At 37.2% G+C, this 72,089-nt stretch overlaps 8 protein-coding genes across 8 annotated transcripts; 3 read left to right on the top strand and 5 right to left on the bottom strand.

Annotated features, from left to right (window-relative positions):
• Positions 1 to 5,540: 5,540 nt before the first annotated feature.
• Positions 5,541 to 6,485, bottom strand: LOC122117751 (olfactory receptor 478-like). The gene has a single exon (XM_042691554.1). The coding sequence runs from the start codon at positions 6,483 to 6,485 to the stop codon at positions 5,541 to 5,543; it is 945 nt and encodes a 314-aa protein (XP_042547488.1).
• A 9,555-nt stretch (positions 6,486 to 16,040) lies between these two features.
• LOC122117752 (olfactory receptor 478-like) lies at positions 16,041 to 16,988 on the bottom strand. The gene has a single exon (XM_042691555.1). The coding sequence runs from the start codon at positions 16,986 to 16,988 to the stop codon at positions 16,041 to 16,043; it is 948 nt and encodes a 315-aa protein (XP_042547489.1).
• A 7,652-nt stretch (positions 16,989 to 24,640) lies between these two features.
• Positions 24,641 to 25,585, bottom strand: LOC122117740 (olfactory receptor 478). Its single transcript, XM_042691541.1, has one exon. It carries the CDS (start codon positions 25,583 to 25,585, stop codon positions 24,641 to 24,643), a length of 945 nt encoding a protein of 314 aa, XP_042547475.1.
• Positions 25,586 to 34,238: 8,653 nt separating this feature from the next.
• LOC122117741 (olfactory receptor 478-like) lies at positions 34,239 to 35,177 on the top strand. Its single transcript, XM_042691542.1, has one exon. It carries the CDS (start codon positions 34,239 to 34,241, stop codon positions 35,175 to 35,177), a length of 939 nt encoding a protein of 312 aa, XP_042547476.1.
• Positions 35,178 to 40,559: 5,382 nt separating this feature from the next.
• On the bottom strand, positions 40,560 to 41,505 carry LOC122117738 (olfactory receptor 478-like). Its single transcript, XM_042691540.1, has one exon. The coding sequence runs from the start codon at positions 41,499 to 41,501 to the stop codon at positions 40,560 to 40,562; it is 942 nt and encodes a 313-aa protein (XP_042547474.1). The 5' UTR covers positions 41,502 to 41,505.
• A 15,314-nt stretch (positions 41,506 to 56,819) lies between these two features.
• LOC122117605 (olfactory receptor 10T2-like) lies at positions 56,820 to 57,785 on the top strand. The gene has a single exon (XM_042691317.1). The coding sequence runs from the start codon at positions 56,820 to 56,822 to the stop codon at positions 57,783 to 57,785; it is 966 nt and encodes a 321-aa protein (XP_042547251.1).
• Positions 57,786 to 65,864: 8,079 nt separating this feature from the next.
• Positions 65,865 to 66,806, top strand: LOC122117899 (olfactory receptor 10T2-like). The gene has a single exon (XM_042691767.1). It carries the CDS (start codon positions 65,865 to 65,867, stop codon positions 66,804 to 66,806), a length of 942 nt encoding a protein of 313 aa, XP_042547701.1.
• A 4,332-nt stretch (positions 66,807 to 71,138) lies between these two features.
• LOC122117826 (olfactory receptor 508-like) lies at positions 71,139 to 72,071 on the bottom strand. Its single transcript, XM_042691684.1, has one exon. It carries the CDS (start codon positions 72,069 to 72,071, stop codon positions 71,139 to 71,141), a length of 933 nt encoding a protein of 310 aa, XP_042547618.1.
• Between the last annotated feature and the right edge of the window lie 18 nt (positions 72,072 to 72,089).

Genomic DNA, 72,089 nt, shown 5'->3' with positions numbered 1-72,089 from the left:
CACAATAAAAAATAAATAAAAATTAAAAAAAAGAATCCTATAAAATTTAAGAAAATTGTGTGTGTGTGTGGGGGGAAGAATTGGGAGGGAATTGGAAGAATAAAAAAAGGGATGAAATTGATCGAGATGAATTAGGTTCATAAACTGATTTGTTGAATAGTAACTTCTTTGTAAAACGACTACCAGGTCATAAGATGAGAAGAGTTTGGTATTCTTATCTCTTGAGATGGTAGACTGTGGTCTCTGGACCCATTGCAACAATGAGATGTACAAGACGTTATGTCGAAAAATGAGCTTTACAACTTTGGTGGGGGGTGGGGGGGGGCTGAACAGGGAGATGGGAAATGATGGAATGATGGGAAGGGGAAACAAAGGAGGAGGCTGCAATGCTTGATAAGAGATGTACTCATTACCTTGCTCATGTAATTGTAACCCCCTCTGTACAGTATTTTCACAATAAAATTTTTTTAAAAAATTGTGGAGGGGAAGGGCAAGAACAAATTGTTTAAATAGGGATACAGATGGACACATTGCAACAATGAGATGTACAAGTCGTTGAAAAAGGAACTTTACAATTTTGGCCAGGCAGGGGGAGATCGGGGAGCCGGGAGGGAGGGGGAGGGGGGAGATGGGAAGGGATGGGAAGGAACAATGCTTGATAAGAAATGTACTCATTACCTTGCTCATGTAATTGTAACCCTTCTGTACGGTATTTTCATACACACAAAAATTCAAATTAAAAAAAAAAGAAAAAAAAACATTCTTTTGTGAGCATGTGTTAGGTTCCAAGTTATTAAGTTTCCAGTTGGTCACCTATCGAAGCCTTCCAGAATCTCAGGGGCAATAAATTGTGTGTTGTAGGCACTTGGAAGAAGGAATATGTTTTTTACATGAGACTGCAGAAACTTTTTTCAGGGAGGAAGGAAGGTAAAAATCTCTCTTTGGAATGTTGTACCGAAGATTATAGCATATATACTGTATATACAAGTATACTGTTCTATTATTATCTGAAAATCTCCAAGTTGAGAAAATTATTATCAAGATTTATCTGGAACCAGTGATTCAGGAAGCTGGTGGCAGAAGAAAGCACAAGCACATCTATCATAAAGCAGATGCATATCATCAAGGATTCCAAATAACAGTATGATTTCATAGACATTTTAAGAAAAAAGCTTGAAATAATAGATCACAGAGGCTTTAAAGGGAAAAAGATGTTCTATAAATAAAAATGTGTTCTCTAAAAATAACAGGTTATACGGTAGAATACGTGTAACTGATGAGATTGCTGAAGACGTAGAGGTTGGGGTCACAGAAATCACCCAGAATGTCAATGGGGGACAGCTTGTACAGTGAAAGAAGTTCTGAGATATGCAGGATAGACGGAGAAAGGCTGGCATACATGTATAGGAATGACAAAAGGCAATTATAGAAAGAATAGAGGATATTCAATATTTTGAAAAATGATGGGCCAACTAAAATGTCATATAAAATATAAACTTAGAAAGAATAGTACTATGAACCTCCACATGCACATCACTTGGCTCTAACAGTTACTCAGTTAGCCCATCTTAGTTCTTTTCCAAAGCTCTCATTCACTACTCCCCAGTCATAAAAAATAACAAATCTTTAATCATAAATTATATCATTTATAAATGACTCAGAATATATCTCTTAAAGTTGAAAACTCACAAAAACATAACCACAGTAATATTATTAAATGAATTTTTAAAATCATTTTAAAGCATCAGATACTAAGAGATTTTTTTCTGATTACCCTACAACTTTCTTTACAATTGGCCTTCTACTATTTATTTGGGCAGGTTTTTCTTTTCTATTTTGTTGTTGTTGTTGTTGTAGGAAGCATTCAGCCCTCTGGAAATGTTTATATTTACTATTGTTCTAATTACAGAGCTGTGGCTTTGATGTATTCTTGTACTCCTGTGTGACTCTGTATTAATAGGTAGATGGAGATGGAAGTTTGATCAGATTGTGGTTAGATTTTCATTAAGAAATTTGAGAACAGGGTGCAACGTTCCTGTTCAATTTGACCATTATGCATATAAGGTCTGCTTGTCCTCTGTATGATTTTAAATTAAGCAAGATCAGATGTTGTCAACCTTAGCATAAAATCCCTTGTGTTTTCTCACTTAATGATTTTAAACAGGCCTTGATCTTCATTGTTTATATCCTGTACTTGAGTAATTTTTAACAAAATGATGATACTATAATTCCTTCCATATTTATCAACAGGAATTTGTTAGCATTCCCATTTTTACACATTTTTGGACCTAGCATTTTCTCGTCTTTGTGCACAATAAGGCAATAATAGGGGTATAGTTAAATAAATAGGAACAGACAGGCCCAGAAAACCAGCTCCTGGACTGTCTATTTGAAAGTACATCTTGTCCTTTCTGCGGAACTGGAGGTGGCAGAGGTAGACATTGATGGCACTCACACAAGACTGACTGATCATCAGAAGTACATAGTTAAGCAAGCAACAAGAAACAGCTAACTACCGAGGACAAAGCACTACATGAATGAGAGCTGCCAAATGTCATCAGATGATCTGACAACCAGAGAAATACTGTCTATAACACAAGAATAAAAACCTTTAGAATGAGGAAAATTAATGTTCTCAGAAGGATATGAGAAAGTATTGTGTGAATAAAGTCAAGGTCAGATACTTGAACATAAAAAATGTTATAGTTGTAGAAGTGGCGCTGTGGCTCAAGTGGTAGAGCGCTTGTCTTGAGCTGAAGAGCGCAAGGACAGTGCCCAGGCCCAGAGTTCAAACCCCACAACTGACAAAAAGAAAGAAAGAAAGAAAGAAAATGTTATAGTTGAAATAAAAACAAAAAGCAAATCTTCAATGAATGGATTTGGTATCAAAATGAACACAAGGGTTTTCGGTAAGTTGGGAACAAAAGGTCAATCAGAGGAAAGACAGGGGAATCATAAATATGAAGAAAGTCAAGTGTCTATTGAGATTCCCAAGAGAGTGAAAACAGCAGAATGTAGGTAAAGAAGCAATAACTGAAGAGGCAATAACCAATGAAATAATTGAAGAAAAATTTCAGTGCTCAGAGAGACAAAGGTCTTTAAATAGATAGGCAAAAAGCACTATTTCCCAAATTCTGTAATTAAGTTTTAAAACAAAGACTGTGGCGACTATAATAAACATACATAAATAATAATTGTCCACAGAGGATCAGAACACTGACACCTGATAAAAATATGGTTTCACTAGAAGCAGAAAGATAAGGAAGTGATTCTTTTCAGCCCTGGGGTGGGAAATAATAGTGCACATGGAATTCTACATCCAGAAAATGCATGATTCAAACAGGAGAGAAAAATGAAGACATCTTCATATCATAGACGCACTCAGAAAGCTTATTACTCAGAAAGCTCACTTCTCCAGATGAAGAAAGACACCAGATGTTAGAGAAAGCACAAGAAACAATGCAAGTTTGTCTCCAGGCAGAATTCTCGACACTAGCCAGCCATGGAATAGGAAGGAGGGTGTAGTGATGTTCAGATTAAGCCCCCCCCCCATTAGCTCCATTGAAAAGTGGCAGAATAGGTTGGTGCTATATTTTTATTAGTGTTTATGTGAAGTATAGTAAGCATTTCCCAAAGTTTTCCTGTTCTGCTAAAATGATCATTTTCTGGCTAGGAAGCAATTCTTGTTTTCTATGTCTGCAAATGCGTTAGCTGCTCTGCTTGGTCCTTTCAGCTGGAAACCAAAGGAAATACAAAAGACCCAAGTCCTGAAGTCCGTATGAAGGTCATCTTCCCTGCACTTTTCATAATCTCTGTATACTTGGGTGTTGTGCTTCATCAAGTAACACATGCACATACATACACACACACACACACCCCTACACATGCACACACATCTGTCTTTATACATATACACATACATATGAATAAATGCACATAAATATATATATATATATACATATGTACAGAGAGAGACAAAGATAGGGTTCTTTCAAGGAACTATATTATGTAATTGTTGGGCTATCGGTTCAAAATTCACAGGCAGGTGAGCAAATTGAAAATAAAGGCAAAGCTGGGTGCCAGCGGCTTGCACCTGTAATCTTAGCTACTCAGGAGACTGAGATCTGAGGATTATGATTCGAAGTCAGCCAGGGAAGGAAAGTCCATGAAACTTGTATCTCCACTTAATTGTTATAAAGCTTTGGAAGCAGAGATGTGACTGAAGTGGTACAGCATTAGCCTGTAGCAAAACAGCTCAGGAGGAGTACCCAGACCCTGAGTTCAAGCCCTAGCACTGGCACATAAACACAAAAATATTGTCAAGAATTGTTCGTTCTAGAGTCCAAAGCCAGTCTGGAGGCAGAAGTTCTTTCTCCTTAGAGGACCCCAGTCTTTTAAGGTTTCTAGATTATTGGAGAAGGTCCATCTATAGTATGAAGAATAATGTGATTTAGTCATTGCCTACCAATTTAATTCTTATGCCATAAAAGTACCATCAGGGGCACTAGTGGAGTGGTATTAGAAAAACTGTTAGACACCACAGACTTTGTCAAGCTAACATGAAATTAATCATTTCAGGAGTACAACTTGTTGTGCACTGAATCTGAAAGGGCAGTCATCTTGAAATATAAGCATGGACAGTGAAAATGGACAGAGATAGTAGATAAAAAGTTGGCTTAGAATGTACAGATTTTTTGATGAAATGAGTACAGAGGGGAACATATTAATCACTGTCATGTTTCTAATCAATAAACTAATTGAATGATGGTACCCTTCTGGAAGAAGAAAAGCTGGGAGTAGATGAACAGGAAAAGATAATTCAATACAGTAGTCAATATGGTAGACTAGAGATAAGTTAAGACACTAAGGGAAAAATGGGAGATGTGGCTCAGAGGCAAAGAGCTGGCTTAACATGAGCAAGCATGGGTTTCCTTCCTAACACCAAAGAAACAAAAAAAAGATGATCAGTAATTAGTCAGGGGCAACTCATTCTTTTTATTTGTGAGGACCTTACTTATATCCAATGTTGGAGTCACAAGGCAGGAACACTAACTAGAATTTTATGAGTCCACCAAATTAACAGCCAGTAGACAACTCTACTGTAAGGAAAACATTGCCATTGATCTTACTGTATGTTCTACCTTGTTATTTTCTCCCAGACTATTATCGAGTTATAACTGCAACCACAGGGCTCATTTCAGGCTATGCTCTAGTCTGAAACATCTGTATGTTCAACAATCTTAATTTATTGCACACGATCAGTTTTAAAACAATATGAATATAATTAAAAACAAGCTTTAAACAGATTACTTTCATGATATATATGTTTAATTATAAAATACTTTAAATGTGTAAATTTTTCTCACTGTGAACTGGGGATTCATTATTCCACATCTGAAAACCTACTGGCTTTATGTATTAAAGCCTCCACACTGCTAATTATTTACTAGTAAATATAGTTCAATCGCAGACACTCAGATTCCTTTAATTATCTATGGATTATTACAACTATTCTAAGTCCAACAAAATAAGAGATATCACTAAGAACATATTTTCCTGCCAATCTGTCTCTTCAGTGCTCCCTTCATCTCCTTATTCCTGAGGCTGTAGATGACGGGGTTCAGCATGGGGATCACTACAGTGTAGAGCACAGATATCACCTTGTTTTGGTCAGTGGAGAAGCTGGATTTGGGCATCACGTAGATGAATGTAATGGTCCCATAGTACAGAGTGACCGCAGTGAGGTGGGAGGTGCAGGTGGAGAAGGCCTTGTGGCGGCCCTCAGTGGAGCGCATCTTCAGGATGGTGATGAGGATATAGACGTAGGAGATGGCTATGATCATCACTGTGGACACAATGACAAAGCCAGATGACCATGAAGGGATGACTTCAGGAACACTGACATCCGTACAGGAGAGCTGGACCAAAGGAGCAAAATCACAGAAAAAATGATTGACTTTATTTGGTCCACAGAAGAGTAAAGAATAGAAGCAGCTAGTGAAAGAGCAACTATTGAGAAAACCACCTGCATAAGATACCATGAGTAACCGCACACAGACTCGTGTGGACATTTTGGTTGAATACAACAGTGGGTTGCAGATGGCCATGAAGCGATCATAGGCCATGGCAGCCAGAAGGAAGCATTCAGTTGATCCAAAGAAAACAACTGAACCAAGCTGGATGCCACAGCCAAGGTAGGAGATTGTATTTCTTTCCACCAGGAAGTTAATCAGCATGTTGGGTGTGACAGAGGATGAGAAACCTAAGTCTGCAAAAGCTAAATGGCTGAGGAAAAAGTACATGGGGTGGTGGAGCTGAGTGGAGACTCTGATGAGATGGATTGTGCACAGATTGCCAGATACAGTCACCAGGTAGATGCACAGGATGATGAGGAAGAGGATGACTCGAAGGACTGGATCATGAGTTAAGCCCAATAGAATGAACTCTGTCACTGTGGTGTGGTTCCCATCCACCAGGGAATCCATTAGACAATGGAGCTGCTGCCAGGACAAATCTGTGATGAATAGATTACATGAAAAAATTTATAATTGTGATGGGTTCATTTTCATTAACATTTTAGGAATATCATCATAAATAAAACTGTTCAAATATCATATGCAATTATTTGATTATAGTCTGTAATTTTGAAATTGATTTTTAGCAGAAACACCAGAAAATATGCTTCATATTAATTCATAACACATTTTCTTTGTATACCACATTTTCTGAAAATGCACCCACTACTATTTCAATGTCAAACAATAAATATACAAGACATATGAAAATAATCAAAATTAACACTCCATATACTAGCATCAAAAGACTATATAAAGGTTTTGCAAAGATGGTTTAATAGCAGTTAATGTTTGTTACAAGCTTCTTAAATGAATAGCATGTCATTAAGAATTATATGAATAAACAAATATATACGTAATTTGTTATGTAAGTAAAATGATATTAGTTATTTTCATTATTCATCATATGGATGACTAAATGAGCTCTGAAAAATATGTACATTATGCAAAATTATATGGCTAGTGATAAATTAGAAATGCAAATCCTTGGAAGTCTGACTGCCCATTCTCTTAGTGACTACATAATAATGAAGTTAAAGTATGTACTCAGCAATAAGAAAATTAGTCTTTTCATCATCTTGCAGCTAATGTGTAAAAGAGTCATTAAAGTTATATGTACTTCATGGTGTTGGTTATTTAAGTACGAACTTTTATATATGTTCAAATAAAATTGTTATGAGTCCTATAAACAAAGATGAATTTTTAATTAGGGTATAAATTTGTAACATAAAATTTTGTTTTACCAAGTGGCTTCAAATATCAATGTAATTACTTTGAATAAAACATTTGGCATTTAGATAAAAACTAAAGATCCATTCATGCAAATAAGTTAAATCACTATATACTGTAACAGGACTTTGAAGTGGAATTTTGTGGCTATTTTCAATAAAGCTATTTTTAACATTTTACACAGCTGTGCAAAGTCCATGCTGAAAACGTAAGGGTCACTGAATGGAAGGTCAGGTTGCTCTGAGCTACAAATTTTCTGAGTACCTCTACCATGGTTTTTCTAGGACTTGTCTTTTAACTAAAATATTCAACTGGGGGTTGGAAAAATTATGTTAAACAAAGTAAGTCAGACTCAGAGAGGCAGAGAGCACATTTTTTTTCTTATGGTGCAAGTTAGATCTAAATTATAAGCATATAGTCAAACATTTACAAGTCCATATGCAGATATTCACAAACAAGCTGACTAAAGTATGGTACACATAGGGGCGGATTCCAATGGTGTAACTCCTTTGAGCAGCTCGCAGTTTAACAAAGGGAGTACCAAAAACAAATACACATATTGTTAGGAATGTGGAGGTCCAGGGGAGAGAGGACAGATAGAAGGAGAGAGAAAGGGTGAGTAGATGCAGTCATAATCTTCAATGTACACATGTGAGAATGGAACCAGGTAACTTGGGAGGATGGATGAGACAATGGAGAATGATGAAAAGGGTAACATTCATTAGGGTGTATTATACTCACAAATTGACATGTTCATTTGAAACCCCTTTGTACATCTAACGATGGTATAAATAAATATAATACTTATCTGACTTACTTACCTCTTTACACTTCTAACTTTTAAAAACTTTAAATATTATCAAATGCTCAAATCAGCTTCCAGGTAAGATTTTGGCAGCATGCCAAACTGGTCTGAGTTGGTTGAAAGACCATATGAATTTCTTTCTTCTGGGTAGGTAACCCAAGAAGTCCAGTAACTCTACATTGGAATGACAGCTACCTATGTAAACTGATGGTAGAAACAACAAGTCTGAAAAAAATCATTCATTGCCTACTGGCTTGATTTCACCTACCCTGTTTCTGCCCATAACAAGTGAGCATAACTGATAGTTGTTAGAGGGAAGTTGTCTCAAATGATGAATGAAAACTCATGCATCTGATCCATTAGCAAAAGCCAGAGTCTTACCTCTTGAAATGAGAACCCATTCCTATTTCAATAACATATCTAGGTCATAGTTACAGTTATATAGATACATGTTGGGCTTAAAAAAGTTTCTTCTCCTTTGGGGATAAATCTCTGAAGATGCTAGAGATTCAGGTGTGAATTCAAAAGCATCACCGCACATCATTATGTATATACTAGCTATTGAGTTATGCGATTCACATACAAATAAACTAATAATTCAACTAAGAATTCGTATGTGCGTATATACATAAAAGAAATTATACATAAAATATATAAATATTAGTTCTGAGTTTAGTATTTAAGATTAAGAAATAGTACAAAGTTAAGGTATAATAAATAAGCTACTCTCTAGTGTTTCCATATGTGTTTAATGAGAAGTGTTTTTATTTGTATGTATAACATGCCATATGTACCATGGAGAACCATTTGACCCAACCTTCTTTCCTGTGGTTATCTGCCCAGAGGAAATGAACTGAGTACTTTATGGAATGTTTGCATTCCCACATTCATTTCAACATTATTCAGGGCAGCCAAGATTTGGAAATAACTTGTCTATCATGAGAGATGGGGTGGGACCACAGGGAGAGGGGTAGACAAATGATGAGGAAGAGTGGGAAGAATGCAGTCAAGAATTTAATGTATATGCCTCACAATTAAGAAAAGTAAGGAAAGCCTGGAGCTGGTGGTTCATGCTTCTAATCCTAGCTACTCAGGAGGCTGAGATCTGAAGGTTATGGTTGGAAGCCAGTTCAGGGCAAGAAAGGTCTTGTGACTCTTATCTCCAATTAACCACCTAAAAGCCAGAAGTGGAGTTGTGGATCAAAGTGGTAGAGCACTAGCTTTGAGCAAAGAAGTGTCCTTGGATAGCACCCGGGCCCTGAATTCAAGCTTCACGACTGACTAAAAAGAAACAACAACAACAACAAAAACAAACAAACAAAGGCAAGACAAAGGGCAAAGGGGGAACCAATGCAACAGTGATACCCACAAGACAATATGTTGGAAAGGATCTGTATAACTTGGCAGGGGTGAGGAAAAGTGGAAGAAAAATGAGGGAAGGGACAACAAGTTCAACAAGACATGTACTCACTACCTTACTTATGTAACTGTAACCCCTATGCATATCACCTTGACAATAAAAATAAAATTTAAATTTTAAAAAAGAAGAAAAGCAAGGAAGGGGTGGGTCAGGAGGAGTGGATGAGAATGCCAAAAGGGCTGATACTGGATAAGATGCATTGCATACGTAAACTGCTTTGTTAAATGACAACTCCTTTGTAAGACTATGACCTACATATATAAGGGAAGATTATTCACCTCACAAAGAAAGTTTCCCGCCATCTGTAACCATAGGGAAAGAATGAAAAGACATTATGCTATTTGAAATAACCTAGAAAGAAAGGTATTGCATGATCTCACTTCTCTGTGGGATTTTAAAAAGTCAAATACATAGAAACAGCGTAGTCCTGGCTATCGCCTGGTGACCAGAAGAGTAGAAATGTAAGTCAAAGAATAAGATGTTGCAGTAAACAAAATGAATGTCTAGTTTTCCCGTGTACAACATAAAGGCTATAGTTAATAATCCATATATTGGGAATTTGCTGGGTGGATTTTAAATGCTTCTATACTAAAAATGAGATAAATATGATAATTTCCTTGATTATATCCTGTGAACATATATATCAAGACATCACATTGTATACCTTAAACATATTATCTTTGAAAGTCTCTCAAATGAGAAACTTATTGTGAGTCAGAATGGCTTCCTCCCTTAAATTGAAGTTCTTTCCTAGGGCTAATTTGAAGATTTTCCTTTTTTTGTTATTTTTGTCTTTAATTTTCAAAAATTTAATATGGATAAACTTGCTTTTTTGTGGGGTAATGGTACTTAGGTTCAAGCTCAAGGCTTTATGATTGCTTGGCTGGCACTCTACCAGTAGAATAAACCTTTCAGCTCTGCTTTATTAATGGTTATTTTGGCGATGAGTCTTAAGGACTTTCCTTCCAAGGATGTCTCTGAACTGAGAATCTCTGGGTCTCAGACTCCTGAGTAGCTAGAATTACAATCCTGAGCTAGCCTCCCAGCTTTTTGTTTTAAAAAGGGATTTGTATAGCCACTTGACTCTGCAACTGTATCTCTTACACCAGAGTTGGGATGTTTATTTTTGCCATTTATTTATTTAGCCAGTCCTGGGACTTGAACTCAGGGACTGGGTGATGTCTCTGAGCCTTTTTGTACTCAAGGCTAGCACTCTACCATTTGAGCAGCAGTACCACTTCTGGCGTTTTCTGAGTAGTTTATTGGAGATAAAGAGTCTCATGGACTTTCCTGCCTGGTCTGATTTCAATTCGCATTCCTCAGATCTCAGCCTCCTGAGAAGCTAGGATTATAGGCATAAGCCATCGGTGCCTGGCTACCATTATCTCTTTCAATCCTATTCATTTCCCCTCCAATCTCTTTTTATAGAACACCTACAGATTTTTATTCCCCACAGGTAGGAATGGCTCTGTTCTTTTTCTTTTCCAGTCTATTTATTCTCCCCTTTTTATGTCAAGATGATGTACAGAGAGGTTACAGTTATATAAGGATGGTAATTAGTACATTTCTTGACAAACTTATTACCCCTTCCCTCATTTTTTCTCCTACTTTCCCACCTCCCATTCCCTCCCCCCAAGTTGTACAGATCATTTCCAACATCTTGTCTTGTGAATGTTGCTGTTGCATTGGCCACCCCCCTTGTCCTTTGTCTCACTATTCTGTTGTTCCCCTTCCCTTTCCTAATTCAGATATACGTATATACAATACCAGGGTACCAAAACTGAATATAGTGACAATAGTCCACAGCCATACCACCCTGGACATGCTCAATCTCATCTATTTACTTTTTGTTTAGATCAGATCAATTCTGTTTCTCTTCAGTCAAATCTTCTGAGCCTCCTCTCTGCAGCTCTGACTCCTAGGACTGCCCTCTAAGGTTGAGCCCACTCATCAAGGCTGTTTATTTAATTCGGATGAGAGTATTTTTACTTTTAAAGTTTTTCTACTTATAGGGTTGGGGTTTTTTGGAACAGGGGGGAGGGTATTCTATTTCTTTGCTGATCTTTTCCAATGGCTTCATTACTATCAAAAGAAATTAGTGATTGAAGGCTGGACCACATTCACATTCTTGCAGGTGGCCTTCCATGGTTGCAATGGCCAGACAAGTATTTGAAGTCAGCTTCCTGCTGGGCCTACTTATAGTGGTTTGCCCTCAGTGAGGTGTGACTCATGCTCTCTTCTTCCAGATGGGCCAGTGGAAGCTCAGCCCCACCTCTCATTATGCCCCCTTCCAGTGGAGGTGCACCAGGCTGGCAACCTCCTTGCCTTGGGCTTCTCCGAGGTTAGGGAAGAAGGAATGGAGGGCTTCCTCCTGTAGCAGGAAGGGACAGCGGCAGAGATCCAGCTTCCCACACAGCTGCACTCCCAGTGGAGGGGGTAGAGTAATGTCAAGTAGTTCCATTTCATAACTCTTCTCCTCCTCTCCTCTCATATCTTCTCTCCTTTCCTCTCCTCTCAATTCATCTCATTTCATCGATGACATTGAAGCTCATCTCCCAGGCAGAACTGCTGACACTGCTCAGGCTGGGAATAGGCAGGAGGGGTGAGGGGTGGAGTTCATTCCTTCAGCTGGCTCCATTGAAATTTGGGTAAGTGGGTTGGTATTATCGTGTGTGTGTGTGTGTGTGTGTGTGTGTTGTAGTCACTTTTCAAGTATTTTCAGTTCCTTCAAGACCACCTTTTTTCAATTTTCTGGTTAGGGAGTGTAACACTTTTATTTATGTATCACTCTGATGGTGCTGGGAAGGAAGCTCCCTGTTGCTCTTTCAGAAGACATGGAAGCAATATGGAAATTCACGGCTGGGAAGGTGGCTCAGTGGTAGAGCGCTTGCCTTGCATGCATGAGGCCCTGGGTTCGATTCCTCAGCACCACATAAGCGGAATAAAAAAAGCTGGAAGTGGCGCTGTGGCTCAAGTGGTAGAGTGCTAGCCTTGAGCTGAAGAGCTGAGGGACAGCGCCCAGGCCCAGAGTTCAGGCCCCACAACCAGAACCCCCCCCCAAAAAAAAGGAAATTCATGAGACCCTCTCCTTTGCTTTTCCTCAAGTCTTGAAATTTGTAAGAACTTGCCTTCCTACCTTTTAAGATCTTATACTTCTTTTCCATCAAGAGATTCACATTTTCCTTTTAATATTAAGAGGTAGGTTCAGAGAGATATTAAACTACTTTTTCTTCAATGGAACCAGAATTTAGGCCTGTAACCATTTAGACACATTTATATGGATGCTTATTTATTTTATTTCAGAAAATGAGGGAACTGCATGTGAGTTTGGCAGTTTCAAAGGTAGAAACCCTACCAATACCTGCAGCAGAAAGGAATATGTCAGAGATAAAGACTTTAGGAGTTCACCCTTTGTCCCACCCTTTCTGTACCCCACTTACCCTCCCCCAAACAGATAAACTCCCAAACAAGACAAAAGGTAAAGAAAACAAAAACAGTAACAAAGAAAAAAATCTCTTCTTTCCACTTCTTTGAGTTCATTTTGATAAGCATCATTTTATATGACCATATGCACATAGCCATTGAGCCTTTGTGATCCTCTCCTAAGAATATCCTCCTTTGGTCTCACTGTTGAATGTCTAGAGTCCTAATTTATCATGTCCAAGTATATTTTTTGTCTTTTACCATCCATCATGTTTACTTGTAGATGTATAGACACATTCTAGCTACCACAAATGAGGGAAACAATGCAACTTATATTTCTCTGGGCCTGGCTTACTTTACATAACATATTTTCCCCAAGTATTCCATTTTCTTATGAGTGATACAATATCATTCTTATACTCACTAGACATTATGTTGAAATGAACTATACAGCTTGTATGTGGGGATGGGGGGGAAAAACTGGGAAAGAGAGAGGGAAGGGGTGACACTGTTCAAAAAGAAATGTACTCATTACTTGACTTATATAAGTGAAACCTCTCTGTACATCATCTTTACAATAACAACATACATGCATGTATATATGTATATATGTGTGTTACCTAGGGGTCAGAATTCTCAAGCAGCTTATCCCCCCAGCTCTCCACAAGTGTGCTTACCTTCAGAGATTCAATTGTTAGGAGCACATTTGTATGCTTGAACTTTTTCTTAGTCTTTAGATGTATCATTTGAATCTTCTGTAAAGTAAGCATGGAATAAAATGTAATAGGATTGTGATGTGGATTACTTGGGTTAACACCTACAAATTACCCACAAGAATACTTGGAACGAAGTCAGCAATCTCGCTTTATCTGCTGCTGTCACTAATCTCCTTACTAGTCTACTGCTACTATTATTAACATTTGGTCTCTAGATCTAACTCTTGGAACATTCAAATACATAACGTAGTAAATATTCAGTAAGTTACTTTACATATCTGTAGTAAACTAGGCTGGGATACTAGTAACCAATGTTCTTTTCTCTTTCTCTTTTGTTTTCTCCTTTGCCTTCCTCCTCCCTCTCCTTTCCTTTCTCTTTTCCCCTCTCCTACTCTTCTCTCACCTACTCTCTCCTGTCTTCCTCCCTTTCTTTTCCTTCCCTTTCCTCTCCTGTCCTCTTTCCTCCTTCCATCTCTTCTTTGTCTTTTTCTCTTTCTCTTTTGGTGATATTGGTTTTTTTTTCAGGGCCTCACAAGTGCTAGATAGATGCTCTACCCCTTGTGCTACACTTCAAGTATCAGAATCTGAGTTTCAAACAAGACCTAAAACTCTATCTATTCACTTATTCACACTAACATTTCCATTCACTCATGTGATATTTATGCAATAGATATTTATGCTTACTGCATTCAAGGTACACCGTGAAAATTAGAGACAATGGGAAGAGGAAGTTATAGTGTCATTCATGTCTACATGAAGCATCTAGCATCATGCATGGAATATGTAACCACCTGTGCAAGGAGTATTTCATAGAAAATATGCAGGGTTCTGAAAAGGAACAATGATTTCCTTAGTTAGGTCTCCAGCTTCAGAAGAGCTTCTTAAAGATGGGAAACAATTTTTAGGTTGTAGTGTATCATAAGCAGATGTGAAGGGAACCCAGGTAAAGGGAAATGGGTTGAGGTACTACAGGGCAGAGCATCTTGATGTTACTAATCAACCATGGTCTTTGTGTTGTGCAGCATGAGAAGAATTCAGTCAATTCTAGTAAAAGTAATGGGACAGTTTATTAGTTAAGAAATATGAAACAAAGGAGGAGGCAACAATGCTTGATAAGAAATGTACTCATTATTTTGCCCATGTAATTGTAGCCCCTTTGTATGGTACTTTCACAATAAAAAAAACAAAGGAGGAGGCAACAATGCTCGACAGGAAATGTACTCATTACCTTACTCATGTAACTGTAATCTTTCTGTACAGTATCTTTACAATAAAAATATATACAAAAAAAGAAATATGAAAAAGAAAAGTGGTTATGTGGCATAATGCCATGGGAAGATAGTCTTTAGAAAATCTTTAAATTACAGACAAGTCATTATGAGCCTTTTTGTTGTTGTTGTTGTTGGTCTTGGGGCTGAGGCTTGAACTCTGGGCCTGGGCACTGTCCCTCAGCTCTTCAGCTCAAGGCCAGTACTCTACCATTTGAGCCACAGTGACACTTCAGTTTTCTGAGTGGTTTATTGGTGATAAGAATCTCATGGACTTTCATGCTCAGGCTGGCTTTGAACCATGATCCTCAGATCTCAGCCTCCTGAGTAGCTAGGATTATAGAAATGAGCCACCAGCGCCAGGCTGAGCCTTTTATTTGCCATTTTACCTGAAAATTCTCCTCCCTTAAAAGGTTCTTAATGAGCAAGAATAAATCAAGAGAAATATTTCAACCACAGTCAGCTTCCTATTATTATGGTATTATCTATTACATCACATAGTATGTTCTTATCATATATTGTTTATTTATTGTATCTCTTTTTTGTCAATACTTGGGATTAAAGTCAGGACTTCACACTTGATAGATTCTCTACCATTTAAAGCATGTCTCAAACCCTTCTTTGCATGTTATTCTCAAGGTAATGTCTCTCTTGATGCCCAGGCTGGCTTGGACTGTGACCCTCCTACTTTGTGCATTCCAGTATCTTTGAGGACTGCAGTGTGAGATATTTTGCCACACTGCTATGCTTCCCTTGTAGCTTAGATACCAGGTTCACATTGCCACACAACACCACTAGATGACATGAAGTTTTGAAGAGTTCTTTACCTGGGCTGGCATTGATCTGTGATCCTCCAATCTTGACCTTTCAAATAGGATTATAGGCTTGACCCACCAGATTTATCCTTTTAATGTATTTATGGTAAGTCTATTTATAGATCTAAACATCTTTCTCTATATATCTATGTAGATAAATACATTTTCAATGTTGCTGATCAAACCCAGGGCTTTATGAAGGCTAGGCAAGTGCCCTACCACAGAACTACATCCTCAGTCTCTCTAGAGGATATTGTTACTATAATAAGTCCTACGAACTGACAAACTATCAGTAAGAAATTATTTTCTTACCGAGCTCTCTTTTCAGAGCCTCTTTAATATCATTATTCCTGAGGCTATAGATGAGGGGGTTCAACATAGGGATCACCACCATGTAGAACACAGATATCACCTTATTCTGATCAGTGGAGTAGCTGGACTTGGGCATCACATAGATGAATGTAATGGTCCCATAGAATAGAGCAACTGCAGTGAGGTGGGAGGTGCAGGTGGAGAAGGCCTTGTGGCGGCCCTCAGTGGAGCTCATCTTCAGGATGGTGATGAGGATGTAGATATAGGAGACGGCTATCACAATTACTGTGACCACAACTATAGAGCCGGCAGAACAAGTGGAAACAAGTATGAAGACACTGTCTACAGAACAGGAGAGCTCAACTAAAGGAGCAAAATCACAGAAGAAATGATTGACTCTATTGGGTCCACAGAAGAGTAAAGAACAAAAGGAAATGGTAAAAGAGGAAGCATTAAGAAAACCACTGGTATAAGCTACTATAAGTAACTGGACACAGACTTGTGTGGACATTTTGGTTGAATACAGTAGAGGGTTGCAGATGGCCACAAAGCGATCATAGGCCATGGTAGCCAGAAGGAAGCACTCAACTGCCCCAAAGAAAGCAACTGTACCCAGCTGGATGGCACATCCATGGTAGGTGATGATATGTTTGTCCACCAGGAAGTTAACCAACATGTTGGGTGTGACAGAAGATGAAAAGACCATGTCAGCAAAAGCTAAATGACCAAGGAAAAAGTACATGGGGTGGTGGAGCTGAGTGGAGACTCTGATGAGAAGAATTGTGCAGAGATTTCCAGCTATGGTCACCAGGTAGATGCACAGGATGATGATGAAGAGGATGACTCGAAGGACTGGATCATGTGTTAAGCCCAGTAGAATGAACTCTGTCACTGTGGTGTGGTTCCTGTCTACTAGGAAATCCATCAGACAATGGAGCTGCTGCCAGGACCAGTCTAGGATGAATAGATTACCTGAAAAATGTATAAATGTAGTGATTTCATTGTTCATCATAATGTTATCTTAGGCATATTCAAATACCAATACACACTTACATGGAAAGATGGTTCAATCTATAATTTTAAAATTGACTTTAGCAAAACCACCCTCAAATTTGCATCCTATACTGTATCTTTTCCTTTATATTTACATGTTTTTCAAACTATATGTGACATTAAAGCCATATAAAAATACTATCTAGATGAATATAATAACCATGATGAGGACTGGGTATACTTGAAGGAAATGAGGGCATTAAGCTGTTTCAATGAAGTCTTAGGCAGCAGCTCCTATATACTTGCTGCTTCCTAAATGGTAAGCACACAGCTACGAGGTAGATACCCATTGAACTATGATTATACATATAGCTTACTACATATTACAAAAATGATATTACAATTTTTGTCATATAGAACTGAGCTAGCAGAGTCTGGTGATGAATATAAAACATGCTTATGTTTTTTGTAAATATGTTTTTTATTGTGAAAATATTGTACAGAGGGGTTACAATCATCACATGAGCAAGATAATGAGTACATTTCTTATCAAGCATTGTTGCAGCCTCCTTTGTTTCCCCTATCATCCCTTCCCTCCCATCTCCACAACTGCATCCTTCTACCACCTAAAGTGTAAAGTTCGTTTTTCAACATAGTGTCTTGAACATCTCATTGTTGCAATGGGTCAGCCTGTATGCCTATTTAAACAATTTGTATTTTCCCTTTCGCTCCCCAAATTATACCAACATCAAATACAGTGAAAGCAGAGGTTATACTGTGGGGAAGAGGGACATACAAAGCAACAAAATAATCATGTGGTACCTTATAAATATGTTAGAAACAATAGCAAGAAAGAAAAAAAAACCACTTGTGTCCTTATCTTAGGGTTCATTTCACTTAAAACATGCTAATCTTTGTATAGCAAGTGGTAAATCCCAAATACTCAGCCCAGAAGATTGTTTGCCTATTCCTTTCCTTACTTCATTATAGTGAAATTAATTGTAAGCACCAAGTCCATAAAACTACTTTCTTAATGCTAACATGTTAGTTATAGCATCCTCTAGATAGTTTTATATTTCAAGGTAGCTATCAGTTAAATAAAACCCTTTCTGAAAAGTAGCAAATGTTTCTCATACTCGGCTAGATAAAAATTCTAAATTAGGGGTATCAGTGATTTACTTACTGCTTTGTAAACTATTAAAAATTGATTAAATATTTTAGGCATTTGAGACAGAATATAGTATTTTGTATATACTTTGAATTACCATTACAATCCCCGTGCAAAAGCACTTAATACTTAGCTCAAATTAAAGTTAATCCATTCAAACAAATAGTTTTTCTTTTTTTTTTAATTTTAATTTTAATTTTTTGAGAACATACTGTACAGAGGGGTTACAATTACATGGGCAAGATAATGAGTACATTTCTTATAAAGCATTGCAGCCTCCTCCTTTGTTTACCCTTCACATCCCTTCCCAGCCTCCCCCCGCCCCCCCACCCAATCACCCCCCCCCCCCCCCGCACCAAAGTTGTAAAGTTCTCAAACAAATAATTTTTCTACTGTAACAGTCATTTCTTTTTTTTTTTGGTAACTAATTTCTAATGGTTCTTTTTATGGACAAGGTCAAGACATTTTAAATATAATATACAGCTGTATAAAGTACATATTAAAAAATTCAAGGAGGATCTCTGTGCTTATTCCCAGGTTGATCTTATGTTCTAAATCTTCTGTATATATACATGAGAATTATCATATATTCTACGCTAATAAAAAATCAAATGGGGATGTGGCGCTGTGGCTCAAGCGGTAGAGCATTTGCCTTGAGCTGAAGAGCTGAGGGACAGCGCCCAAGCCCAGAATTCAAGCCCCATGACTGACAAAAAAAATCGAATGGATGAATAATCTTCTGACAAAAAAATCAAATAGATGAATAATCTTCTGCAAAGTTTTGTATAATTTTACATTTATAAATCTTCAATTTAATCATTAACATTTAAGTATCAATACAAGCTGAGGGCAGTGCTAAAATGATCATGTTTGTTTCTTACTGTTAAGTAAACGAGCAATCCTGGTAATGAATCAAAACTAATTACTCACATGAAACTGATGATGTAAAAAGAGTAAGTCAGCCCAAATCACTCACTACCTGACTGATGGATTACTCTACACACATGAACTGTGGACTTCATAGAAAGTCAAATTTTCTCCAATAGTAAGTGAAACTTGCATCAACTCAATGAACAAAATCCAATTTCTTAGGTCTTGAAAGGTGAATTCACTCATCATTCTCTAGTCACACAAAGTCATAGAGGTTATATCACTTTTAATTCTCCCTTGTGGAGAAATCCCTGTTGAAGCTGGAGATTCAGCTATGAGTTGGAAAGCATCATGGATACTCATTATGTTCTGGAGTGGTTATTCTAAACTCAATTCCCACTACAACACCACTGGTCTTCCAAGATGCTACCAATTCTCTGATGGTCAATTTATTCTTTTGTTTCTATCTAGATGTTCTTGCATACATATCTCCAAATTTTAATGTTTATAGGGGAGCTTAATTAAACAAATTGCCTTATAGAGAAATATTGTTTCCAAGTTTGCTTTAATAGCTGTAATTAAGAAATGGTACCAGATACCCCTCAGTAGATGAAGGATCAAGAAATTGTGGTATAGATACATAATGGAATTCTATGCTTCCATCAGAAAGAATGACACCACCCCATTTGTTAGGAAATGGAAAGACTTGAAAAACTCATATTAAGTGAAATAAGCCAGACCAAAGAAATATAGGTCCCATGGTTTCCCTCACTTGCAATAGTGTACACATCTAGGATAATTTTATTGGATGGGCAGAAAAACTCAAAAGCTATGTACTTGTGACCATATAAGATGATGCTAAGTGAAATGAACCCCAAGATATGGACTCGAGGTCTTTCTTCGTTGTTGTTGCTGTTTTTAATGTACTATGTGATTTTTTTCTGTTGCATTTGTATGTTCTTCCCCATATGGTATATCCCCTGCTGTCACTATACTTAATTTTGGTACATTGCATCTTGTATATATGTTGTCTAATTTGAGGAGGGGAAGGGGAATAACAAAACGCTGAAACAAGGTCACAGGATGACCCATTGCAACAATGATACCTACAAAAGAGTCTATTGGAAATGAACTTTACAACTTCAGGTGGGGGTGGGGGGAGTGAGGGAGATAAAGGGAAAGAAGGGATAGTGGGGGAAGGGAAGGGGTAACAATGCTTGACAAGAAATGTATCTATTACCTTACTCATGTAACTGTAGCCCCTCTGTACAGCATCTTTAAATTAAAATAAAAATTTAAAAAGAAATGGTATCAAATTGCTAGAAAGAATGATAACATTAACTTTTTAAATGTTTTACTTTATTGTTACATATAATATACATAGATATTGTATATGTATATACAGTGATATACAGAGGGGTCACATTTGCATGTGTCAGGTAATAAATCCATTTCTTTTTGTACAGTTTCTTCTACTCCCTTACTCTCTCCATTCCCTCCTTCCCATCTCCACCCACCAGTTATATAGTTCACTTTTATCAATGCCCCATGTGTTCCACTGCTGCAATTTTCCACACTTTTTCTTAGGATACTGTGCCCTTCTGCCCACCCTCCCACAGGTAAGTATTTGAATGCAATGTATATACTGTAAAGAATGCACAATAAGAAAAGAATGAAGAATCATCCATATCTTTAGGGTTCATTTCAGTGCGTATATTATTTTATATACACAAGAAAAGGTACTTGGGAATTGCACCTTTGTGATTCTCTCCTAAGATTATCCTCTTTTGGTCTCACTGTGAGTATCTAGAACCTGTGTAATTTGTCATATTCCAGTGCATTTTATATCTAACTTCCACATATCAGAGAGAACATGCCCCATTTGCCCCCCTGATCTTGGCTACCTCGCTTAACATGGCTTGTTCTAGTTCCATCCATTTCCCTGCAAATGACATTATTCTATTCTTTCCAACGGCTGTGTAAAATTCCATTGTATATAGGTACAACATTTTTTGGATCCACTCACTATGGTGGATTTGTTTCCATATCTCAGCTATTGTGAATAATGTGACAATGAACATGGATATGCAGGTGTCCTTGTCATATCCTGGTTCATGATGCTCAGAGTAGGTGCCTAGGAGTGGTATGGCTGGGTCATCGGTCTACATTTAGATTTTTGAGAAACCTCCATAGTGCAGTCCAGAGTGGACGTGCTAGTTTACATTCCCACCAACAGTTCAGTAGGGTTCCTTTTCCCCCACATCCCCACGAGCAATTGTTGTTGCTTCAATTCAAAATGTTGGGCAATCTAACTGGGATAAGATAGAATCTCAGGGTTTTGATTTGCAGTTCCTTTATGGCGAGAGATGATGAACATTTCCTCATGTGTTTCTTTGACATTCTTAACTCTTCTTGTGAGAAGTCTCTCCTTAGGTCCCTTGCCCATTTGGTAATTGGTGTATTAAGTTTGGGAGGGGTTAGTTTCTTGAGCTCCTTGTATATATTGGACATTAGGCCTTTGTCTGATGTATGGTTCGCATAGATCTTTTCCCAGTCTGATGGCTGTCCTTCTAGTTTAGCAACTATGTCCTTAGCTGTGCAGAAACCTTTTACTTTAATGTGCTGTCATCCCACTTGTCCAGTGTCTCCCCTATCTTTGTGTCCCTGGGACTCTATTCAGGAAGTTCCTGCATATACCTGTAAGTTCTAGTGTTTCTCCTACTCTCTCTTGCAGTAGTTTTGGAGTTTCCGGTCTGATGTTGAGATCTTTGATCCACTGTGAACTGCTATTAGTACATGGTGAGAGCAAGGATCCACTTTTATTCTTCTGCATATGGCTGCCCAGTTTTCCCAACACCATTTGTTGAAGAGGCTATGTTATTTCCACTGTATGTCTTGGGCGCTTTTGTCAAATATCAGATGACTGTAAGTATGTGGTTTTATTTCTGGGTCTTTAATTGGTTACATTGATGTTCAGGTCTATTTTTGTGCCAAAACCAAGCTGTTTTTTTTTGTCATTATGGCTCTGTAGTAGGGCTTGAAATCTGGTATTGTGAAGCCACCCACATTATTTTTTTGCCTAGAACTGCTTTGGCTATTCTAGGTCTTTTGTGTTGGATAAGAATTTTGGGATTGTTTTCTCTATCTCAGTCAAAAAACATCATTGGGATTTTGATTGGAATAGCATTGAATTTGTATATCATTTTGGCAGTATGGCTATTTTCATAATATTGATTCTATTTATCCATGAACATGGAAGGTCTTTCCACTACCTGGTCTCCTCTTTGATTTCTTTCTTCAGATTTTTTATAGTCTTTGCTATAATTTTTTTAAAACATCTTTAGTTAGGTTACTTCCTAGGTATTTTTTGATGCTATTGAAAGTGGGTTGTTGAGTCATAAGTGAGCTCTATGTGGAGTCTTTTGAGGAACCTCCATACTGCTTTCCAGAGTGGTTGAACAAGTTTACACTCCCACCAACAATGCAGTAGGGTTCCCTTCTGGCCACTCCCCTCCAGCATCTGTAGTTACTAGATTTCTTGATCATAGCCATTCTAGCTGGAGTGAAGTGGAATCTCAGTGTTGTCTTGATTTGCATTTCTTTGCATTTACCCAAAGGATCACAAACAAGGTCATACCAACTACCAGTACAAACATGTTTATCGCAGCATTATTTACCATAGCTAAGATATGGAATCAACCCAGATGCTCCTCAGTAGATGAATGGATCAAGAATATATGTGTGTGTGTGTGTGTGTGTGTGTGTGTGTGTGTGTGTGTGTGTGTGTGTGTATACACATACATCTGCCTCCATCAGAAAAAAATGACATTGCCTTTTTTGTTAGGAAATGGAAAGACTTGGAAAAAATCATATAAAGTGAAGTAAGCAGGGCCAAAGAAACATAGGTCCCATGGTTTCCCTTGTTTGCAGTGACTAGAACATGTCTAGGACAAGCAGAATAGGTCAAATGTTATGTACATATGACCATATGAGATAATGTTAAACAAAATGTATCCACAAGAAAGGGACCTGAGGTTTTTTTGTTTTTTGTTTTTCTTTCTTGCTAGTGTTTTTAATGTACTTACAATAAACTATTTGATTCTTTTGTTTCTATTGTATGTTCTTCCCCCATGGTATAACCCCTGTTTTCATTGGATTTGATGCTGGTGCTCTGCATCTTGTATATATATATATATATTTGTAATTTGGGGAGGGGAAGGAATATTGCAGAATGCTTAACAGAGGATGAAGGCTGACCCATTGTGATGACAAAATGTACCGGACACTATATTAAAAACGAACTTTATAATGTTGGGGTGGGGAGGGCCGGAGGAGTTGGGGAGTTGGGGAGGGAAGTGATGGTAGGGGGAAAATAAAGGAGTAGGTAACAATCTCACTATGAAATGTGCTCATTACCCTACTCATGTAACTCTAACCCCTCTGTACAACATTTTTACAATAAAAATGAATAAAACAAAAAGAAAGTGGGTTGTTTTCATGAATTCCCTTTCTGCTTGTAAGTTGTTGGCATAAAGAAAGGCTACGGACTGTTGTGGGTTAATTTTGTATCCTACTACTTTGGGGAAGTGGTCAATCAACTCTAGGAGTTTGGGAGTATATTTTTTTGGGTCCTTTAAGTATAAGAGCATGTTATCTGCATAGATATGCAGCCATAGAATTCTAAGAAATCTCAAACTTTGAGATGATCAAACATAACATGAGCCAGCTACTATTCTATCAGAGTAAAATGTATGAGCAAATAAATGACCAAAGATTTGATTAGTCCTATCATTTATTAACTTAAATAAATATGTCTAGCTGAAAAGAACCAAGACCCCAAGAACAAGAGCCAGTGGAAATAATAGAAGCGCTAATAGAATGTAAGTGTCTGTTAATCAACAGAGTAAAATATATTCCTTTATTAAAAAGGTAAAGAAGACTCCATCTCTCCAGTTCTTGAGCTTCTGAGACTTTAAAAATTTAGAGTTTCTGTGCAACCAAGGCTGAACCTGGGGCCCTTGGGGCCATCACCATGAGGTAACATGAACATATTTATATACACTATAAGCACTATGCATACCATTTGAGTGAACATGAGACCTTAAGCAAGAGGCTCATGAACATCAAAGAAAGACATAGAAAGAGAAGGACAAAGGAGAGAGAAACTTGGTAAGACATATTCTTGTTATAAAACTCAGTGAGTTTGTAAACTAATTTACATACTAGAAAACATTAAAAACTAGAAGATTTGTATTTATTTCAATTAGTTAGAAAAGGATAGTAACATAAAAAAATCTTTTAAAGAATTCTTAGCAAATTTTGTTTTGCAACAGCAGTTTATATTCTTAATCATAAATTCAGTGAGATTTTATCAGAGCGCTTCAAACTTTTTGGTACATCATTTCAAAATGAACCATGCTTACTAAAAGTTCACTATGGATAATTGTGTATCAACGATTATAGGAACTTATCAGAAAATCAGTTTACTTTTTGGTATAGTTGTAATTATTATTTCTATAATGAAGCTTAGAAAATACAAAACTTCGCTAAGAAAACACTTTCCTCCCAAGCTCTCTCTTCAGAGCCCCCTTGATCTCATTATTCCTGAGACTGTAGATGAGGGGGTTCAACATGGGGATCACCACCATGTAGAACACAGATATCACCTTATTCTGGTCAGTGGAGTAACTGGATTTGGGCATCACATAGATGAATGTAATGGTTCCATAGAATAGAGTGACTGCAGTGAGGTGGGAGGTGCAGGTGGAGAAGGCCTTGTGGCGGCCCTCAGTGGAGTGCATCTTCAGGATGGTGATGAGGATGTAGATGTAGGAGACGGCTAGGACAATCACTGTGACCACAATGATGGATCCAGCGGTAAATGAGGGAACAATAGCAGAAACACTAATATCATTACAGGAGAGCTCAACTAAAGGAGCAAAATCACAGAAAAAGTGATTGATCCCATTTGGTCCACAGAAAAATAAACAATAGAAGCATAAGTTAAAAGAGCAAGTGTTGAGAAAACCACCTATATAAGCAACTAATACTAACAGGACACAGACTTGTGTAGACATTTTGGTTGAATACAGTAGTGGGTTGCAGATGGCCATGAAGCGATCATAGGCCATGGCAGCCAGAAGGAAGCACTCAGATGATCCAAAGAAAACAACTGAACCAAGCTGGATGGCACATCCAAGATAGGAGATTGAATTTTTCTCTACCAAAAAGTTAACCAGCATATTGGGTGTGACAGAAGAAGAGTAGCCTAAGTCAGCAAAAGCTAAATGGCTGAGGAAAAAGTACATGGGATGGTGGAGCTGAGTGGAGACTCTGATGAGAAGAATTGTGCAGAGATTTCCAGATACAGTCACCAGGTAGATGCCCAGGATGATGATGAAGAGGATGACTCGAAGGACTGGATCATGAGTTAAGCCCAATAAAATGAACTCTGTCACTGTGGTGTGGTTCCCATCCACTAGGGAATCCATCATATAGTGGAATTGCTGCCAAAACAAATCTAGGTTGAATAAATTACATGAAAGTTTTATAAATAACTATGATGATATCATTTTCTTTAACAAATATGGAAAGTAATGAAAAACAAAGTAATTCAAGTACCTGTACATTTTTATAAAAAGCAATGTGTCAACTTGCAAATTAATAAAATATTTTTAGCATACACGCTGGAAAATCCTTATAGTATTGTCTTATTCCTTTACCCTTATGGCTTAAAACTGTCTAATGGGGCTTTGCACCCATGTAATAAAAATACAAAGAAGTGGATATTTAAACAATGAATGTACATTTTAGTGGAAATATAAACTTACCTAGAATTTTGCAAGAACTTGGATAGTAGCTAATAATTATTTGAGTGTTTAGTAAATGGTAAGCATGCAACTTAGAATTATATACTTACACAAATAATTATAAATATATGATTCAGTAAATGTTCTAAAAACATTTATTCCATTATCATTGTGGAATTGAATTAGCAGAGGTTGAAACAGAATATAAAATATTCACATAATTACACAAGTGATAAATTACAAACATGAAGTCCAAGAGACTGTCTATTCTTTTAGTAACTATGTAATAATGAAATTAAATTATAAAAACCATAATGACATTGAGTATATAACCAGTTCATGTAGCCTTGATAAAGTTAACAAGTAATATCATCACATGGACTTTTTATGCTTCAATATATCTACTGAGTATTAAAATATTTTGAGAAGAAATAAAATAGTTCCCGGTACCATAACAAGAAACAAATTCTAAATTATTAAAAGGGGTCATCCACTTTTTAAAACCAACTATTTCAATTCACTGGATGTTTAAATAATTTAAATAGCAGGTAGAGTTTTTGCCAATCTTTGAAATATTATTGCAGTCATTATGAATAATAAAAATTTGAATACTCAGCCCAACTTAAAGTAGGGTCTATCAAATCAAACAAATCACTGCCTACCATAACAATGATTTAAAAAAAAATTTTTTTATTGTGAGAATACCATACTGAGGAGTTACAATTACATGGGCAAGATAACGAGTACATTTTTTATCAAGCATTGTTGCCTCAATTTTGTTTCCCCTTCTCATCCCTTCCCATACTCCCCCCCCCCCCGCCCCCGACCTGATCCTCCCCACCCCCACCAAAGTTATAAAGTTTGTTTTTCGACATAAGGACTTGTACATCTCATTGTTGCAATGGGTCCACCTGTATCCCTAGTCAAACGATTTGTTTTTTCCCTTCCCCTCCACAAATTACCAACATCAAATTCAGTGAAAGTATGGGTTAAACCGTGGTGGGGGGGGAGACATACAAAGCAACATAGAAATCATCTTATAAATATGTTAGAAACAATTGCATGAAAGGAAAAAAAAAACCACACTTGAATACTTAACTTAGGGTTCATTCCCCTAACATCAAACTATCTGACCTTTTCTGCTTGACTCAGACATATACTAGATATTGCAAATAAGGGAAACCATGGGACCTATGTTTCTTTGGGCCTGACTTACTTCACTTAATATATTTTTTTCCAAGTCTTTCCATTTCCTAACAAATGGGGCAATGTCATTCTTTCTGATGGAGGAATAGAATTCCATTGGATCTCATATCTAAAATATACCTGGAACTTAAAAAATTAAATCCCCCAAAAGCAAATCTTCAAAGAAACAACTGTCCAATAAATAAGTGGGCTAAAGACTTAAAAAGAAACTTCTCTGAAGAGGAAAGAAGGATGACCAATAGACACATGAAGAAATGCTCAACCACTCTAGCCATAAAATAAATGCAAATCAAAACAACATTGATATTCCATCTCACCCCAGTTAGAATGGTTATAATCAAGAACTCTAATAACAACAGATGCTGGAGGGGATGTGAACAGAAGGGAACCTTACTACATTATTGGTGGGAGTGTAAACGTGTTCAACCACTTTGGAAAGCAGTATGGAGGTTCCTCAAAAGACTCCACATAGAGCTCCCCTATGACCCAGCAATTCCACTTTTTGGCATTTACCCAAATGATCACAAACAAGACCATACTAAAGCTACCAGCACAACTATGTTTATTGCAGCCTTATTTACCATATCTAAGATATGGAACCAACCCAGATGCCCTTCAGTAGATGAATGGATCAAGAAAATGTGGTATATATAAACAATAATGATTTCTAACTGGCAATGTTTTAACATGAAGTAAAGTCATTTCAAATAACATTGCAGAATAAAGTACATACTAAAGAATTAAAATCACTGATTCTGTCCACTAAGCTTTCTATAAAGTTTAAGTGACACTAAAAACTCAGATGCAAAATAATTATGCAAAGAATTTTGACATCTTCAGGCTTTTGACACTTCAATTAACTCTTTAAGTATTACAAAAACCCCAAGGTATATTGTCATATTGTTAGAGTGCTAAAATTTGAATAATAATGAAAACACAGTGTCTGCTTCTGTCTTATGGTTAAGTAAATAGGAATCCCAGTAATGGACTGTGTATAGGTGATGTAAACAGAGACAGTCAGACAAAGTAACCCACTACCTGATTGCTTGATTACATCAGCCCAGTTTTCACATTATGACATGTGAAAAATTGCAAACTACAGACAGTAAAGTTTTCTCAAATAATAAATGATATTAAAAGAGAAGATTAACTAATGAAAGTCAATATCTTACCTCTTTTCCTAATTTTTTTTTTTTTTTGGTTAGTCGTGGAGCTTGAACTCTGGGCTCTGGGCCTAGGTTCTGTCCCTCGGCTCTTCAGATCAAGGTGAGCACTCTCCCACTTGAGCCACAGAGCCACTAATATCTTACCTCTTGAAGTGAGAATTTATTCATCTTTTGGTAGCAACACAAAGTCATGGTGAATATGTATAGAGAGAACAAGTCATTTTCTAATTATTGTTCTCCTTTGAGGATTAATCCCTAATGAAACTGAGGATCCAGCTATGAATTCAAGAGCATCATGGAGCCTTATCAGGTTTTGGAGTGAATACTGAGTAATTCAATTCACATAACACAACTGATTCCCCAACATGTTACCAATTCTCAAGTGATCAATTTATGCTTGTGTTTCTATCTAGGTGCTCATGCACACATCAGAAATATTTTCTTGTATTTCCTCAAGAGAGTAATTAAACAAATTGCCTTAGAGATGAATATTAGTTCAAGAACACTTTGAAGATTATGACATTGAAAAAAGTGCTAAATTTCAGGGGAAATGCTAACATTAGCTTTAAACGTTCAAAAAGTGCTACTAAGTAATTTGTTTTTTGTTTTTGTTTTTGCTGTTGCTGTTTGCAATGGTATCCTATTAGTCAGTGCTTTTTAAAAATTATATTTAAGTAGTTTTACTTTGGAGTTGCCATTTAACATAGCAGCTTATGAATACAATGCATCTTGATCAATGTCACCCTTTTCAACTTTCTTACCCATCTCTCCCTACCCATCCCTTCTCTCACACATCGTAATTTTATAGGATATATTATTGCATTCTCCTCCTATTCTCCATTTCATTGTCTACCCCTTTCCCCTTGACCCCACTCCAACACTTTCAAGTATCTGCTTCTCCATGTTTATTTTATTGAAATTGGACATTTCATTTCTCAGGAATTACACTATTTGTGTTCTCATTAAAACTTTTTATTATCTTTCAGTAATTGTACAAAGGAGGTGCCATTTCAACAAAACAGTTTATGGATATAGAAACAACTCAAGTAAATAACCTCATGATGGAATTAAAATTGCTAGAAAAACAAGAATCAATCAAACCTAAAACTACTAGATGGAGAGAGATAGCAAAGATTAAGCAGAAATCAATGAAGTAGAAATTAAAAAAACCTATAAATAAGAGCAATGAAACAAAAAGTTTGTTTTTTGAAAAAAAAAATAAAATGGACAGACCACTTGTGAGATTAATGAGAAAAAGAAGAAAGGAGATTCAAATCAATAAGACCATAGATACCATAAGAAACATTACAATGAACATCCAAGAAATTTGAATGATTATAAAGGACTACTTTCAAAATCTATATTCACGAAAGAAAGAAAACCTAGCAGAAATGGATGAATTTTTAGAAACACTCAATCTTCCTAAACTGAACCAAGAAGAAACAAACCAAGTAAACAAGCCAATAATACACTATGAGATAGAGTAAATAATCAGAAGTCTTCCAACAAGGAAAAGCCAAGGGTGGTTAGATTCACCGCTGAATCCTATAAGACTATCAAAGATGAACTAATACCAATAATCCTCAAGATTTTCTATGAATAGAATCAGAGAGAGAAATTCCAAACTCATTTTATGAAGCCAATATCACACTCATCTCAAAACTGGAAAGAAGAAAAGAAAAGAAAAGAACCACAGGCCAATTTCTCTGATGAACACAGATGCAAAGCTCTTCAATAAAATGTTAGCCAACAAAATCCAAAAACAATAAAAAAATACATTATGACCAAGCAGGCTTCATTCCACAGACACAGGCTAGTTTAACATACACAAATCAAAAAATGTAATTCACCATGTTAACAGAGCCCAAGACAAGGACCCCATCATCATCTTAAGAGATGTAGAAAAAACCTTGGACAAAATACAACATACATTCATGTAAAAAGCTTTGGAGAATCTAGGAATAGAAGGGACTTTCCTTAAAACAATGAAGACTATCTATGACACGCCAACAGGCCCTATCACATTAAACAGTGAAAACTCAAACCATTTCTCCTAAAATCAGGAACAAGGCAAGGATACCAACTTTCTTCATTCCTCTTTTATCTAGTTCTGGAATTCTTAGCCAGAGCAACAAGGCCAGAAAAGAACATAGAGGGGATTCAGAAAGGGAAAGAAGAAATTAACCTATCCCTATTTGTAGATGATATGCTCTGCTCTTATACTTAAAGGACCTAAAAATACACTCCAAACTCCTAGAGCTGATCGACCCCTTCCCCAAAGTAGCAGGATACAAAATTAACCCACATCAGTCAGTAGCCTTTCTGTATGCCAGCAATGTACAAGCAGAAAAGGAATTCATGAAAAAAACCATTTTCAATAACCTCAAAAAATACCTAGGAAGTAACTTAACCAAAGATGTAAAAAAATTATAGCAAAGATTGTAAAAATCTGAAGAAAGAAATCAAAGAGTAGACCGGGAAATGGAAAGACCTTCCATGTTCATGAACAAATAGAATCAATATTGTGAAAATGGCCATACTGCCAAAATGATATAAAATGATATACAAATTTAATGCTATTTCAATCAAAGTCCCAATGATGTTTTTTAACTGAGATAGAGGAAACAATCCCAAAATTCTTATCCAACACAAAAGACCTAGAATAGCCAAAGCAATCCTAGGCAAAAAAATAATGTGGGTGGCATCACAATACCAGATTTCAAGCTCTACTACAGAGCCATAATGACAAAAAAAACAGCTTGGTTTTGGAACAAAAATAGACCTGAACATCACTGCAACCAATTAGAAGACCTAGAAATAAAACCTCATACTTACAGTCATCTGATATTGACAAAGGAGCCAAAGACATACAGTGGAAATAACATAGCCTCTACAACAATTGGTGCTGGGAAAACTGGGCAGCCATATGCAGAAGAATAAAAGTGGATCCCTACTCTTACCATGTACTAATAGCAATTCACAGTGGCTCAAAGATCTCAACATCAGACCAGAAAATCCAAAACTACTGCAAGAGAGAGTAGCAGAAATACTAGAACTTACAGGTATATGCAGGAACTTCCTGAATAGAGTCCCAGGGACACAAAGATAGGGAAGACACTGGACAAGTGGGATGACAGCACATTAAAGTAAAAGGTTTCTGCACAGCTAAGGACGTAGTTGCTAAACTAGAAGGACAGCCATCAGACTGGGAAAAGATCTATGCGAACCATACATCAGACAAAGGCCTAATGTCCAATATATACAAGTTGCTCAAGAAACTAACCCCTCCCAAACTTAATACACCAATTACCAAATGGGCAAGGGACCTAAGGAGAGACTTCTCACAAGAAGAGGTAAGAATTTCAAAGAAACACATGAGGAAATGCTCATCATCTCTCGCCATAAAGGAACTGGAAATCAAAACAACTCTGAGATTCTATCTTATCCCAGTTAGATTGCCCAACATTTTGTGTTTTTTTAACGTTTATCTAATTAGTTTTTTTATTTTTATTTATTTATTTATTTATATTTTTTATGAACATACTGTACAGAGGGGTTACAATTACATGTTGCCCAACATTTTGAACTGAAGCAACAACAATTGCTGGTGGGGATGTGGAGGAAAAGGAACCCTACTGCACTGTTGGTGGGAATGTAAACCAGTACAACCACTCTGGACCACAGTCTGGAGGTTTCTCAAAAATCTAAATGTAGACCGATGACCCAGCCATACAACTCCTAGGCACCTACTCTGAGCATCATGAACCAGGATATGACAAGGACACCTGCATATCCATGTTCATTGTCACATTATTCACAATAGCTGAGATATGGAAACAAATCAGATGCCCCACCACAGTGAGTGGATCCAAAAAATGTTGTACCTATATACAATGGAATTTTACACAGCCGTTGGAAAGAATAAAATAATGTCATTTGCAGGGAAATGGATGGAACTAGAACAAGCCATGTTAAGCGAGGTAGCCAAGATCAGGGGGGCAAATGGGGCATGTTCTCTCTGATATAAGTAAGTTAGATATAAAATCCACTGGAATATGACAAATTAGACAGGGTTCTAGATACTCACAGTGAGACCAAAAGAGGATAGTCTTAGGAGAGAATCACAAAGGTGCAATTCCCAAGTGCCTTTTCATATGTATATAAAATAATATACACACTGAAATGAACCCTAAAGATATGGAAAGAAAATCTTTTCTTATTTTTCTTCTTTATCTTATGATTCTGTACTCTTTACATTATATATGATATATTCACATGCATATCTGCGGGAGGGTGGGAAGGAGAGCACAGAAAAAGTGTGGGAAATTGCATCAGTGTAGCACTCTGGACACTGATGAAGGTGAACTATACAACTAGTGGTTGTATATGGGATGGAGGGAATTGGAGAGAATGAGGGACTAGAAGAAGTTGTACGAAAGGAAATGGACTTCTTACCAGACACATGTAAATGTGACCCATCTGTTTATCATTGTATATATATATACAATATCTGTATACATTATATAACAATAAAATAAATCTTTTTAAAAGTTAATGTTTTTATTTCATTCCAGCAATTTAGTACCATTTCTTAATCATGGCTATCAAAGCAAACTTGGAAACAGTATTTTCTCTATAAGACAATTTGTCTAATTAAACACTCTTATAAACATTAAAGTTAGGAGACGTCTGCAAGAGCATCTAGATAGAAACAAAAGAATAAATTGACCACCAGAGAATTGGTAACATCTTGGAAGACCAGTGGTGTTGTAATGGGAATTGAGTTGTACAATAATCACTCCAGAACTTGATGAGGCTTCATGATGCTTTCCAACTCATAGCTGAATCTCCAGCTTCAATTGGGATTTCTCCACAAGGGAGAAAGAAAGTGTTTTTAAAAGTGATATAACCACTATTACTTTATGTGTCTACGGAATGATGAGTGAATTCACCTTTCAAGACCTAAGAAATTGGATTTTGTTCATTAATTTGATGCAAGTTTCACTTCCTATTGGAGAAAATTTACTTTCTATATAGTCCATAGTACATGTGTGTAGCAATATGGCAGATGTAATCCATCAATCAGATAGTGAGTGATTTGGGCTGACTTGCTCTTTTTACATCATCAGTTTCATGTGAGTAATTAGTTTTGATTCATAACCAGGATTGTTCATTTACTTAACAGTAAGAAACAAACATGATCATTTCAGTACTGCCCTCAGCTTGTATTGATACTTAAATGTTAATAAAACTGCAAAATACTATAAAATGTTAGCATTAAGCAGGTCAAATGAAGCCAGTTTCTATTTATAGGTAGGTTTATGGACCTGGTGCTTACAACAACTTAATTTCATTATAATGCAGTAGGGAAAGGAACAGGCAATCAATCTACTGGGCTGAATGTTTGGAATTTACCACTTGCTATGTAGACATAACCATGTTATACATTCATCACCAGACAGATTGCTAACTCAGTTCTATACAACAAAAATTATATCATTTTGGAATATGTAGTAAACTATATGTATAATCATAGTTCAATGGGTAGCTAATTCTTAGCTGTGTGCTTACCATTTAGGAATCATGTAAGTATTTATGAGCTGATACCTGAGCCTTTGTTGCAACAGCTTAACTACCTTGTTTCCTGCTAGTACACTCAGTCCTCCTGTGGTTATGTTCATCTAGTTTTTTATTTCATCTAGGATTTTATTTGGCTTTAATGTCATATATTATATAGATTGAGGAAAATGTAAATACAAAGGGATAGAGACAGTATAGGATGGAATTTTGAGGGTGTTTTTGCTAACCTTATTTTTAAAATTATAGATGGAATCATCTTTTCATGTATTGGTACTTGTAAATGCTTATGATAACATTATGATGAGCAATGAAATCACCACATTTATACATTTTTCATGTTATCTATTCATCTAGATTGGTCCTGGCAGCAGCTCCATTGTTTGATGGATTTCCTAGACAGGAACCACACTACAGTGACAGAGTTCATTCTATTGGGCTTAACACATGATCCAGTCCTTCGAGTCATCCTCTTCATCATCATCCTGTGCATCTACCTGGTGACTGTATCTGGAAATCTCTGCACAGTCCTTCTCATCAGAGTCTCCACCCAGCTCCACCACCCCATGTACTTTTTCCTCAGCCATTTAGCTTTTGTGGATATCGTGTTTTCATCTTCTGTCACACCCAACATGTTGGTTAACTTCCTGGTGGACAAAAATATCATCTCCTACCATGGATGTGCCATCCAGCTGGGTACAGCTGTTTCCTTTGGGGCAGTTGAGTGTTTTCTTCTGGCTGCCATGGCCTATGATCGCTTTGTGGCCATCTGTAACCCACTACTGTATTCAACCAAAATGTCCACACAAGTCTGTGTGCAGTTACTTATAGTAGCTTATACCAGTGGTTTTCTTAATGCTTCTTCTTTTACCATTTCCTTCTGTTCTTTAGTATTCTGTGGGCCTAACAGAGTCAATCATTTCTTCTGTGATTTCGCTCCTTTAGTTGAGCTCTCCTGTTCTGTAGACAGTGTCTTCATACTTTTCCCCACTTATTCTGCTGGCATTGTAATTTTGTTCACAGTGATTGTCATAGCCATCTCCTATATCTATATTCTCATCACCATCCTGAAGATGCACTCCACTGAGGGCCGCCACAAGGCCTTCTCCACCTGCACCTCCCACCTCACTGCTGTAACTCTGTTCTATGGAACCATTATATTCATTTATGTGATGCCCAAATCCCTGTACTCCACTGACCAGAACAAGGTGATATCTGTGTTCTACATGGTGGTGATCCCCATGTTGAACCCACTTATCTGTAGTCTTAGGAATAATGAGATTAAGACTGCTCTAAAGAGAGAGCTTGGTAGGAAACTATTTTAGGAAGATCTGCTATTTTCTAATCTTTGCTATAGAAATAATAATCCATAGATATACCTAAAAGAAAAGAGTCTTTCTTGTCCTATATTTATTTATTTACATGCAAATATCATGGTGAACCTTTTGGAAAAGGTGGTGATTGCTTTCAGATCATGTAGTAAATAAGAGTTTCCTATGTTACCTATGTAAAACTTCACTAAATTTATATTAAAACAAACGTTTTTCATAAAACAAACTTTACTGCAAATCTTTTTATGGTTTTGTTAATATATTTCAAGTGGTATTCACTGCTACATGTTCAGGTTGCTAAATATTATTGTTTAGATGTTAAGGTCTACAAAGTTAAATTGTGATTTGTGTTTTTTTCAGTTGTGATGGAAGAATTGAGAGTTTGAGCTGAGTGGTAATTCTTTGGCTTATTGAGAATAGAGTATAAAAGTTAATGGTCAGACCCAAGTTTATTCTCCTTCAGTGTTCTTTTCTTTTTTTGGTCAGTCATGGGGCTTGAACTCTGGGCTTGGGCGCTGTCTCTGCACTATTCAGCTCAAGACAAGCATTCTACTGCTTGAGCCACAGAGCCACTTCTGGTTTTCTGGTAGTTTATTGGTGATAAGAGTCTCATGGACTTTCCTGCCTGGGCTGGGTTTGAACCGTGATCCTCAGATCTCAGCCTCCTGAGTAGTTAGGATTACAGGCATGAACCACTGGCACCTGGCATCCTTCAGTTTTCTTGATGAGCACATGGGCAAATGGTTTTTCTCTACTATGTCCCTGCCATATGTGCCACCAAAGACCCAGAATCAACTCATTATGGACCAAAACATCCAAACCTGTGTGCCATGGTAAACATCTTATCTCTTTAAGTTAGTTATCTCAGCCTGTTTGTTACATTAAATGGGAAGTGACTAACACACATTTCAGTTTTGTCCATTTCAACACAATTTATCCTGAGATTAGCCTGGTATGTGTATTTAGGACTCAGTAGAGTGTAAGAGAAATGCAAGGAGGGAACATAACAATTCTTGAAAATTTCTTCTTGTAGAAAAAATATCATTGGGGAATGATCTTTGTGGACACTTATATTCTTGCTGTGGTCAAATTATGGGGTCTAAAAAGAAGAATAGGAGGAACTATCACCATCTGTGATTTCCACTTTCTGGTCAAAACAGGTGAGTTCTTCTGTTGGGCAAAGCACGGAGTTCTTGGCTTCTAACGATTGAGTGGAAGACAAACAATTTCCAAGAAAAGCATTCAGTTTATAGTGTGATGGGAGTGAGACTATTACAACTAAACTTTTAGTTGACTTCATGGATGGACCCACATACTGCTGACGTGGTAATCCTTCCCTTAAAATTGTTATAAACCCCTGGAGAGATACTTTCCATTTTTACACGCTAGAACAATCATCTATAATGCCTTTTCTTCTCCTCTCTTTAAAGTATTTCAGAATCAAATTTCATGTAAGTTGATGATAAAGTCAAAGATATTAGTCTTTTAATTTATTCACCTCTTCTTTCCTCATACATTTAAGAAATATTGTGAATAATTCTTATATTCAAGATACGATTTGCACTTTTCATGCTACAGTGAAAGAGTCAAGATGGAATATATGTTCGAGTGTGGGATCAAGACAGGAAATGTAAACCATATAGATCATGAGAGTGGAATAAATTCCCTGGAGAAAAAAATAAACAGAGGCAAGTGTGGGAGGTTGATGTGCCAGGGACAGGACTGGTCAGTACAGGTCTCAGTGGCCACTAAGCACCTGAGCAAGGGTGGCAGGAGGTGAGGACAGTTCAGGTTGAACAGAGTGCCATCTCCCTGTAAGGTTCAGTGTAATATCCTATTCATACATATAAAATTTTCTTGGGGGTTCCTGTCCAACAATATTTTTTGGTTGTTTTAATTAATCCAATGGTGAGAGTCATTGGAATAAATGATGAAATGTTAATTCCATCTTAATATGCTATTTGACTTTCAGAAAATAAGGAATTGCATTACCATACAATAGAACACAGAAAATACATAGAATTGAGGTATTACTTCATGACAACAGAACTTGACAAGTCAGAAAAAAGTCTTACTAACACAAGGCACTAGTACAGGCTGTAGATTTTGTATTGTTTTGGTATTACAGAGCCAAAGTAAAAACAAAAGCTAGGTGAATGCACTGTGAAAAGCTTGACATATTTCACATTCTATATTCAGGATGAAGGGAAACAGGAAGTAATCAGGCCTTGGGCAGATATGCAGCCATAATGCTCTAGGAAATCTCAGACCTTGAGATGATAAAATCTGTGAGATGATCACTCTAATATTATATTAGGGTAAAATGTGCAAATAAATGATTAAATTTTTATTAACCCTATCAGTTATTAAGTCAAATATGTCTAAGTCAAAGAAACTAGGATACCAAGAATGAGAGCCAGTGGAAACAGAAACACTAAGTTTGAGCATATAGATATTTGATAATCAACACAGTGAATAATATGACTTTATTAAAAAGGGAAAGAAGCTCCAGCTCCTCAGTTCCTGAGTTTCTGAGACATAAAATTTAGAGTTTCTGTACATCCCAGGCTGAACCTGGGCCCCTGAGACTGTCATCATGACATAACAAGAACATGTTGATATGCACTTTAAGCATTATGCGTACCATTTGGATGAATATGAGAAATGAAGTAAAGCAGCATTCAACATAGAGAGCATTCAACATAAAGAAAGAGAGAGAGAGGAGAGAGCAATTTGATAAGACAAATTCTAGTTATAAAACTCAAAAGTATATAAGCTAATTTGCATACTATTTAAAACTATCAAATTTGCATTTTTCAATTAGAAAAGAATAACAATATAAAGTAATATAAAAAGGAAAATAATTATAAAGTTAATAACAGAAATTAATTAAGTAGAAAGTCAACATTCAATGAAAGAGAAAACAGGTAAATACTTCTTTCTTACCGTGGTTTTGTTACCTGTTTTCATGCTAAAATAAAATGAAAGTACAAAATCCAAATAGCCAAATAGAGAAGGTAAAAAGCAATACAAATACAGCTGCAACAGCTATTATTAGGAATATAGGTAATTATAATCACTTGTATGTAACAATTGATACTAAACAGATTTGAAATCAGCTCCAACAGAAAATAAGCAGGATCATTTGATCATTAAAGAACTTTAATCAGGATATGAAAAAAAAGCAGTCAGGAATGCCTTACTGTTAAATTTTATTAAATACTAAAGACATTCAGTGAAATAGTAATTACACCCTTATGTAACTTCATTGAGACTAGCAAGTGCATATTTCAGTGCAATAATTACATCTGAGATGTCTTGATACTGAAATTCAACAAGAAAAAAAGATAGGTCCCATAGTTTCCCTTATTTGCAATTACTAGTATACGTCTGAGACAAGCAGAAACGGTCAGATAAGTTGATGTTAGGTGAAATGTACCCCAAGATAAGTACTCAAATGGTTTTTTTTTCTTGCTATGTTTCTAACATATTTTTAAGATGATTTTTTTTTTGTTTTGTATGTCCCTCCCCCACGGTATAACCCCTGTTTTCACTGTATTTGATGCTGGTATAATTTGGGGAGGGGAAGGGAAAAATAGGGATTGTTTAAATAGAGATACAGGTGGACCTATTGAAACAATGAGATGTACAAGTCGTTATGTTGAAAAACGAACTTTACAAATTTGGCGGAGGAGGGGGAAGGGTAGGAGGGGAGTTGGGAGGGCAGGGATGGTAGGGGAAACTAAGGAGGAGGCAACAATGCTTGATAAGAAATGTACTCATTACATTGCTCATGTAATTGTAACCCCTCTGTACGGTATTTTCACAATTAAAAAAAACTTATTAATTAAAAAAAGAAGAAAAAAAAGAAAATGCGATTATACTCCAGCTTCATTTTTATGAAAATAGACAAAAATACCTTACAAAATATTAGCAAACTTATCAGTAGTTTATGAACATCATAAAGTATTAATATAATATTAAGTTTATTCTAGCAAGAACACATAGATTTAATTTAAGACAAGAGAGAAATTGTAGTAATTAAAAAGAATTAATCAGAATTTAATTAAAGTAAAAATATTCTGTTAATTTGCTTCCTGACAGTAACAATAAATGTCATCAGGCTTGGTAAATGCCATGAAGCTTCAGTTAGAATTGTGGACAAATGTACTTCTTAGTATTTCATACTAGATCATAGGAAAAATATAAAAATCCTGAGCAGTATTTTTGAGAAATGTGCTACATGTTTTATGGCCAGTACCAGATCCTCAGAAAAATTGTGTTAACATCTTCAGATCATATAACTATGGACTTTGCAGTATTTACTTTTTCATTCACACAAGTATTTGATAAAACTATGAAACTAATAACTGATGAGGTTGTAAAAATACTACATACATACCCATATATATGTATGTATATGTAGTGTGTGTGTGTGTGTGTGTGTGTGTGTGTGTGTGTGCATGCACGCGTGCTCACGCACACATGTGTGTGTTGGGACAGTCCTGTGGCTTAAACTCATGGCCAAATGCAGTCTCCGAGCTTTTCTGCTCAAGGCTAACACTATAACACTTGAGCCACAGCCACAGTTCCAGCTTTTTTTAGTAGTTATTTGGAGATAAGAGTCTCATGTACTTTCCTGCCTGGGCTGGCTTTGAACTACAATCCTCAGATCTTAGCCTTCTGAATAGCTAGAATTATAGGCATGAGCCACCAGAACCCAGCTCAAAATATATTTTGAAATAATAAAAAAAAAACAAAAATTATTTATCACAGTGAAGATGTGATAGAATACATCAGCAGGAGAGTAGATCAAACAGAAGAAAGAAATAGTCAGTTCTTAGGCAGACAAAATACAATGTGGGACCCAAAATATGGAAAAGCAATAAAGAGGAACAAAACAAGCTTACAAGAAAGATACTTGGATGAACATTAAAAGGACAAATATGTGTATTACTGTAGCTCAGGAGGAAAAATGCCTTTAATCAGTGGGTTAAAGATCCCCTTCTTCACCCTTTATTGTTTCAACCACTACCTAAAATCACACAAGGAACTGAAATTAACTAAATTAATGGGTCTTCAGAGGACTTAAGATCCAAACTAATACGTTGCAGTAAACACTTTTTTTTTGGAAAAAGACTTTTAAAGAATTTTTAGCAATTTTTGTTCTCCAGAAACAGTTTATGTTCTTAATCATAAATTCGGTGAGATTTTATAACAGCACTTCAAACTTCTGAGTTGGTATATGATCTCAAAATGAACCATGCTTACTAAAAATTTCACTAGGATGATTGTAGGGCCATCTCAGAAAATCAGTTTACTTTTTGGTATAGTTATAATTATTATTTCTGTAATGAAGCTTAGAAAATACCAAACCTAAGACATTTTCCTCCCAAGCTCTCTTTTCAGAGCCCCCTTGATCTCATTATTCCTGAGACTGTAGATGAGGGGGTTCAACATGGGAATCACCACCATGTAGAACACAGATATCACCTTGTTCTGGTCAGTGGAGTAGCTGGATTTGGGCATCACATAAATAAAGATAACCGTCCCATACAACAGAGTGACTGCAGTGAGGTGGGAGGTGCAGGTGGAGAAGGCCTTGTGGCGGCCCTCTGTGGAGTGCATCTTCAGGATGGTGATGAGGATATAGATGTAGGAGATGGCTATGACAATCACTGTGACTACAAGGATGGAACCAGCGCTAAAAGTGGAAAGAAGTATGAGCACACTGTCTTCAGAACAGGCAACTTCAAGTAGAGGAGTAAAATCACAGAAGAAATGATTGACTCTGTTTGAGCCACAGAACACTAAAGAAAAGAAAGAAATAGTAAAGGATGAAGCATTAAAACAACCACTGGTGTAAGCTACTATAAATAACTGGACACAGACTTGGGAGGACATTTTGGTGGAATACAGCAGTGGGTCACAGATGGCCACAAAGCGATCATAGGCCATGGCAGCCAGAAGGAAGCACTCGACTGCCCCAAAGAAAACAGCTGTACCCAGCTGGATGGCACATCCATGGTAGGAGATGGTATTTGTGTCCACAAGGAAATTAACCAACATGTTGGGTGTGACAGAAGATGAAAAGACCATGTCAGCAAAAGCTAAATGGCTGAGGAAAAAGTACATGGGGTGATGGAGCTGAGTAGAGACTCTGATGAGAAGAATTGTGCAGAGATTTCCAGCTATGGTCACCAGGTAGATGCCCAGGATGATGATGAAGAGGATGACTCGAAGGACTGGATCTTGTGTTAAGCCCAATAGAATGAACTCTGTCACTGCAGTGAGGTTCCCATCTACCAGAGAATCCATGAGGTAATATGGTGGTGTCAAACAGATCTGCAGTGGAAAGATTATTAGTACATCACATTATTATTAATATGTACATTCAGATTATTATAAGTAATGTATAATTCAATTTTTATGTTGCGTTTTATAATTTACCTTTGAAAGTGCATTGTAAATTTATGTGCAATGAGTCTTTCTACAGTTTAAAAATTGTTTTTCTTAAACACCAAAAAATTTCTTCAAATGCTATATATTTTTATGCATTTTGCAAAAATCTACCCACATGGCTTGAAAGCAAAAGGCTTAATAATATGATGCATTTGAGAATTACACAAAAGTATCTAACTATAACAAAACCGATTGCAATGTATAAATAGAAGATTATACAATACAAAACTGAGTAGTAGCTGATATTTATTGTGTGCTTAATTATGAGCACAGCATTAAAATTATATACAATTACATTTGGATTTCTACTAAAGATCACTAAGTATTTTTACTTCTCTTAACTTACTAGTGAGGAAAATGAGTTTGAAAATATCAAGTCACAGGTAAAATTACGTAGACATAATAATATATAGATATGAGCTGCAGGTAGATTGAATTAATTTCATTTCTTTAGCAACTATTTTTTTAAACTAAATTAAATGATAGTTACTAGTTTGAATGCACTTGCAACTGGAGAGATTGCATCTTAGAGTTTTAATTTTTCAGTAACTAATACAAAAAGGAGAAGACTAATTACATGATTCATAACATCTAGTCATGAAACAAGACCATTTTTAATCCCATGTTTAGCTTTTTATTTCATTTTAATTTTATTACTTTGCAGTCCTGCGGATCAAACCAGGACCTTATGCTAATCAAATGATCTACCACCAAGATATACCCCAAATGCACTAATTTTTTTTTGTCAGTCATGGGGCCTGAACTCTGGGCTTGGGCACTGTCCCTCAGCTCTTCAGCTCAAGGTTACTGCTCTACCACTTGAGCCATAACAACACTTGCAGCTTTTTCTGCTTATGTGGTGCTGAGGAATGGAACCCAGGGCTTCGTGCATATAAGGCAAGCACTCTACCAGTAAGCCACCTTCCCAGCCAAACCCACTATTTTTATCTTTCTTTTTCTGCTGGTGCTGGGGATTAAACTTAGAGCCTTAACTCTTGAGTGGCTTTTTTCTTCAAGGCTGGCCCTCTATCACTTGAGCCATACCTCAAATTCCAGCTTTTTGCTAGATGGAAATAAGAATCTAATGAATTTGCTTGCCTCTGCTGGTTTTAACCTTCAATCCTCAGATCTCAGACTCCTGAGACCATATTCTTCAAAACAAAGAAGAAATATTTTTCTTGATATCACAAAAAAGAAATAGGAATTTTAAATGTTTTTGAGCCAGGTGCTGGTGGCTCATGCCTGTAATCCTAGCTACTCAGGAGGCTGAGACCTGAGGAATGTGGTTTGAAGCCAGCCTGCAAAGGAAAGTCCGTGAGACTCTTATCTCCAATTAATCTCAGAAAAAGCAGTATGTGGTGCTTTGGCTCAAGTGGTAGAGTGCTTGCTAGCTTTGAGCAAAAAGAGCTTAGGGATAGCACCTAGGCTCAGAGTTCAAGGCTTAGGACTGGCAAAAAAAAAACCCAAATAATAATAGTCGTAATTTTGAGAATGAAATTACTGATTATAATTTTATTAAATATTTTACTATTTCCAATGAAGATATTATTAATTGAAATATCAATATAATAACTAGGAAAATATTACATGCATAGATTTAGATCATAATTACTATACCTGTTTTTTTCAAATCCATGAAAAATGTTCATTACTTTAAAGAGTCTCACAGAATGAAATAGTATTTCCAACACAATATATGTAAATAAATCTTCAGCCTATCATGTGTACCTGGATCAAACAGCTATAATTTGTATCACTGTCTTGATTCCCAGTGTCTGATTCTTGTGATGCTAGAGTATTGTAGGTTTTCCTACAAGATATTTACATGTAAAAACTATTAAAAATGGCAAAATCATTGAATTTACAAGCATCATGGCTAAATTCTAAGTTTAGATAATATTAAAGGTCATGCTGGTTTCTTTCTCTTTTTTTGTCAGACTGTACATTTAATTTTCCTTCTTTCTTTTGGTTTCTTACAGTAGAAAATGAAGAACATTTCAAAATTGAGTTATGCTTATTTATTCAGATGAATTTCACTAAGGAAACTTAAACTAATTCAGCTGAAGTCATTAGCTGACTACTTAATTGTAGTTGCCCTATTTCTAAATGTGAACGCTGTCTACAACTTCAAAGACGAAAATGTTTGCAAATACTAAAGGAAAATTAGTTAAATAAATTCACCCACATCAGCCCAATCTTACCTCTTAAAATAAGAAATTGTCCATTTTACAGTGAGAATTTAACATTATCAGTATTGGCTAGCAGTCATGTTGTCCCTGTATTATTATTGTTCATCTTTGGGACTAAAACTGAAGATTCTGGTGATTCAAATATGAATTCAAATACACCAGGGACCATTATCACATTCTCGGGTGAATACTAACAGTTTACTCATACAAACACAATTATTCTATCAAGACTTTTGTCAATCCTCAAGAGATACATTCTTTTCTTTTTCTGTAGGAATCAGTTCATTTCCCTTGATGATTACTGGGAGAATACTAGAACAAATGTTCAGATGATTAAATATTGCTTATTAGTTTAATATGATCAGGTAAGAATACTAAATTAAAAATATAAAATAGCATCATCATCTTCTTTTACTCAAAATCCATTCATTTGTAAGTATTTTGTGGTGAGAGATAGAAGAAAGACCATTAGTTAACTGTGAGAAATTTGAGGAGGGATGATACACAAAGCTGATTATTTATGGTCAAAACACTTTTTTGTACTCAAAGGTATACATATTTCTAAATTTATATAGGTAGAGAACTATGAAGCAAAAGGACCTAAGGTAAGACTAAAGTCTCTTACTATACATACCTTAAACAGGTGACTATTAGTTGGTGATTGACTAAGGATCTTATGGAGGAATCCAGACCTTAAACACTGAATGAAAATAGTATGAAGTGAAGACTGTTTGGGAATTGGAACAAGCGGGAGGAAGAAGCCATGAAAGGAAGGTGAATTGGGAGCTGAATATAATCAAAGTAATTTTATGCATGTATGAAAGTAGAATAAAGAAATCTGAATCATTTTTCAAAGGAAAGCAGATAATAAAGAGGCATAGAAAGGCTACATCTTATCAAAGTAAATTCCATGCATGTGTATACATGCATGGAAATAGCACAATGAAACCACTTTGAACAGTCAATAAACTGTAATAAAAATAAAGATAAAGAAAAATAAAGTGAAAGGTGGGAAGCAACCTGCAGCCTCATCTGTCTTAAATTAATGGCAGAGAAAACCTCCACAGGAAAACTATGTGAACTCAGACCTCAATAACTGTTCCCTAAATATTCATAAAAGCTTAGCAATCTTTAGTTATGAGGAAAGAAAGAGGTATCCTTGTACCACAAGGAACTCCAAGGAACAAATACAACATGGCCCACAGAAATTCCATCTGTATGTCTATATGGCAGTTAAGGATTGCATCCTGTATTCCAGAATCTGGCAGGGTGCAGGGGTTCATGCCTCTAATCCTAGCTACTCAGGAGGCTGAGACCAAAAGACCAAAGTTCAAGGTCAGCTCAGGCAGAGAAAGAAATTTGAGGGGCTAGATCTTCAATTAAACAGCAAAATGCCAAGTGGAATGTCAGCCATGAGCAAGAAAGCAAAGCAAGAGCTTGAGGTCCCATTACACATCTCTCTCTCTCTCTCTCTCTCTCTCTCTCTCTCTCTCTCTCTCACACACACACACACACACACACACACTGGGCTGAAAATAAGAACTTAATGTTCATACTTTATTGTTACTATAAAATTTTGCATGTGCACAATGAAGTACATATAATCTTTATTCCTGTGTTCACTGGCACTTCATTCATTGGCATAGGAAATGTAGAAATGACAGAGGACAAGGCAGAGGAGACATCAGAGATGTGAGAGTCGCTTTTGAGCAGCTCTAGTCTCAGCCCACAGGGAACCCTGGAGCCACACCTCACAAAGACTTAACTTTGTGGTCATCAGGCCTATTTCTTTGGATATTATTGGTTTTTTACAATTTTATTGTCAAGGTGATGTTCAGAGAGGTTACAGTTACATACAGTAACGTAGTGAGTACATTTCTTGTCAAACTTATCTCCTCCCTCATTTTTCTCCCACTTTCCTTCCTCCCAACCCCCCCAACTCAAGTTGTACAGACCATTTCCCACATATTGTTTTGTGAGTACCGCTGTTGAATTGGTTAAGTCATTATAAGATTCAGTTTCTGACCAGGAGCCACATGTACCATAGTAACATTCATTCCCAGGTATTTCTAGTCAATCCTGTTCATTCAGCTAGGAGAAATTCTCCATTTTGTCTGTGAAAGTTATCAGCTTTCAAAGAAGCTGGGCAATGTGTTTCTTTCTTGGGTAGACAAATCCAGGAAAGGCACTAACAGTTCTGCATAGTTTGAAAAAGTCCTAATTCATTATTATACACAATTACCTAGTCATTTATGTTGTGCTCATTGGAAGGGTATCTGTAGTGCTCCTCCCAATAGACTTCCTTCTTAATGATAGTGCTTTTGTTTCTTGTTGTTACAATGGCTTCTTAACTGAGGTGTCATTTGTTCTGAATGTACAAGATTTTGGATAGATGGAATCAACAAAAAGCTGGAAGAACTGTGACTCAAGTGGTAGAATACCAGCCTTGAGTAAAAGAGCTCAGGGACAGTGTTCAGGCCCTGAGTTCAAGCCCTAGTACTGGCACACATGCACACACACACACACACACACACACACACATGCATGCACATGCACATGTACACACACAAAAGAGCTGAATTTATTTGGCTCATTTAAAGAAAGCAGATACTGGAGATGCAATTTGATAGAAAGCTAGGTGAAAGATTGTGTAGGTGGTGAAAAGTTGGTTGGTCAAATGGAAGAGAAATCAACTAGGGGCTACTTGAGGTTATTACAGATGGAGTCACTGGGAACTTGAATAAAAGTTGAGCTCACTGCTTTTCAATAGGGACATCTACAGTAGGAGTTTGGGTTTGCTTTCCTCCTATTCTTTTTTTTCTTTTTCCAGGCAATTGCTTCTCCTGATGCTCCATTCCCTTATCCTATAGATGAGCTAGGCAGTACATCTGAGAGCCTTTACATATTTTTTAAATTTTATTTAATTTTAAATTTTCATTGTGAAGATGCTGTACAGAGGGGTTGCATTTACATGAGTAAGGTACATCTTTCGTTGAACATTGTTACCCACTCCGTTGTTGTTTTTTCACTACGGATTCCCTCCCCTCAGTCCTCCCCCCACCCCCAATGAAGTTGTAAAGTTCATTTCTGACCTAGTGTCCTGTGCGTATCATTGTTGCAATGGGTCATCTTTTGTACTTCTTTTAGCATTTTGTTATTTCATTTCCCTTCCCCAATCAGATAAATGCATATACAAGATGGAGGGTACCAGAACCAAAGACAGAGAATGCCAGGAATAAAACAGTGGAAAAAGATTAATGAAATAAAATAAAAAGAAAGAACTAGATACAGTACATTGGTGACAACAAGGTTGACAACTAAAAAAAAAAGACCTGTTGTTTCCATATCTTGGAGTTCACTTCAATTAGCATCATTTTGTATGGTCATATGTTCACAGCTCTTGAGCTATTATGATTCTCTGTTAGGACTGACTTAGGCTTATACTAATTATTACAAATGAGGGAAACCTATGTTTCTTTGGGTCTGGCTTACTTCACTTTATATGATTTTTTCCAAGTTTTCCCATTTCCTTATGAAAGGGGCTATGTCATTCTTTCTGATAGAAATATATAAATATGCCACATTTTCTTGATCCATTCATCTATTGAGGGGTATCTGGGTTGGTTCCATATCTTATTTATAGTAAATAATGTTGCAATGAATATAGTTGTGCTGGTAGATTTAGTGTGGCCTAGTTTGAGATCATTTGGATAAATGTACAGGCATGGGATTGCTGGATCATAGGGGAGATCTATGTGTAGTCTTTTGTGGACCCTCCATACTGCCTTTAAGAATGGTTGAACCAGCTTACATTCCAGCAACAGTGTAGTAGTGTTCCCTTTTGTCCACATTCCCACCAGCATCTGTTATTATTTGTTTTCTTGATAATGGCCATTCTAACCAGCGGGGGGGGGGGGGGGGGAGGTGGAATCTCAATGTGGTTTTGATTTGCATTTCTTTTTTTGGCCAGAGAAGTTGAGCATTTCTTCATGTGTCTATTGGCCATTCTTATTTCCTCTCCAGAGAAGCCTCTTTTTAATTCTTTAGCCCACTTATTAATGGGTAGCTGTTTCTCTGGGGATTTGTCATTGGATGGTTTAATTTTTTGAGCTCTAGGTATATTTTTGATATGAGACCCTTGTCTATCAGTAGCTATATAGCTACTGATGATCTTCTAATCTGTGGGCTTTCTATTTATCTTACTAGCTATTTCCTCTGCCATGAGATCCCATGTATCCAGACTTTCTCTGATTTGTTGTGTTTCTGGATCTTTATTTAGGAAGTTTCAACCTGTGCCAAGGAGCCCTAGGAATAAACTTAACCAAAGAGATTAAAGATCTCTATGATGAAAACTATAAAAACTTAAAAAAGGAAATTAAAGCATATTTAAAGACATGGATAAACCTGGATTGCTCCTGGATTGGGAGAATTAACATTGTGAAAATGGCAATACTGTCCAAAGCTATCTACAAATTCAATGCAATGTCTATCAACATCCCAACATTCTTTAATGAAATAGAAGAAGCAACCCAAAAATTCATATGGAAAAATAGAAGGCCCCAAATGGCAAAAACAATCCTTAGCAGAAAGAACAGTCCTGGAGGAATATCAATACCAAATGTCAAACTCGATTATAAAGCTATAGTTATAAAAACATCTTGGTACTGGCACATGAACAGTCAAGAGGACCAATGGAATAGAATTGAAGACGTAGACATTGAAGACCTATGGCCACCTAATCTTTGATAAGGGGGCCCATATTATCAGGTGGAAGAAAGAAAATGGTGCTGGCAGAATTGGCTACACACATATAGAAAATTGAAATTAGATCCTTATATATCACCCTGCACCAAAATCAACTCCAAATGGATCCAAGACCTAGAGGTAAAAGCCGAGACACTGAAAATATTACAGGAAGGGATAGGGGAAATGCCTAGAGATCCTTGGCACAGGGCAAAACTTTCTAAATAAAGATCCAGAAACATATTTTTTTAGAATTGTAAAATAAATGATATTGCATGTTTTAAAACATGCTTGTGGGAATCATCTGCTTTTCAAGATATACTTTAATAAGTTGAATTCCAATCATTTCTATTGTTATTCAAATGAACAAACAGCTCTGAAAAGTCCACATGGTAATGAAGATTAAAAGAAATTTTTTTTTGCATATCAGATTTTGTGATGCAGAGCTAAACACTCTTTGTATCTAAAACAAGGATCTCGAGATTATAGTCTCCAGTGATCCCAGGACTCATTATAATAGTTCATGGTCCTGAGCACTCTCTACCAGAAATGTTTTAAGAGACTAAATTCATAAGGGACTCACAGCTGACATTTAACAGGAAAAATTACTTCTTATATATGATCCTATCCTAAATGAAGAGATATATGTAGTCATAGAAAAGGCTACAGAAAATCACATATGAGTAAGGAGACTAAATTCTTCCTGGAATTTTTAAGAGACTGATGATTTTGCAGGGAGGAATTTTGGAGTGATTTTGCTCTTCACAATGAACTTCATTCTATAGCTTTGGATAAACAAGCACTGCTGAGTATTTGCATTCTGTTAAAAGTTATCAAAAATATGGATGAAGATAAGCTGGAAAATAATAATGTTGTCCACCAATCTCTTATTTTTGATGGAAAGGGAACCCAGGATGGAAGTTTTGCAGGTATGTACACTGAGAGCAGAATACCAAAATCAAGGCAAAAAGCAGACATTACAAGAGGACGAGGTTTGGTCTAAGCATGTAGAAGAGTTCATCTAATGTTTCCAGGCCTCTTGTTTTCCAGAGTCTGCCTGGATGATCTGGAGAAATCGTATGTCACGCTGATGTATCTTCTATGGTGGCTGTTCTGAATTGTATGAGGAAATCATAATTTACCATTGACATACATGAAAATTGTAATAACCAAACTCATCAACTGAGAGTATGAACACAAAGCACAGAAAGATTTTCAAAGTCCGCATATCCTGAGGTGAAAGAGAACAATTTTGGCAAAATCTTGTAGGTAGAGGGGTGTGAAGTGTTGTTTTATTTGAGAACTGCCCTTCAGCATTTCTGGAATGTCTTTAAGTAGAAGAATTGGAGTATGAATTAGTATTGTAGTAAATAGCATAGCCTCTAATATGTAAAATGGATAGCTTCTTTCTCCCAGGCTTCATGAAAGATGTTCTTCCAGAGAATAGACAGGGAAGCCTTCAGGGAAGTGGTCTGTGAAGGGGTCTCAAAGGAGCCATAAAGAAGATTGGTTGAGTAGGTTTACTGCCCAGCTTAAGGTCCCTGTACCAGACACATCCTGTGCCTGTGATGTTCTCCCTGATCATCATCCATTGTTTGCAGAGTGTCAGTCTATTTTCTACTTAAGGATGTTACCTCCCCTGACTGCATGCACAGCCATATACTTCAACACCACAGCTCCTACAGACCTATTTTCACATTGCATTTACAATCCAATGACTTGTCTGGCACATCATGACATTCAGTCAACATATATTGAATGAATTTGTGACCTCTCACAGTTGCTCAATGCACTGTGCTGAATATTATTCATCTTTTGTAAAGTTTGAATAATTCCTTCCACACAAGCTTAGAAAGGTTTTAACCTTTGTGAATCCTACAGAATAATTTCTATCCAGAATCTGTTTTTACATCTCCCCACATCTTCATTTTCCACTCTTGTTCTCTTACTAGTTTTCTTTCAATTCACAGTGACTGAATTGAAAAAAGATACAAATTCAAGCCCTAGTCCTAGGGGTTAAACTCAAGGCCTAGGCACTGTCTCTGAGCTTTTTTTTTTTTTTGCTCACGTTCTATTACTTGAGCCACAGCTCCGCTTCTGGCTTTTTTTGATGGTTAATTGGAGATGAGAGTCTCATGAATTTTCCTGTCCAGGCTGACTTCAAACTGCTGTCTTCAGATCTCAGCCTCCTAAGTAGCTAGGAATGTAGGCATGAGCCACTGGTGCCTGGCTAAAAGTCAAAATGTTATGAAGAGCCTTCTTATCACTTTACTTCCTTATGTCATCTGTGGATTGTATGTTTCATGAACAATCAAAATGGAAGTATAATTTGCAAGATTGGCATGAGTTACTGAAGTCATTTTTTTTAGGTTTGTACTGCAAAACCAACCACTAAGTATATCAGCTAGAAAACATCTTGGAGGTTCTATTAAAAACTCAAAGGTGGATCAGAGCATCATGATGAAAATTTGCTATTCTGAAATGAAATGGTATCTTCAAGGGGTTACAATTACATGGGAAAGGTAATGAGTACATTTCTTTTTTTTTTTAATTTAATTTTATTTTTTTGTGAACATACTGTACAAAGGGGTTACAATTCCATGGGCAGGATAATGCATACATTTCTTATCAAGCATTGCAGCCTCCTCCTTTGTTTACCCTTCACATTTCTTATCAAGCATTGTAGCCTCCTCCTTTGTTTCCCCTTCCCATCCCCCTTTCCCACTCCCCAAACCCCTGCCCAAAATTGTAATGTTCGTTTTTTGACATAACGACTTGTACATCTCATTGTTGCAATGGATCCACCTGTATCCCTATTTAAACAATTGGTTTTTTCCCTTCCCCTCCACAAATTATACTAACATCAAATACAGTGAAAACAGGGGTTATACCGTGGGGGAGGGACATACAAAGCAACAAAGAAACCATTTTATAAATATGTTAGAAACAATCACAAGAAAGAAAAACCAATTTGAATCCTTATCTTGGGGTTCATTTCACCTAACATCAACTTATCTGAGCGTTTCTGCTTGTCTCAGACATATATTAGTAATTGCAAATAGGGGAAACCATGGAACCTATGTTTCTATGTTTCTTTGGGCCTGGCTTACTTCACTTAAATTAATAAAATTAAATTAAGTGGATTCTATTAATTTAATTCTGATTTAATTTTAATTATTTGTTTCCATATACTGGATTGGGGATTGGCTTGATGCTCTTTTTCAAGGAGCTTTAGGTACATCATTAAATTGTTAGTTTGAGATCTCTCCAATTTGTTGATGTAACAACTCAGAGTTATGAATGTTCCACTGAGTACTGCCTTTTCTGTGTCCAAGAGGAGCTGGTAATTTGTATGTTCATTTTTGTTAAATATCATGAACATTTGAATTTCCTTTCTAATCTTTTCCATGACCCATTTGTGGTTCAACAGTGTGTTGTTCAGCCTCCATGTGTTATAGGATTTTCTTTGGTGTCATTTTATTGAGCTCTGATTTTATTCTTTTGTGGTCTGAGAGAATGCAGGGCATAATTTCAATTTTTCTGAATTTGGACAGATTTGCTTTGTGACATAAGATGTCTATTTTGGAGAATGTTCCATTTGCTGCTGAGAGGAATGTGTAATCTGTTGCTATTGGGTGAAATATTCTAGAGTTCTGTTAAGTCTAGTTGGTCTATGCAGCTGTTTAGATTTACTATTTCTCTATTGAGTTTTTACTGAGTTGATTTATCCAGTGGGTAAGGTGTGTGTTAATGTCACCAACAATTAATGTCTGGATCTATGTGTGATTTTGTGGAAAGTAGTATTTATTGGATAAATTTGGGTGCTCCTGTATTCAACGAATAGATATTTAGAATTGTTAGATCCTTCTGTATAACATATTAATATGTAGTGTCCATCTTTATCTCTTCTCACTACTTTTAATTTGAAGTCTATTTTATCTGATATTAGAATTTCTACTCCAGCCTGTTTGTAGGGGCTGTGTGCTTGGTAGATTTTATTACAGCCTTTCAATTTCAGAATGTTTGTTTTTGTGGTGAAGGTGCATCTCTTTAAGACAGCAGATAGGTCCTGTTTTTTGATTCAACTAGAGATTCTATGTCATTTGACTGGATAGTTAAGTCCATTAATATTGAGAATTAGGATTGAGAGGTATTTGGAAGTTCCTGTCATGTTATCTACCTTCTTAGGGGCTGTGTCACCTAGGTTCTGAATCTTTTTCTTTGTTTTAGGGCTGTTTCTCTGCCTTCATCATGTTCTAGTTCTTTATGTGTAGGACATCTTTAGTATCTTTTGTAGTGCTGGTTTGGGGGAGATATATTGTTTCAGTTTTTCTTTGCTGTGGAAGGTTTTTATTTTTCCCTCAGTTATGAAGGAGAGTTTAGCAGGGTACACTATTCTTGGTTGATCATTGTTTATCTTTAGAGCGTGGCATACTTCATTCCTGGCTCTTCTTGCTTTCACGGTCTCTGCTGAGAAACCTGTAGTTATCCTGATTGGTTTTCCTTTATAGGTGATTGATCTTTTCTCCCTGAGAGCTTTAAGGATCCTTTCCTTGGTTTCTATTGATCCTGAGCAGATTACAATATGGTGGTGTGATATCCTGTTCTGGTCTGGTCTATTTGGTGCTCTAAAGGCTTCTTGTATCTAAATAGGCCTATCTTTTTGCATGTTTGGGAAATTCTCTGCTAGGATTCTGTTAAATAAATCTCCTAGACCTTTGGCTTCTGTTTCTAGGCCCCCTTCTACACCCTTAAATTAGGCCTTCTGATGGTATCTTCTGTATGCTGAATAGATCTATCATATTTTTTGGATTTGTTTTGAATCCTTGTCTGTTTTTTCTCTATAATGTCTAGGCTGTCTTCTATTCCAGAGATAGTTTTCTGCATGGTCCAGACTGTCTACTTTGTTTTTTATTTCCTTTCCTTCTAATTGCTCAATTTTAATGGCTTCAATTTCTTTGCTGAAGCTTTGTTTTAGATCTTGTATGGATTTCTTTGCCTTCTTGATTTGGTTTTCCATGTTCACTCTCAAATCCCTTATGAGTGGTTATAATTTCACTGGATTCCCTTTCCTTTTGTTGAAAATCATTCAGCTTTCTGTTGTGGATTCCATGAATTCCTCTATTAATATTTTGCTTGCCTCATCACACTCACTCACATAGGTTCACTTATGTAGGCTTTGAATTTTTTCATTCACATATTTACCCGTTATGCTTGTAAAGCATTTTGAGATGTATACTCTGGATTTTTTTTAACTGCTCTGTTCCTTGTTTATCCTGTGTGAGAGTTGAAATTCCTTGACTTGCCATTTTTTCTTGTGTTTTTGTGGCTTGTTCTGCCCATTTGGGAGTGAAAAAAAATCCAATTCCTCACTAAAACACAAGTACCAACCCAGAGCCCCATAGTTGCACAGATTTTGGAGGTTTATAATTAACGATGGGTATTTTCACTCTATCTCACCATTTTTTGTGAGTGAGTGTATATTCAATTACATACCAGAGCACAATTCTAAGACAAGCTCCAACCCAGAACCCTGTAGTTGCAAAGACTTTGGGAGTTTACAATCAATGTGGGTATTTTCTCTCTATGTCACCTTTTTGGGAGTGTGATCATATTCTATTACACACCAGAACACACAACTAAGACTAGCACTTACCCAAAGCATGGTAGTAGCACAGACAATCAACAATGGGAGTTTTCACAGTATCTCACCTTTTTGGAGAGTGAGATTATATCAATTATATACTAAATCACAATTCTAAGACAAATCCCCACACAAAACTCTGTAATTATACAGGAATTGGAGGTTGACACTCAAAATGGGTATTTTTACTCTATTTCTCCTTTGTGGAATTGTAAATATCTCTACTTCCTCACCAGAACACAATTTTATGGCGAGCCTGAACACAAAACACTTCAGTTACACAGACTTTGGAGGTTCTCATTCAAAGATAGGTGCTTACCCTATATCTCTCCTTTTTGGGAGATGAAAGTATATCCAGTCCCTCACCAGCACACAATTTCAAGATAAGCACCAACTCAGAGCCCTGTGGTTGGGAAGATTTTGGAGGTACACAATCCAAATAGGTATTTCACTCTCTCTCCTCTATTAGACATGTCTCTAATAGAGGAGGCCCAAAACCACCACTGAGCACAGTTTTGCACTGGGCACTTTGCACTGATTTTAGAGGCTCCCATTTGTAGATAGGTGTTCCCTTATTAATCTCTGCTTATCTTTGTCAGGGAAGGGGTATTGTGTTTTAGAAGTGGGGATTATAAGCAGTTGTAATCAATGAGTAGCTTTGTTCTGAGGTGTTGGATGGTTTGGGTCAAAGGGATAACACCCTGAGCCACTTTGACACAATCTCACTGACTACAGATATAGTCTAGCTCAATATTTCACACTTGGAGAGCAATAGAGTAAGGAAAGCAAAGAGGGAATGAAGTAAATGTGTGAGGTGTAGTTAGGGGAGAGGTTAAGATATACAATGAAATACAGGGGGAGAAAAATCAGATCAGAAGGATGTAGCAAAGGAAAGGAACAGAAGGAGGAAAGCTATGACCTAACTACTAAGTAAGAAAGAGAAGAAAAATCAAAACAAAACAAGAAAAAAACCCAAAAAACAAAAAGAACAAAAAAGCAACAAAAAACCAAAATGAAAACAAAAAGGAAAGAAGAAAAGAATATATACAAAATAAAAAATTAGAACAATTATGTACATAAGAAATAATAATACTAAAATTAAGAATACTAGTATTGTCATGTAGGGAATTGGGTAATCAATTTATACTCTGAGTGAAGTCTGTACATAGCTTTGGAGGAAGCCTAGTCATCACCACAGGCTGTATATCCAGTTGTGAACAGAATAGCAATGAGGAAGGGAAAAAAACAACAAGACTGTTGCTAAAAGAAAAAATAAGAAAACAAAACTAAAAACAAAAACATATAAAAAAAACTGACCGAATAAAAGGTAACAGAGAGTTAAACTAGTTGCAAAAAAATAAAAAATGGAGGAGCACAAACTTTTTTTAAGAAGTAAAAAAAATGAAAAAAATAAAATATATAAGTGGGGCAAAAGGAAAAAGAGAAAAAAGTATTTTCTATTTATTTGGGGGCTCTTATGTCTTCCCTAAGTCTGCATTCCAGTCCCATGATGGCATCTTTGATTTGCTTATAGTGTTCCTTTTCCTGGTTGCTTGGTTGGTTTCTCAAATCAACTTGTTTGGGTGCACAGAAAAAAGTTCTTCTGTACAGGCTTTAGAGCTTTGTGACCTTCTTCCCAGGCTAAAAAGCAAGATCTGCTTTTTTTTCTTTGAGCTGCCAGGAGGAGGTGGCTGGGGACTATAGTTTGTGGCTGCTGGGACTGAGTTTGGGCATGGTTGAGGTTTTGGCCTGTCTGGAGTCAGTGGTTTTTCCCAAGTTGGAGAACCCCCTTTGGGCCACTAACCTGTATCCTCTTAGGGTTTTGTAGCCTGTCCAGTTTTTATTTATTATCCTCGCTGGAGGAGGTGGGTAAAGAGATGTGGCCTTCCATCTCCGACCATTTGCCTCAGCCTTGTCTGGCCAGTCCCATGACAGCCTCTGGTGGCTGTGGCAACTGCTTGTCCTCAAATCTGTCTTCTGGTACAAACTGCCTGAATTTTTTCTCACTAGGCAAAATCTCTGTACTTTTAGGGCTCACTTGGTATGATTTTCCCATAGCGAATTATTCCCTGAACTGCGAAAGCTGGTTTCTAGGAGAGAGCTCACATGTAGTCTAGCTATATCTCCACCATCTTCCTCTGGTCTCTGAATATTAATTTTAAAGCAAGTGATTAAAATATTTTATTTATTTCCTCTATGGTTTGTTGAGCACTCCATGAGTGTCAGGGTAACATTAGACTAAAAATATTTGAATAATGCAAAAGGTAAGACTTCTATTTGTAATACTCTTCTTTCTTATAGACTCAGAAGAGAAAACAGAGATCAAAAGTGCTTTTGTGAGTAGAATCCAAGAAGATAACTGTACCCATTTTAGAGCATTTATACAAAATTTCATCCTGGAATCATTTTCCTCATCATACTTTGTTCTGTCTTTGACTTCTACAAGGTGCATTTTCAAGCTATATTCTGGAGTTCTGTTACACTAGTTCAGGTGCTCTGGATTAAAGTCCTGAAGACATCAGTGAGGAACAAGCTATTTGCAATCCTTTCAGAGTGTTGGCCACAAACACATTTGTGTGGTACATTGATTCCACCAGAATGGGCAATCACACCACAGTGAGCACATTCCTCCTCTGGGGATTTTCCAGTTTCCCAGAAGTGCAAGATCTACTCTTTGTTGTGATTTTCATCTCCCATCTGACCATCCTACTGGCAAATGTGTCCATAATGGTAGCCATCAAGCTCAACCACAGCCTTCACACTCCCATGTATTTTTTCCTCTTTGGTCTGTCCTTGTCAGAAACCTGCACCACGATGGTAATCTTGCCTCGTACACTAGTGGACTTGTTGTCAGAAAGCAAGACCATTTCTCTCGCTGAGTGTGCCACACAGATGTTTTTCTTCTTTGGCTTGGCAGCCAACAACTGCTTTATCATGGCTGCCATGTCCTATGACCGTTACACTGCCATCCACAGCCCCCTTCAGTACCCCATCTTCATGACAAGAAAGATCTGCTTCCAGCTCATGGTGGCCTCTTGTGTGGTTGGGTTCCTGATTTCTCTGTCCATTGTCTTTATAGTGTTCAATCTGTCTTTTTGTCACTCCACCACTATCCAACACTTCTTCTGTGACATCTCACCTGTAGTTCACCTTGCTTGTGATTACACATCTTATCATGCCGTGGCTATTTTTGTATTGTCTGCCTTTGTGCTGGTGGGTAGCTTTGTTTTAATTATGATTTCCTACATCTTCATTGTGACTGTGGTTGTGAAGATGCCTTCCGCAAAGGGGCGGTACAAGACCTTCTCAACTTGTTCTTCTCACCTCACAGTTGTGTCTATGCACTATGGATTTGCTGGCTTTGTCTATTTGAGGCCCAAGAGCAGTGATGCCTTCTTTGAAGACATGCTCATGGCTGTAACCTATACCATGCTGACACCTTTGCTTAACCCCATTGTGTATAGTCTACAGAACAAAGAAATGCAGACGGCACTCAGGAAAGTCCTGGGTAGTGCAATTAAAAATTTTCCTCAGTTAACAAGTAAAAAAGCTCTGAGCATTTAAACAGCACTTAAATTAGTGACAAAAAATGGAAAAAGTATAATACTTTCATTAAATACTTCATGTATACCTCAGTCTCATTGCCTGATATGTTTGTGACATGATTTCCCTCCTATCAGTAGAATGTAGTTTTAAGACATTTAAAAAATGTTATATACAAGCAATAAATGTATTTAAATGGTTTGAAACATTGCTACTTTAATGATATTAGTTGCTTTTGGGGTGTGGGGAAAGAAAATTGTTAGAGAAGGAAGGAAGGAAAAGAAAGGAGACAGAAAAAGAGAAGAGAGGAGAGTGAGGCAAATTAGTGATTCAGACCTGACTGTTGAGAACTACAGGGAATATTCTCAAGCTGTTGTTACATGATGGCCAGTAGTTGACTTACACAGTCTAATGCATTGGCCATTATATAGTGATCATACATAGAAGATTGTCATATATTACTTTACTTCACATAAATCTCCATTAATCTGCATAGAGTAAAATGTGTAGACAAAATGAACTCTTGTTTTTTATTTTGTGTGCAGAGGTGATTATAATAGCTGGGCACACAATCAAGAAAACTAATGACAGATGCTAGTGGGGATGTGGCCAAAAGGGACACTATTACACTGTTTGTGGGAATGTAAACCACTCTGGAAAGCATTCTCGAGGTTCCTCAAAAGATTAAACATGGAGTTTCCTTATGATCCAGCAATCCCACTCCTAGGCATTTATCCAAATGACCAGAAACCAGGCTGCACTAAAGCCACTAGCACAACTATGTTCATTGCAGCATTATTTACTTTCAGCTAACGTATGGAATCAACCTAGATGCCCTCCAGTGGAAGAATGTATCAAGAAAACGTGGGTATATATTCACAGTGGAATTCTATGCTTCCTTCAGAAAGAATGACATTGCCCCATTCTTAAGGAAATGGAAAGACTAGGGAAAAAATTACATTAAGCCAAGTAAGCCAGACTCAAACAAATACAGGCACCATGGTTTCCCTCATTTTTAATAACTAGAATATGTCCAGGATATTGTTAGGAGAGGATCACAATGGCTCAATAGGTAAGTGCATGTGACCATATAAAATGATGCTTCTCATAATGAACTCCAAGAAAAGGAAATGAGTTGGTTTTTTAAGCATTATTGAACTGCTTGCAGTTATTTCTTTTTTCTTTTTTCCCCCTTTGGTTTATTCCGTGATGTCACTGTTTTAGATTTTGGTACTCTTTGTCTTGTATATAAGTTTATCTGATTTGGGTAGCAGAAGGGGAAGCACAGAAACATTGAGATTAGTTCAGCAGTGATACTCACTAGACACCATGTTGGAAATGAATCATACAACTTGAGGGAGAGGGGGGTAGGGAAGGGGTCAGTGGGAGAAAATCAGGGAGAGGGTCACACTGTTGAAAAATATAAAATACATAGTCAGAATTTAACCAACAATGGACTTAATGGATTTAAAAATAATCAGTAAGTGTGGAGAGCTGCGTGGAGCCGCACCTTAAAGATGGCGCTGGCTTCCGCCTTCCGCCTTCCCGATGGCGAGTGCTCTCTGTAATAAACAACTCCTTATATGGCTAAGGCTCGGCATCTGGCTTGCTTCCACATACCTGGACCTAACGGCGGCATTCACGTGGCACCTCAGGATTGGCTGTCCAGAGGCTTTATTAGGCTAAACGGGGCCCTGGAGAAGAAGCTTGTAGCAAGGTCCTGAATAAACCGCTTGAAAGAAGAACCTGTTGTCGCATCATCCTTGCGAGTGGAGGCGGTCGCGACAAATAAGTGGTAATGCAAACAAAATCCAAAAGTGATGCTTTCGCAACATGTTGGCATAATCACATAAAAAATGTATTGAGGGCTGGGAAGGTGGCTCAGTGGTAGAGCGCTTGCCTTGCATGCTTGAGTCCCTGGGTTCCATTCCTCAGCACCACATACAGAAAAAAAAAGCCAGAAGTGGCGCTGTGGTTCAAGTAGTATAGTGCTAGCCTTGAGCTGAAGAGCTGAGGGACAGCGCCCAGGCCCAGAGTTCAGGCCCCATGACCGGACCCCCCCCTCCCCCCCCCCCCCCAAAAATGTATTGAGCCAGGTACTTGTGCCTCATGACTGTAATCTTAGCTACTCTGGAGGCTGAGATCTGAGGATCACAGTTCAAAGTTTGCCTGGGCTAGAAGTCCCCATGAGACTCTTATCTGTAATCAACCACCAGAAAATCACAAGTAGTGGTGTGGCTGTAAGTGGTAGAGTGTTCCTTGAGCAAAAGGGCCCTGAATTCAAGCTCCATGACTGACAAAACAAAAGTATTGATATGCATTTCCTACTCTAGAGCCTGGGCAGCTTTAAGGCTGCCTAAATGGGAAAAAATAAAGTGCAAACAGTTAAGAGGAATGGGATACAGCCAGTACTTGACTTTAATGATGTTTGCCCATTCAGTTACTATGTCTACATAGAAAGGTGAAATCTCCATTTCAGGTTTCAGCGAACATCAACAATCAGACATGAGAGACAACAGAATAGTTGTTCCTTCTGAGCACCCTATTTATGAATAAAATTGTTTAAGGTCCTAAGTTTTGGAGTAGTTCAATACACTATTATACTCAGAATATTTAGGTATTTACAGTAAAATCAAGTCAGCATGGGTTTGCTTTAAATTATTCAAGGCAAAATATTGTAAAACTTTTCTGAGCAGCCATGAAGTATTGGAGGATTTTGGTTTTGACAATAGGTTTTTTTTTTTGTTTCAGTAAGAACTTCCACATAAGAATTATCATATGATAGAGACCTGGAAACACAACAAATCAAAGAAAGGTTGGACAAATGGGATTGCATAAAGTTGCAGAGCTTCTGCAGGGCAAATGACATAGCTAGCAAGATCAATAGAAAGCCCACGGACTGGGAGAAGATCTTTACTAGCCATACAACGGACAAGGGTCTCATATCTAAAATATACTTGGAACTCAAAAAATTAAACCACCCAACAACAAATCCTCAAAGAAACAACTGCCCAATAAATAAGTGGGCGAAAGACTTAAAGAGAAGCTTCTCTGAAGAAGAAAGAAGGATGGCCAATAGACACATGAAGAAATGTTCAACATCCCTAGCCATAAAAGAAATGCAAATCAAAACAACATTGAGATATCACCTCACTCCAGTTAGAACCGCAAAAATCAAGAACTCTAACAACAACAGATGCTGGAGGGGATGTGGACAGAAAGGAACCTTACTTCATTGTTGGTGGGGAATGTAAACTTGTTCAACCACTTTGGAAAGCAGTATGGAGGTTCCTCAAAAGACTTCACATAGAACTCCCCTATGACCCAGCAATCCCACTTTTGGGCATTTACCCTAATGTTTACAAACAAGGCCACACTAAAGCTTCCAGCACAACTATGTTTATTGCAGCATTATTTACAATAGCTAAGATATGGAACCAACCCAGATGCCCCTCAGTAGATGAATGGATCAAGAAAAAGTGGTATATATACACAATGGAATTCTATGCCTCCATCAGAAAGAATGACATTCCCCCATTTGTTAGGAAATGGAAAGGCTTGGAAAAAATTATATTAAGTGAAGTAAGCCAGGCCCAAAGAAACATAGGTCCCATGGTTTCCCTTATTTGCAATATCTAGTATAGGTATGAGTCAAGCGGAAAAGGTCAGATAATGTGTTGTTAGGAAAATGAACCCTTAAATATGTATTTTAATGTTTTTGTTTCTTTCATGCATGTGTTTCTAACGCATTTATAAGATTATTTCTTTGTTGCTTTGTATGTCCCTCCCCCACAGTGTAACCCCCGCTTTCACTATATTTGATGTCAGTATAACATGTGGAGGAGATGGGGACAAACAAGTCGTTTAAGGATTCAGGTGGACCTGTTACAACAATGAGAAATGTCATGTCAAAATGTCATGTCAAAACCAGCTTTACAATGTCGGTGTTGGGGGGGGGGGGAGGGGGGGTATGATTGGGTGGGGGGGGAGGGGGGGGTATGATTGGGTGGGGGGGGAGGGGGAAGGCTGGGAAGGGAGGTGAAGGGTAAACAAAGGAGGAGGCTGCAATGCTTGGTAAGAAATGTATGCATTATCCTACCCATGTAATTGTAACCCCTCTGTACAGTATGTTCTCAAATAAAATAAAATAAAATTTAAAAAAAAAGAATTATCATATGAAAAAGCAATTATAACATTTTTATGAGCTGATTTTCTTTCTCAACTTTGTTCTGGCTAACTTTCTGGGATCCAACTTCATAGGAAAGATCCTGAGTTGTTTTTTTTTTTAAAGTTCTGTATACAGCATATCAGGCTCATGACCTTTTCTGCAACTTTCAGAAATATAACATGATTGATATTGAGGGCGCCATCCTTTTTCTAAACATATTGCTACTAGATCTCAATGTATGCTCCACTAAAATTAGTGACTTTTGAACATTACAAAGAGTTCTATGTCCACAGAGGACAATTCTCTTGCTGAGGAGGAAGAAACCCTAAGTAATGTCAAGGGGTGATGGTCTCTGGTGGCCTTGAAACTCTCATTGGGAGTGCATCAAACTCAGCTTCAGACACAGGAATAGACAATATACTTCCCTATTGTCATAAGAGAATTGGTGTCTTCAGACATCCATAGGAATAAATGACTTTAAACTGTATCTCTAAATGTTATCAACAGAAACTACTGCAGGAAACTGTTTTTTTGTAAGCTCTTCCTGCCAGCTTTATTTTTTCTTATTTTACAAGTTGGAATTTGATTCCTCTTTGATATAAAGTGAGATTTTTATCTTATATTTTTAATTACATAAGTATTTTTCTATATGCACTAATAGCCAATTTCTTGTGGGTATTCACAGAGTTAATATACTGAGGATGTTAAAGGCACCATTGAACTGAAGATATGTTCTTTGTGATTTTCTTATTTCTTGGATGACTGTCATACAGACAGCAATGAGAGGGAGGTAGAGAAATGCTCCAAACAAACAAAAAAAAAAAGACTTCAAACTTTAGGCTAAAGTGAAGTATTCCAATAGGGATCAGCTTGAGCATCAGTCAGAATCTGTTACAATGCTGCAGATATTTTATGACGGTCAAGTAAGTATTGATAAGTTGTCTTTAAACCATGTGGTGTTTTAACAAGTAGGAATGGAATCAGTAACTACTGAACACTTGTTATCTGTCAGGTGTGCATGCACAACATCTTAACCCTGTCTGTGCTAAAAGTATATCTAGTTACAAGGAGGAAAATAGTTGTAAGGGAGAAGAAATGGCTTGTACATTTACTCTCCCTTACAACAATAGAAGTAGAATTAATATTTGAATGCATACTTGAGTTCCATGTATAATTAAGTCTAGTTAGGAGATTTAATAATATCAAAGAATTTATCAAGGTTGAACATGGTGGTGCATACTTGTAACTACCTGAGAGTACACAGGAGGTAGAAATGGGAGGATAATGGTTCAAGACTTGTCTGGACAAAAACAACACCATACATCAACAAGGCCTTATTTCAAAACACAAGTCAGGTATGGTGGCACATGGAGGCTGAGTTAAGAGGATCATGATCAAAGGTCAGTATTGAGCATACCCCTTTATCTCCCAGACAATTAAAATATCAACTATTCCAAATACTCTTAAAAACCATCTGAACCATCTGATTAAGTTGATAGAAAGTTAAGTACACTTTACCAAAGACCTGTCAATGAATAGTTACCATTTTTCTAACAGAAAACTTCATCCAGTGAGCAGGGAAGTTGCCAGAAAATTTCTCTAGCTCAGTGTCACAGAGACTATAGACCCAAGATGACCACGTTTTTTGTGGTCTCTTGGTGGTAGATTCATAATCAATACTGTGACTTTTCATATAGAGAGGATAAGAAAGTCTGTGAAGTGATTAAGCAAGAAGTAGCCTCAACTACATTTCCTCTTCCCTCTCCCCCGCCCCGCCCCCTGGCCTGAATTGTAAAGTTCATTTTTCGACATAGTGTCTTGTACATCTCATTGTTGCAATGGGTCAACCTGTATCCCTAATTAAACAATTTATTTTTTCCCTTCCACTTCCCAAATTATGCAAGCATCAAATACAGTGAAAACTGGGGTTATGTGGAAGGGATGATAGGGGGAAAACAAAGGAGGAGGCAACAATGCTTGATAAGAAATGTACTCATTACCTTGCTCATGTGATTGTAACCCCTCTGTACAATATTTTCACAATAAAAAACAATTTTCTAGAAAAGAAGTAGCCTCAAAGTCCTGCAGGTTTTGTTGCTATCTCAAAGAATGTGTCACATTCAATCTGTTAGAACTCACTGAAGGGGAGACTAGGGAAGTCTGAAATATGAACTTTCCAGGAAAATTAATTTGATTCTTTTTGGTGTATAGAACTGATGTAGCCCAAAGAGGCTGAACAGCTCACCTGTGTCTCATTCTATGTCATAATTCCTATATGTAGAAGTGCCTGACATGTCACAAATATTGAGTAAATATTAGTAGAATTCATGCATCAGTCTTTACCTTTATTTACGAAATTTGTGTAACTTAGTTTTAATTTTGTAGTATCAGAATTGAAGCACCACATAGAATTGTTAGAAGAAATTATGTGAAAACTCCTATCGGAGGCATAGCACACTTGCCAGCACATTTTAGAGGTTGAGTAAATTATTGATGGCATAGCTTATTTTATTTTACATTCTATTTCCAGAAATTCAATAGTTAAAAAGACAATTATTCAATTAAAAGTATATATTCTTTTATTCCTTCTTCCTTTTCTACTTTCTTTCCTTGCTCTCTTTCTTGCTCCTTTCTTTTTCTGTCCTTTCTTCCTTCTTTCACTTCTCTTTTTCTTTTCTCTCTTATTCCTCCCTCCTTCCTTCCTTCTTTCCTTCCTCCCTCCCTTCCTTCCTTCCTTCCTTCCTTCCTTTCTCCCTCCCTTCCTTCTTTCCTTCCTTCCTTCCTTCCTTCCTTCCTACAGAGTCTTCCAATATGCTTGAGCTTGAACTACATATTGTATGCAAAATATTCTAGTTATTTTTGTGCTATCTCACAAAGTAAGTACATTAGGACTTGATGGAAATATAAATATGACTTAAGTTAATTCTTATCACAGCTCTGCTTCAAAGCACCCTTTACCACTAGTAACATTAATTAGTAAATAGTCTGAAAGTTTTCCTGAACACTCAAGAATTAATAAGGACATCAAGACACAAGTCTATAATCTGAGACTAGATTAATCTCTCCATGAACCTCAGACTTAGGCTACATTTAGACAGGAAAGATTTCTGTGGTTGTTTTATATTTGAATCCAGTATAAATTTTACTTACAAGATCTGTTTATTGATACAACATTCAGTCATACAATTGTTACACTCAACCACATAACATGATATTTTGTTGTTATTTATTTGATTTCTGTGTGTGTGCTAGTACTGAGGAATGAACTCAGGGCCTAAGTGCTGTCCTTTAGCTTTTTTGTTCAAGGCTGGTACACTGTCACTTGAGCCACAACTCTAATTCAATCTTATTGGTGGTTAATTGGAAATAAAATTATCATAGACTTTCCTGCCTGGGATGGTAAGAATAGCTAGGATTACAGGTGTGAGTCACCTGCATCTACCACTTGTTTGATTTTTATAAAATGATTTTGAAAGAGTGTTTAGAAATTATATGAAAACTTTCCCAGATCTCTTTCAATTGTTAGAGAGTCAGTCAACATTGTAAAGCCCTTCTGTATGCCAGATTTTGTTGGTTATTAGTTATATTCCTGTGGGTCAGAAGCCACGTACTTTTGCCACATTTCTCTCTCTCATAAGGCAGATAGAGGAGATAAAAGGGTACCAAGTAAAAAGTTTCCAAAAGATATTTGAATCTCCATGTGTCATTTACAAATTCATCTACTAGAATCTTTCTCCTTGCCATTCTTCGTTCTGACAGTGACTACAGAAACACATTGGACTTTCCCTTTGCAGGATTCTCTTTAAGACTTGGCTTGCCCTGGCCCAGGAGCCCTGCATTACACTAAGTCTGATGTCACACAACTTTGCAATCATTTCAGCATAACCTCAAACACATCTACACCTGTGTGGTGAATTTGTTCCACCAGGGGAATGGACAATCTTACCACAGTGAGCACATTCCTTCTCTGGGGATTTTCCGGCTTCCCAGAACTGCAGGATCTACTCTTTGTTGTGATTTTCATCTCCCATCTGACCATCTTAGTGGCAAATGTGTCCATAATGGTAGCCATCAAGCTCAGCCACAACCTTCACACCCCCATGTACTTTTTCTTGTTTGGCCTGTCCTTGTCAGAATCCTGCACCACGATGGTAATTCTGCCTCGCACATTAGTGGACTTGTTCTCAGAGAGCAAGACCATTTCTCTCCCTGAGTGTGCCACACAGATGTTTTTCTTCTTTGGCTTTGCGGGAAACAACTGTTTCATCCTGTCTGCTATGTCCTATGACCGTTACACTGCCATCCACAAGCCCCTGAAGTACCCCATCCTGATGTCAAAGAAGATCTGCTCCCAGCTCATGGCGGCTTCTTGTGTGGTTGGGTTCTTTGTTTCTTTTTGCATCGTCCTCATTGTATTCAATTTGTCTTTTTGTAATTCCAACATCATTCAGCACTTTTTCTGTGATATCGCACCTGTGGTCTCCCTGGCCTGTAATAACACTTCTTTTCAGAAGATTATTCTCCTTGCCTTTACTGTCTTTGTGTTAGTGGGAAGCTTCATTCTCATTATGACTTCTTATGTCTTCATTGTGGCCATTGTCATGAAGATGCCATCTACCAAGGGAAGGTATAAGACATTCTCAACTTGTTCTTCTCACTTGACCGTGGTGTTCATCCATTATGGATTTGCTTGCTTTATCTATCTGAGGCCCAAGAATAGTAACTCATTCAGGGGAGATACACTAATGGCTGTCACATATACCGTGCTGACGCCTCTGCTTAACCCCATTGTTTACAGTCTACGAAACAAAGAAATGCAGACAGCACTCAGGAAAGTCCTGGGCAGTGTAAATAGGTTTCCTCCCCTTAGATAGTAAATAAAAGAGCCTAGATCATTTTTAAAAAAAAATTCACAGTGTTGTTAAATAAATGTGGAAAAATGAAGGACTTTCAATAAAAATCATGACTTGGCGTTCAATTAGTGCTTTCCCATTGCCTTATACATCCTAATCCCACTCTTTTTCTGTCACAAACCCAGATGAAATGTCACTATGAATCCATTTGCATATCTACATGTATATGCATGTACATCAGTACAGAAGCTCACGTATAAATGTATATAATAAACATATCAAAACATGATTTTGAAACATTATTTTTTATTAATTTTTTGGGTCCGGTCGTGAGGCCTGAATTCTGGGCCTGGGGGCTGTCCCTCAGCTCTTCAGCTCAAGGATAGTGCTCTACCACCTGAGCCACAGCACCACTTCCAGCTTTTTTTCTTTTTGCTTATGGGGTGCTAAGGAATCGAACCCAGGGCCTCTTGCATGAATGGCAAGCACTCTACCACTGAGCCACCTTTCCCAGCCCCGATTTTGAAACATTATATTGTCATAACATCAGTTCCCTTCTCAAAAGAAAAACATATTCTGAAAAAGAAGAAAGGATGAAAGAAAAAAATAGTAGAGGGGGGAAGATTGTTGCAATTAAGAAAAGGATAAAGCACACACACAAATCTAGCTTTAGATTTAGACATTTTTGTTGGTCATCTCAAAGAAACACCTTCAGGTTTATTGACATTCTTTGCTGATTTTTTTCATTCATCTCTACTCTAATGCCAGCTTTGCTTTTAGTCACAAAATAAATTTTCATTCATCAAAGGATGGCAACACACTCAGGTTATATTCACAGAATGAAATACAATTCAGCCACAAAAGGTAGTAAGTTATCAAAGCATATCACAATTTGTACTGATTTCAAAAGCCAGGACCAGAGAGATAAAGTATACAGGTTTCCCTTATATGTGGAACCTAAATTTAGCTTATAAATTAATAAGTAAACATGTTGGGTGGTTTGCATGTACATACAAATATATTAACTGAAATACAATAGGTTCAAAGGAGAACTCAAATAGAAAGGCAAAGTCAACATTCAGCTAAATAAAACACCGAGAAGTGGGTACTTGAAGGGGGGGGGGGTGGAACCAAGGGATAAAGGGTAGGCACATGAAGAGGAAAAGAAGAGGAGAATATAGTTCAGTCCAATATATATCCTAAAAAAATTAGGAAGAGTGAAGGAAGGGGTAGGTAGAAAAGAGCAAGAAGAGAATAATGGAAGAGTGGCATTTGATCAAGATGCATTGTATTCATAAACTGCTTGTTAAATGGCAACTCCTATGTATAAGTACTTAAAGATAATGAAAATATAAATTTTAAAAATATGCTGGCTGAGAGAAGTGCTACCATAAAAAAGACACACTGACTGACTCGTAGTGGAAAATTGAATTAATGCCTGTCTCTGTAGGATGTGATTGAGCAAATAGAACTAGAAAAACTTTAGGGAAATTTCTCAGTGGATAGTAATATTCTTCATCATGGTAGATGCCTGACAAACATAGGTGTCTACAGGTTTTTTAGGAGTTAAAACTTATGCACTTAAGATTTGTGCATTTTATGTTGAATAAATTTTAAGTAAAATGCGTAACTATTGCTTATCTTTAATTACTAATAAGTGGCAGAAATAAATAGACAAAAATCACAATCTCTAGAAGGTAAAATGTCCTGCCAGGCATGACTTGGATCACACCTATCATCTTAGCTACTCAGCAGACTGAGTTGTGAGGTTGCGAGTTGAAGCCAGCCGGGGGTAGGAAAGGCCATGAAAGTCTTATCTCCAATTAGCCACTGAGAATCCAGAAGTCAAGCTGTGGCTCAAGTGGTAGAGCAAAAAAGGTCAGGGACAGTGTCCAGACCCTGAGTTAAAGCACCCAGGATTGGTATAGTGCACGCACGTGCGTGCACACACACGTAAAATGTCCTTTAGTGAAATTGATAATCATAATTATATCTCTCTCCAAAGATTTCCAACTATGTCCATTAACTGAAAACGTGCTACTTTACTAGGAGACAGGGATTAAGTTTACAGATGAGATTATGATTTCCATTCAACTGAAAAATATATATTATCTACATGGACCCAATATAATCACAGTGCCCTTAAAAGTGGAAGAGGCTGATGGAAAGTGTCAATCAAAAGAAGATGACTTTTCTGGGTTTGAAAATAAAGAAAAACTCAAACCAATCAACATTGTTGGCTTTAAAGTCTTGAAAAGGCAAGGAAAGGTCTTCTCTCCTAAAGTCCCCAGAAGGAACCCACCTTGCGAATGCCTTGATTTTATCCTAGTAAGATCTATTGAATTTTGTATCTCCAGAACAATAAGGTAATATGTTACTATTATTACAAGTCATTGAATTATACTAGACTATTAAAGCACCAATAGAAAATTACTATATTTCATTATTTAGTTTTAAACAATCCACTCCTTCCTCTACCCTTTGGAACCTGAAACCATGAACTTTGGTTGAGCTTTGTTCAAGATATATTTATAATTCTGTAGAACAACAACTCATACAACATGCAACTGTCATCTCTCAGTTGATGTCATATCTAGCAATCAACAGGCTAGATCAGCTTGTTATCAGATGACTACTTGGACCTGTGGAGAATGGAATCATGGTAGGATCTCACTGAAATATTCTGCTGACAGTTTGGACACTCTGCCATGGTGGTATACACATCAATTTTGGTGAGGGGCAGTCTAAAGAAGAATTAACCTAGAGATGCAAGTGGAAAATACCCCACTCAAGACCTCTACAGAATGCTTGGAGTCTGCTAATAGGATTGCTTTTCAGACAAGATCATTCATCATTAGTGCCTCCATAGTGTTGTCTGGATATCTACATTTCAGTGCTTATATTTTTTCCCACTCATTCTTTTATGTCATCCCTTTGAACACCAGGTTATAGTCAATCACTTCCCTAACATCTATCCCTTTATATCATTGTTTATGCTTAGTTCATGTATATTAGATAATGGATGGATGGATGAATAATGAGCCTTTATTCTCCATCTCAGTGTTCATCTGTCTCTCAGATATCAAAGGAACCTAAGGTTCAGTCAAGCATAGAATGAGAGTACTAAAAACAAATTAGAATGGAGTGAGTACCTAATAAAACATTTAATTTGGGACATCTGTAAGAAACTGAATTCAGGTAGGTAAATGAACCCCAAGATAAGTATTCAAATGACTTTTCTTTCTTGCGATTGTTTCTAATGTATTTATAAGATGATTTCTTTGATGCTTTGAATGTGCCTCTCCTATGGTATAATCCCTGCTTTCACTGTATTTGATGTTGGTATAATTTGTGGAGGGAAAGGGAAAAAACAAATTGTTTAAATAGGGATACAGGTTGACCCATTGCAACAATGAGATATACAAGTCGTTATATTGAAAAACAAACTTTACAACTTTGGCAATAGGGGTTGGGGGTGAGGGGGTGGCTTAGGGATGGAGGGATAGGGAGGGGGGTGGGAGATGGGAAGGGATGGGAAGGGGAAATAAAGGAGGAGGCAACAATGCTTGATAGGAAATGTACTCATTACCTTGCCCATGTAATTGTAACACCTCTGTATGGTATTTTCACAATAATAAATAAATAAATAAAAAGAAACTGAATTCATAGCTTTAGCGACCCCAGTTAAAAAATTATTATTTAATCACATACAGAAATATATTGATCCCACTGTCTACTTACCATTCTTTTTATGTTTCTACATTCCTATGTATAAGACTAAATTTCACACTCAATCATAATGATCATTCCCATATACTTCCAAACCCCTTATTCTTTCCTTTTATCTTTATCCTCTGGCAGAATCCTTTCTTTTCCTTTTTCTTGAACTCAAGGCCTGGGCAGTCTTCCTTAGTTCAAGTACTGGTGCTTTACAACTTAGGACTGGCTTTTTGATGGGTAATTGTATATAAGATTTTCACAGACTTTTCCTTCCCCAGGCTGGCTTCAAATAACAACCCTCATATCTCAGCCTCCTGAGAAGCTAGCGATACAGGCATGGGCCATCGGTGCCTAACACCTGACAGAATCTTAATCTTAGTTAAATCCAACTCTTCAGTTTCTCTGTAACTATGCAAATGAATAAATTCATGTAGAGGGCAAGACACAAGCATGATGAAGTTTGATGATGAATTTTATGCAATATTAATATCCTGAGAAATAAATGAAGAGTTGCTGGTGTTTGGGAATCAGAATAGGTCATAGGAAACCTGTGGCAAAAAACTCAGGTCAAGATTTCACATGAGTCAAATACTTATTATATTCAGCTTATGATTAAAGTGAGGCATTTCAGAACTACCAATGAGCTCTAACCAATAATTTTTTCATGGCATCTTTAACATCCTTGTTCCTGAGGCTGTAGATGAGGGGATTCAGCATGGGAATCACTACTGTATAGATCACAGATATCACCTTGTTCTGGTCAGTGGAGTAGCTGGACTTGGGCATCACATAGATGAATGTAATAGTCCCAAAGAATAGGGTGACAGCAGTGAGGTGGGAGGTGCAGGTGGAGAAGGCCTTGTGGCGGCCTTCCGTGGAGCGCATCTTCAGGATCGACACAAGGATGTAGACATAAGACAGGGCAATGATGAACACAGTGACGGCAATGATGGAGCCTGAAGACATGGCAGGAACTATTTCAGAAGCATAACCATGAGCACAGGAAAGCTTCAGCAGAGGAGAATAATCACAGAAAAAGTGATTGACTTTATTTGGTCCACAGAAGGATAGATTTAACAAACAGCCAGTGAATGTCCAAGCATTCACACATCCTCCCAGATAGGAAGCCCCCACTAGGAGAATGCAGACAGAGGGGGACATGAGGCTGGAGTAGAGCAGGGGTGAGCAGATGGCCACATAGCGATCATAAGCCATGGAAGCCAACAGGAAGCACTCAGTTGTGCCAAATGTCACCACTGAGGAGAGCTGGGCTACACAGCCAGCCACAGGGATGGAAGTCCTTTTGCTAAGGAAGCCCATGAGCATGACAGGGGTGACTGAAGAGGAGTACCCAATGTCTACAAAGGCCAAGTGACAGAGGAACAGGTACATTGGAGTATGAAGCTGCGGGCTGCTTCTGATTAATGTGATTATGCTGATGTTGCCCAGTAAAGTGATGACATAAACTCCCAAAAACACAATAAATAGAATAGCACCAGCAGTAGTGTCCTCTGTCAATCCCAAAAGAACAAAAACTGTCACAGATGTATAGTTTTCAGTCCCCATCGTTAATGAAGATTACAT

The sequence above is a fragment of the Dipodomys spectabilis genome, unplaced genomic scaffold (assembly GCF_019054845.1).
Source record: "Dipodomys spectabilis isolate Male_0828 unplaced genomic scaffold, ASM1905484v1 ptg000145l, whole genome shotgun sequence".
NCBI lineage: Eukaryota > Metazoa > Chordata > Mammalia > Rodentia > Heteromyidae > Dipodomys > Dipodomys spectabilis.
Note: the sequence above shows the minus strand (reverse complement) of the source record. Positions and strands in the feature narration are given on the sequence as shown.

Bases quoted from the DNA above. Each gene is read 5' to 3' on its own strand.
- LOC122117751 (XM_042691554.1), bottom strand. From the start codon at position 6,485: ATGGATTCCCTGGTGGATGGGAACCACACCACAGTGACAGAGTTCATT.
- LOC122117752 (XM_042691555.1), bottom strand. From the start codon at position 16,988: ATGGATTTCCTAGTAGACAGGAACCACACCACAGTGACAGAGTTCATT.
- LOC122117740 (XM_042691541.1), bottom strand. From the start codon at position 25,585: ATGGATTCCCTAGTGGATGGGAACCACACCACAGTGACAGAGTTCATT.
- LOC122117741 (XM_042691542.1), top strand. From the start codon at position 34,239: ATGGATTTCCTAGACAGGAACCACACTACAGTGACAGAGTTCATTCTA.
- LOC122117738 (XM_042691540.1), bottom strand. From the start codon at position 41,501: ATGGATTCTCTGGTAGATGGGAACCTCACTGCAGTGACAGAGTTCATT.
- LOC122117605 (XM_042691317.1), top strand. From the start codon at position 56,820: ATGGGCAATCACACCACAGTGAGCACATTCCTCCTCTGGGGATTTTCC.
- LOC122117899 (XM_042691767.1), top strand. From the start codon at position 65,865: ATGGACAATCTTACCACAGTGAGCACATTCCTTCTCTGGGGATTTTCC.
- LOC122117826 (XM_042691684.1), bottom strand. From the start codon at position 72,071: ATGGGGACTGAAAACTATACATCTGTGACAGTTTTTGTTCTTTTGGGA.